Source organism: Falco cherrug, chromosome 9 (genome assembly GCF_023634085.1).
Source record: "Falco cherrug isolate bFalChe1 chromosome 9, bFalChe1.pri, whole genome shotgun sequence".
Lineage (NCBI taxonomy): Eukaryota > Metazoa > Chordata > Aves > Falconiformes > Falconidae > Falco > Falco cherrug.
The window spans coordinates 13,381,451-13,433,146 of record NC_073705.1 but is presented as its reverse complement, the minus strand read 5'-3'; the positions used below and the strand labels follow the sequence as shown (position 1 = coordinate 13,433,146).

The 51,696-nt window shown below is 48.5% G+C and overlaps 2 protein-coding genes and 1 long non-coding RNA gene across 6 annotated transcripts; 1 reads left to right on the top strand and 2 right to left on the bottom strand.

The window, feature by feature from the left end:
- Positions 1–17,161: 17,161 nt before the first annotated feature.
- Positions 17,162–20,790, top strand: LOC106631371 (uncharacterized). The gene is made up of 3 exons (XR_001335001.3): positions 17,162–17,654; positions 18,022–18,123; positions 20,025–20,790. It is a non-coding gene; the product is annotated as an uncharacterized LOC106631371 (long non-coding RNA).
- Positions 20,791–20,924: 134 nt separating this feature from the next.
- TMEM268 (transmembrane protein 268) lies at positions 20,925–42,472 on the bottom strand. 4 transcript variants are annotated; one of them, XM_027809610.2, is made up of 9 exons: positions 34,036–42,472; positions 31,326–31,659; positions 29,302–29,411; positions 28,636–28,743; positions 27,254–27,403; positions 26,053–26,163; positions 24,473–24,553; positions 23,382–23,561; positions 20,925–22,556 (listed from the first exon to the last, which is right to left on the bottom strand). In XM_027809610.2, the coding sequence occupies exons 2-9, from the start codon at positions 31,429–31,431 to the stop codon at positions 22,377–22,379; spliced, it is 1,026 nt and encodes a 341-aa protein (XP_027665411.1). In that variant the 5' UTR covers positions 31,432–31,659; positions 34,036–42,472; the 3' UTR covers positions 20,925–22,376. The 4 variants fall into 4 exon arrangements, with proteins under 4 accessions (XP_027665411.1, XP_005442142.1, XP_027665412.1 ...); XM_005442085.4 differs by lacking the exon at positions 34,036–42,472 and adding an exon at positions 33,613–34,013; XM_027809611.2 differs by lacking the exon at positions 31,326–31,659.
- Positions 42,473–42,623: 151 nt separating this feature from the next.
- ATP6V1G1 (ATPase H+ transporting V1 subunit G1) lies at positions 42,624–46,366 on the bottom strand. The gene is made up of 3 exons (XM_055720702.1): positions 46,209–46,366; positions 44,840–44,940; positions 42,624–43,402 (listed from the first exon to the last, which is right to left on the bottom strand). Exons 1-3 carry the CDS (start codon positions 46,288–46,290, stop codon positions 43,229–43,231), a joined length of 357 nt encoding a protein of 118 aa, XP_055576677.1. The 5' UTR covers positions 46,291–46,366; the 3' UTR covers positions 42,624–43,228.
- Positions 46,367–51,696: the final 5,330 nt, after the last annotated feature.

The following is a 51,696-nucleotide window of genomic DNA, read 5'->3' as shown; positions in this document are numbered from 1 at the left end:
TGATATAAGGGGAGAAGGGAACAGGTCCCAGCTTGGTGGTTTTAAAAACCAGTGATGGGGCAGCTCAGGCAATCGCCTATAGACCTCTCTCTGCTGCCGGAGGCTGCGTGCTGAGCCTTTCCTGAGGCCAAGAGCAAATATCTAATGTGACCTGGTCCAGCAAAAGAAATCAGCTGTTGACAGGTTCTAACCCAGTGGAACCTATTGCTGTAAACCTTAAATAACTTCAGCCTGAATCTTACCTGGCTCGGTGGAGGCACCTGCCTGCTTTCTGTTCTTAAAATAAGGGGAAGCCACAAGCACTCCAGTATTGGAGCTCAGAGCTTCAGCCAAGAGGTTTAATGGTTTGTCTGGTGCCAAAGCCCCACTTAAGCTCAGAAATAAGAGTAGCCCCACTAGACTGTGAACTTTCTGCTTAAAGTTTAGACCAAACAAGAGAAATGTGCCTCAAGAGGATTGGACTTTTACTCTTTAACAAGCATTTTTCTGAGAGGTTATTGCTCTGCACTGCATGACAGCAGAGCAAGAACTAAGTCAATTAAGTGACAAGCAAATTTCTAACAAACGGGAACAAGCCTACGTGGGCTGTGTTGTCAGCACACTGGAAGGAGATAAGGCTCAGCTTGCACGGCAGAGATTTCATGAAACTTGATAATTTTAAACCCTTGCCATGTCTAGCAGCAGTAATTATATTTCACACGTCAGCTGAATAGAGAAGATTCTCCAATATCTTACGGTGTCTCTGACAGCATGAGCCCTGAGCTGCACGTACCCCTGGTAAAGAAAATACTGGATAAGGTTAGAATTTCTCCAACTTCTACTTATTTTTCTAATCAGTTCTGAGCTGGGAAGGAAAAGACATAATCAATCATTTGAAACAACGGGCTAGAAAGCTTCCTAAATCAAAGGAGCTCAACTGGGGCTCCTGCTTGTGCTTTGCTGAGAGCGTTGTGCTGTCAGGATGATTCTGCAGCCCTTGGGAAGTCCCTCCGCCGGCCAGCTGGCAGCAAGGCTGAGATCTCCATCCTTCCCCCAGCTGCACAGGCCCTGCTGCTGCTTTCGCAGCGGTGCCGTTGCTGCTTTGAGGCTTGCTGACACCAACAGCAGAGGGCTTGTGCCAGGCCCAGAATTTCTTGCATTTGGTCTCAAACCCGCTTCCCAGCGGACAGCTTTGTGCACATACACTGAGCAAGGCCTTATAGGTGGCACCAGCGGTATCACTGCAAGGACACTGAGTTTATGCATCCAAAACAATAGTGTCAGGACCTTGGGAAAGTCACGTAACTGGATAGTTTCTGAGTCTGACGCCTCTTACTTGTTTACCGCAAATGACTTCAGCAGTACCCATTAAATCTTCTCAGAAAACGCATGGAAATATTAAGCAACACAAAAAATTCCACCCCATCTTTCCATTCAGTCAGATATACATATATAAACATATTTTTGGCTGTAAAAAAGCAAACAACGAGTTAAAACGTCATTTGTACCTTTGCGGTCCTGGTAAAAGTCCCCCATCCCTTTTTCAGCCCTCTCGGTTGCAAGTTCACAGAGAACAGGTTCAGGGGCTGAAGGTTAATCAGGAAATTAAAAATTAGGTAGCAGGGAAATTCGACAAACAATGTATGATTGTTCTTCTGAGGTTAGGTTCGTCGCCGAGCCTTGGGACCACTTCCCAGCACATCGCGCCATTGTGACCTTCAAGATAACCGCACGAGAAAGGGCTTTTCCGCACTCTGAATCCTGAAATGACTGACTCTGCTTACTCAGGCAGCATCCTCCTGGGCAAATTACTCACTTTGTCACTTGTTCTGGTTTCTTTGCTTTCTCATTCTCTCTGCAGAGTGACACTGGAAGGCACCGCTGGGTCGGGCTCTGCCGTATCTTCATCACCATCGTGCTGCTCTCTGCTCAAAGGGCACGTTAGTCACTTGGGTAGAGAAAGGATTAAGCCCAAGGCTGCAGGACAGGTTTGTGCATCCCGGTCTGTGTTTGCTCATATGGGGATTTCTGTAAAGATGCTTTATTTTCCCAGCTATCCTTAGCAACTCTTACCATTCGTCCTTTCCCAGAAATCCACCTGATCAGGGAAATACACACAAGCCTTGCAACAACGGCTAATGCATTTGTCTCTTCTGTACCTCTGTGAAGTGTGAATCTCTCTGCCATGGAGAAGGAAGAGGAGGTTTTAGTGGCAGAGGACTGGGGTCAAAGAGCAGAAATGAACCCTTCCCAGACATCCCACCCAGTCCATCCTTGGCATTGACCCAAAATCTCTGGGTGGATCTCACCTGGGACCCACCAGGACACGGGGCTGCAGCACAAGTCTGATGGGGAGCAGCTGAGGGAACCGGGGGTGTTTAGCCTAGAGAAGAGGCAGCTCAGAGGGGACCTTTTTGCTTTCTACAACTACCTGAAAGGAGGTTGTAGGCAGGTGGGGGTCAGTCCTTCTCCCAGATAACAAGCGATAGGACAAGAGGAAACAGCCTCAAGTTACACCAGGGTATGTTTAGATTGGATATTAGGAAAAAATTTCTTCACTGAAAGGGTGGTCAAGCACTGGGACAGGCTGCCCACAGAGGTGATGGAATCACCATCCCTGGAGGTATTTTAAAAAATGCATAGATATGGGTGCTTTGGGACATGGTTTAGAGGTGGGCTTGGCAGTGCTGGGTTAGCGGATGGGCTTGATGATCTTAAAGGTCTTTTCCAACCTAAATGGTTCTGTGATTCTATGATTTTAATGTACTCCCTGGAGAGCTCTGCAGACCCCTCTCCACCAGCCCCCTTGCCTACACAGGGCTGCCTGGAGGAGGCTCCTGCCCCACACCTGGGCAGGGAGGTGAGCTCAGCCCCCCATCACAGGGAAATGCCTATTTCCTAATAGGTAGTTCATCCCTAGTCCATGTTATCAGCATGTTGGGCACTAATATCACATAAAAAACCTACCAGCTCACACCAAACCGATTAAATCTACCATGAACCTTGACTTTGCTCAGGCATCTCTCACCACCAAGGCTGCAGGGAGGGAGCTGCACAAAATCTGCCTGTTCAAAGTCAGCTGCTGCCACAGAAGCCTTGTGCTCTCTTCCCTCTTTTACAGTAGTGCAGTTTTGCAAGTAGAAAGGCCTAGTCGGGATGATCTAATCAGTTTACCTCATCAATCACAAGATTTTCCTAATTTTGCTGAGATTTGGAACTACCCCAAGGAAGTTGATATATTTTTTTGTTTGGCTTTCAGTGCTGGTTCAGATTCTCTAATCAACCATTTTCTTTAACATGAGCCAGAGGTGTCTGAATATTTACACATGAGATACCTGAAAGGCTGATATACAAGCAATTACTAATCTCATCTGCAAGATGTAAATCATGCCTGTGTGCCTTGTTACTTGACAGTGGCAACTCTATTCATCAGCAGCTCAATTATGCTAAAAATGCTCATAAATAACTTCCCTGTTTATTATAATTAGATATTGGTGTGGGTGTGACTTGTCTAACATGCTGGTGTGCAAGACTATTCATCTGATATGAACTTGGGTAAGGTTCTTAAACCTGACTTTTAACCTTTAGCTGGTATAAATCAGAGATAATTCCCTGATAATTCCACCCAAGAAGATTTGTTTTAATCTATTTGCCTTTATAGTTCTGCATCTGTTGTAAGTTTTGAAGAACTCTATGACTGCCCTTCCTTTCCTGTCCATTTTGGTTGTTTCACCATCCCCAAATGCTGCCATATCGTGTGGGACCCACAGTAACACCCAGGTACCGCTTGGCTGCCCCCTGGAAACCTGCTGTTTGAAAAGCACAGTTGGTCTAAAATACTACATCTCACTGAAGACCAGGACTGACCTCCTGCTTTCATCACCGAGTTCCTCTGTGAGCATAAACCAGTCGCTGGTCTTGGTGCGCCCCACTTTAACACATCCCCCCATCCATATCATCGATAAAGGTACTGAACAGGACTGGCCCCAGTGCTCAGCCCTGGGGAACACCACGTGTGACTGGTGCCAGTTTCTCCAGGAGACGGGGAGTGCTGTGGGAGACAGTGTCAAAGGCTTGAGTACAGTCCAGGTAGACAACATCCACAGCCTTTCCCTCATCCACCGGACATCCATCATCAGCCCAGACAAAAGCAGGACCACATTAATAACATATGGTGGCTAATTGAGGTTGATTGATGGGTGACCAAACAGCACTGTGGAGAAGACAGGCTGAGTTTTAACTTGAGTCAGTATCACCAAAGCAGCCCATGGGAGATATGGTACCCATACAGTGCAGGACCGGGACCCCCGTGGGGCACCAGGTGCTCCCAGAAGACCTGAAGCTGTGACAGTACCTCCAGGTAAGAAACTTTTTAGTGCTTGGAGTACATCCTATCAGCTGTACGTAACAAAAAGAAGAAACGGCACATCCTCCTTTTGGATTTTAAAGGTGTCAAATGGTCTTTTTGGAAGTGGTGGTCTCTCTCCCTACGCCAGCTCTCAGTCATTAAATGAATATCACCAGCACCACCAGGCAGCTCTTGTACTAAAATTCTCAGCTAACCCTCTGGGATGGAGGCAAGTCTCTGCTCTTAATGGTACCCTTGCAGATACACATCTGGGCACTTTGCTAAGAGTGTTTTTCAGCAGCATTCAGACGCTGACTTGCAAAGGTTTGATAGGATCTACTGGCCCCCCGTACCGGTGATATGTGTGAACCTTCACACAGAGCTGACATGCCATTCTCCCACTGCACCGACGGTACTTGGCATTTCCCTGAAACTCCCCCACCCCCCGTCTTTTCCTAAAGAGGCTGATTTTCCATGTACCCAGCTCCTCTGGACAAACACTATCAATTTGTGCGGAGAAGGTTTCCCTTCTCCAGCCTCCTGACGGTGCAGCCTTATCAGCGCTGTCTCACAGCAGCCCTGACCTGTATAACACACCTGGACACGAATGTGCCAGCGATGCTCAGTGCACTGACGATAAGGCTAATAATAAACACCTCATGGGCTAAACACACAGGGATGCGTTTATCACCCATTTCCTACAGATAAGGACCTGAAACACAGATCAGCCTGGTGTGCGCTGGAAGTCCCCCATGCATCACCCGCCACCACACAAGTGTGGTTTGCCCTGCTTGAGGAGTGACTCTGCAGGGCAACTTTTACTTTTTTAAAAGCATCTGTATGACTCACTGAAAGCATCCCTGAGCATTATGTCCAGTGAAGCATCATCAGTCCCTCGGGGCACATTTCTTTTCCAATCATTCCTCAGGGCCAAAGCCTAAGGAAAATAATGTTTAAAAGGATGGCTTTGCCCTTGTCCCCTCTGATGCAGGGCATGCAGCCTGCTTACACCAGCAGATCCTGAACAGACCTCTGCTCCTGCAGCACTGCCTTCAACCCCTGGCTGCATCGTTAACCTGGGATTTCTGCTAAAGCGCAAGAGCTATATGAAACCCTGCTTGTTTGTTTTTCAAACTTAATAAACAAACCCCATTTCCCCGACTGCTGTTTTGATGAGCCAAGTGGAAGCTGCTGTTTGAACAGTAAGGTGCTTATCTGAAAATGTAAAGCTCTTGAATAAGCTATTCTGGAGTGGCTAGCTCAGATCCAGTAACCTGGGTGATTTTAAAGTCTGTTTTATTTAATGCAGCTAAATTTTCACACTAGCCCAGGAACTCAGTGCTGGATCTGGGATATAAATAGAAATCAATCTAGCAGGCTGCTAAAATCAACCAGTTGGAGATCCTGGTTCCAGCTATCTGCCTACAGCCCTCTCTTGGCTCCCGGACAAGCAGCCAGTTGGGAGGAAGGACCTCAGCATCACGGCTAATGATACCGCCCATGCTGACGCTTGGCTTTGCTCGCTGTAAGCAAACCAGCTACGGTGAGGTCACCTGTTTAGAAGGAACAAATGTATTACTCAGACCAAGAAGAGGCTTTGAAACTCATCCCCCACACAGCTTGGCAACCTGTTTGGGAAGAAAAGGCCCATGCGTACACCAAACTCTGTTCCATTTCTGCTGCAAGCTTCTTTGGCTCCCAGTATCCCAATGGGAGGGACTGGAAACCTCTGGGTGCTAAAGCTCCCTGCTTCCACTCGGCCAGAGATACACAGAGAAAAGGATGGTGGGAGAAAATCAAATCTGAAAGCCAATGCATGCCAAGCATAGAGAAGAAAATATTCCTTGAGTGTGGGACCAACGAGAACCGCTGAATTTCATCAGCTTCCCCAAAGGCCTGGCTATTTCAACAAGCATGGCTGCTCAGAGGATTTATTTCCCTTTTCCTAAATGAGAGTAAACAAGGATGTTGCCAGCTGGCAAGCAGGGAGAAATCTCCATGGGGATATATCCACCCAGCAGCATCCTCCAAAAAAGCTGTTTTCCGGAGCGCAACATGGGAAACTGCTGCACTGGGCATGCTCCGGGCACCTCCAACCTGCTGCTGCCACGCACGTCGCCTGCACTTCCCCAGGGCTCCCACCCGGCCCCACGAAGGTGCTTGTGGGTGGGTTTGGATCAACGGCAGTCAGGTGCTCCTGGGTCCCCTCCTCCTGCTGCGCCAAGCATCAGAGGTCTGGGGGGCGAAAGCGGCGCTGCTCCCTGCAGAAGGCACACAGCACCCATCACTGGTTTGGGTTTACTGCCCCTGGAACACATTATTTGCGCTTCCCAAGGACCAGCCTCTCCCTGTTCCTTCTTTGAACTGGCACCTCTCAGACCAGCCAGCTTTTCCAAGGGCTTGCGGAAGGAAGTAGTTAAAAAAGGCCTTAAGTGCTTTAAATGTTTTGCAGGTGGGATACAGTGGGGGAGGCAGCCTGCATGCTCCGTTTCAGAACCAGCAAATGGAGAAGAAGAAAATTTAGCCATGTACCTGTGGTCAGCATGGGCAGAATACCAAAGCCCCCAGCTCACCCACAGCCCCAAAACACGGGGAGGGTTTTGAAAGCAACTGGTCCATCATCACAAAGAAAGCCTGGATAAAGCCTGGATGGAGCCCAAATTGCCCAAACCCCTGTAGCCGCAGGGCTCTGCACTCCCTGCCATCAGCAGCTTCAGCGAAGGAAACGACACTGATGAGTTGACTCTGCCTTTCAAGCACGTTGCAGTAGCTTCTTGCCACAGTAATTTGTAATACGGATTTTTCTATACAATCTAGGCGTTAATGCAACCCATCTCTAGTGCCAATGGACGTGATACAGCAGAGCTGCTGGAATGGATTAGATATAGAGCTTTTTACCAGCAGAAATATGGATGAATGCAAATTTATAAAAGCCCTCTATCTAGCAGCTTATCATAGTAAATGAATTCTAAAGCATCCTCCAGGAAAATACAGTGTTGGCAAAATTCATCAGAGCAATGTTTAATCTCCTTGGTACTCTGTCATTATTTTATCTCATTTCTCAATATTTTTTTTTTGTTGGGTTCTTACAAAAGAAGAATAAGAACAATAATAGTGTAAGGAAGCCGAGGGAAAATGTGAGCTAGCTGGGGTTATTTCTATGAACAGTTACAGTAATGGGCTTGAATATACAGTGAAAGCAGATGAGACAGTAATTCTTAACAGCTATACATTTAATAATCCAAAGTCTGGAAGGAGATGATTAATTGCCTTTGTAGGGAATTATTTATTAAGATTTATACTGAGGAGGAAACAACATTTTCCTGGAGTCAATGCATCTTTACTAGTATGTTAACAAAAAGAAATCAATAATTTTGGAGATTCTCTTTTAACAAAACCTCTAACAGCCCTAGCCACATCAGCCACGTCACTCCCAACCGTGCCCCCTTCCCCTCTCCCATCCGAGTCCTGCCACACTTGTTGCCTCTTGCTGGCACCCAGGACCCAGCGAGGGGGCTGCAGGGCTGTGCAGGGAGCAGCAGCAGCACCCCAGAGCCTCCAAGACCCTGGTGCTTGGCATCCCACATTGGCAGGGATGGAGACTGGCAGCAGGGTCCCTGCCACAGGGCACGGCGAGGCTGTGTGCCACGTGCCCTGGGAGCAAACTCCTTGCACAACTGCCCCAGGCAAAAGCTGCAGCCTGCTGAGGTTTTTTATCCCGTCAGCTTCCTCCAGCCTCTCTCACAGGGGATGCTTTTCCTAAGTAAATATATTTATTTATATATATTCTGGTCCCTGCCCAGAAAAATGCCTTAGCTAATCAAATGTGAAGGAAATGGAGAAATGAAGCCTCTTGCACAAGAGCACAGCGCAAGCAGAGCCAGGAGTGGTGCTGGTCTCTCCTGCCCCACCCCAGGCACCTGACAATTGTGCCCATATAGGAAACCTCCCACACAGTTTGTCACATCCTCCATGTCTCGCTTGGCTTATGGTGAAGGAGAAGAGTGAGTATTAAAAAGGAGGGTCGGCTCTGCAGGGGTGCTTCCTGGCTCCACTGAAAAGCTGAGCACCAGGACGTCCCCAGGCTACCTGAAGAGCACCCATCCTGCACCCACTTGTGCATCACCAGACCATGCCAGGCAGCAGAGGCCTTTTGGCATTTCTTTACCCCAGGAGATATAATCTGTCCCTTACAGGGGTGACTCCTGAACATCTTTTATCCCTGAACTCCCTCACTCCTGTCTGGGAAAGCTGGTTCTGGAGAAATCATCTTTGACATGGAAATCAGATACAGAGAGGAGTGCCTGGATACAAATTGCTGGGGAAGCTGAAGGTGCAGGTAGCCAGAGGAGTTACCCCGTGATGATCAAACACAGACCTGGGACAGACCAAGCGCCACCCAGCCTCCAAGAGCACAGCACAGGTGCATCCCAGGGCACTGGCACATCCCAGGGCACAGATCTCAGCCTTTTCACCCACCTTGCCATACTTAACCCTAGCGGTGAGATTTCGACTACCTCTATTGGGCTGTTCGCTGGACTGGCCCTGCGGTGACAGCCTCTGCTGTGCAGGTGGGAATCTCTGCTGGATTTCTTCTCATTACCCTCAATAGTTATTAATCTGTTTTTCCTAGGAATGCTTTACTTGGGCACACTGGGAATAGATTCCAGGATCAGGCAGAAAGTCCTGGCTCTACCACCCCAGCCCAGAAACTGCTGCAGAGATGGGACAGGCACCATCAACCTCTGTTACCTGCAAAGGAGCTTTTCCTGCCATGCAGTAGGGAGAGCACGAGCAGGCTGGAGCTGGCCCACACACCAGCAGCTTTGACTCAGCAGCTGCTCCTCAGCAATCTGGAGCAGCAGCACCGTGTTCCCTGTACTTGCGACCAAGCGTGACCGATGCATGCCTTGGGGTCTCACTGAATCCCACCTTCCTGCCCTAGCTCCAATAAGCAGAGCATGACTCTTGCTCAGCCCAACTTTTCTCACCTAACAACAAGAGGTCCTGTTTCCTCAGACACCGGGCTCAGTTTCACACCACCAAGTTTCAGATGAGACAAGCATCACAAGCCATGCTGACCATCCCTTCTGCAAGACCCATACTCACCTCCATGGGCAGCATTTCCCTCCGCATTTGCAAAGAGGCAAGTGGCTGCACCCAGCATGGGGTAGGCAAGCATCAGGTCTCCTCTCCATGGTCACACTCAGCATCATCGCTGCTTCTCTGGGGTCTACCTGAAATCTGTGCAAAATCTCTGAGTTGTGACTATTTTAGTGAATTTTCAGCACTTCCTGATTCTGGTCAGGCAGAACATCTGACGAGAAGCAGCTTTCCTGCAGTCAGCCTTTTGGTTTCAGGCACCGTGGGATCCCCAGACTGCAGGGCTGAGGCTGCTCCCATGCCCCGGGTCACTCGGTGGTGACGTGCTGGACATGCATGCGGGGGGGAGCAGCTTCTGTCCCACTGCTTTGCTCATGTACCCACCTCCTACTGCCACGTTCCTGTGAGAAAAGGGATGCTGATTTAGCCAACAGAATTTAGAAAGTGGTTTAATCAACTTCACCTCCCTGCGCTAAGGCTGAGTCACTTGAAAGCAGCTCGCTTTATATGGTTAGTCAGGCTTTGTTTGAGATTTTCAAAGCCTCACAGCCCACAACATGAGTCTCGCTGGAAGTCTGTTAGGTGGTTCTGAGAATCCCACTCTCCATCCGCTCTGAGATTTCAGTATTGCAGAAGATTTGGCTGTCTGGGCTTTTTGCAAAGACATTAATTTCACCCTCTAATAGGCACAAAAAAACGACCTTGATTTCAGCCCCACTTGCAATGCTGTAAATCCAGGCTAACCACACCAAAGGCAAGGAAGCTGACGCTGGAGACCTAAAACTACTATGAGTAAAAGTCACGTTAGGTCTACGCAGTCAGCAGCCTGACCTACAGCCACGCTGGGCTGATTTGTAAAGCAGCCCAGAGAAGTTTTTCCATAAATGGTCCATTAATACTAACAGCTTAATCCCTGGTCTGGTCTAAAAACCTCACCCCTGTCTAAATTTGTAGCAATTGTTCTTATTTAATTTGCTCCCAACGCTGACAGACCAGACCATCAGTAGCTGAAAGGTGATGTAGTTCCCTTGAAGTCAATCACATTTATTACTGTTACTAGCAGGGGTATAGTTAGTACCGTGGCTGAGGATCAGGTTTTTGCACCATCCCTCTTTCAAGATACTGGATAAAATCTGATCAGAAACTGCCTAAGACCTCAGACTTCTCCCTCAATTTTTCATCTAAACATCACCTAATGGAAAAGTCCCCATGAGCCTGAATTCTAGCGGGTTATTTTCTCCTTCAAGAAATTACTTTTGAGGCTTTCTAGTATTCTCCCACCACTTAAAGAGTTTTAAGTAAAATGCACCCTGAAGCTGATGCATTGGTCCTTGTGTTACACCCAGCACATGGGGTATGCTGGCAATATCCACCGAATGAGGCAGCTTATTAGTAGGGAGAGAGTGGCCAGTGTTTTTTCCCTGAGCTAAAGGCAGCAGCTCAACCAACAGCCCTGGTCCATCCTGCACCTAATAATCCTTTGGCACGGATTTCCCGGCAGCTCCCTGTGATGGTGAAGAAGGGCTCAGCAAGGTGCAGTTCGCCCCACACCACTTCAACCTTCCCCAGTCCCTGACTAACCACATCCCACACCTGACTGCCACCCAAAGCCATGGTTTCAACTCTGATGAGGAGGAGGATTTAAATACCATTTCAGGTAAATGGTATTTACTGACCCAGAGGGAATTTGTTGCCTTGGCAAGAGTGCCCCAGCATTTCTGATTCACAGCCCAGAGGATCTTGGTCTCCTGTTTCGCCTGCCCTGTGAGCTAACCACCAGACTGCATGGCCCTGGGCGTAAAAAAAACGAACCAGGAGCTTCAAATGGCTATCACTGATGGCTCCTGGTGCAGCTTTCTCATTGTTTCAGCCCAGGGAAAAAAAAATAAAAAATCTGTGGTTTAACCACATAACACCACGCAGTGTTTTCAGGCGAGACACTTCCCTTTCCATCCCTGCTATAGTCTCTCTCTTATTACTGGAAGCTCTGCTGAGCATTGTGAGCCATGGCTTATTATTGGAAATGAACCTGGGGTCACAGAAAACCTAAAGTCAGAATTCGCAGTCATAAGCCAAACTTCCTTTGCTCGTTTGGCTGCCCTACAGCACTGTAGCATGATTTAACCACAGACCCGATTCTTTCCTAATAAAAAACTGCATCACATGAGCCTCGTTGCAAACACGGTGGTAACAGCCAAGGATTGTGGATAAGACGTTCTGCTTGAATATTTAAGGATCCCAATACTACTTTTGGCTTCAGTCAAAACCAGTTCATCTCTTGAAGTCAGCAGCTCTTGTTCTTGGTGATAGGTGCACCTGGATGCCAGCAGGGAGGGAGGAAGAATCCTGCCGGGCACCCTGCCATGGGGTGCTCCAGGCAGCCTGCCCACCCAGCTGGCGGAGGGACCAGGGCTCCCTCGGTCTCCCACATCCCACTAAATCCAGCCTGGGCCCTGCCATGTGCTGCTGTGCTTGCACGGATGCCCATGACGAGGGAAAAACACAGCCACAGCTTTTAGAGAGCAGGGAAATTTACATTTCTAAATTGTTGCAGATCATGCGAACAGTCAGGTTTAGTTTTAGTGCATAACATGAACCGAGTGAAACCAGAAAGTGACCAAAGAGAAGCAGAAGAGCAGGCAGCTCAAAAAAGAAAAATAAAGGCACAATAGGAAACTGCCCCATGCTGAAAAATACAAAGTGTCACAAAGAACCAGCACAGCTGCAACAAGTCTTTCAGAAAGTCAGAATGAACAATACATTCCATTACTAATATTTCTAATACTAGAAATGAGAGCTACCCATGAGCGGCACAAGTATTTAGTGATAAACTCAAATGCTGACATGCAAACTGAGGAGTAGATAGAAAGGGCTAAGAGACACCAAAAAAAAAAAAAAAGTTTTCTGCTTTCATCACAATGAAGAGGAAAAGAAAAGGGAACAGCAAGAGCCACAGGGAAAGCTACAGTATTATGCACCCTTATTGTTTCAGTCATCAGAGAAAAAAAAAGTTTAATTTTCACCAGCCCAGCAATGAGGCAGGAATACAGCACAAAATAAAGACTGTATAGATTTTTTTTAAAAATACATCAAATATTTTGTAGTATTGAAAACTCTGGTATTTAATGGGCAAAAGACTCTGAAGTGGTAACAGACATCCCAAAATCTCCTTGAAGACAGTGGCGACCTGGGGCCAGAGGAAGGGGAGAGACGAGCCAGTCACTCAGCAAGGCAAAGCAGAGCGTGGATGGTCAGAAGATGCAACATCAGAGGGCTGAAAAGGCTCTGTGTGAGCCCTCTGGGGACGCCGCAATGGCAAGAGACAACCAAACAGTGTTTCTCGAGAGCAAACTGTGTCACGTAACAGCCTTCCTGACGTGTGTGGATAAGATGGAAGCAGATAGGTACAGTTTCAGCAGGGCTTTGAAGCACTGTTTTACCTGCATGCCTTTTTTGTATGGGTTTTTAAGGCTGCCTTGCATGCCAGCAGGCTGCTGAAGGAGATACACACCAGTCCTGGCAGCTCTGACTTGCATGTTCACTCATTTATGTTCATCCAGAGAAGATGCAGGGGACAGTGATCTCTATCCGTGCTTTGTGGGCAAATTATCTCAAAACACTGTTTCTTCAGAGGTTGCCAGTAATTGCTAGAAATGCCCAGCCAAGAATGATAACCACAGCAAGGCCAGGCCAGGTGATGGCTCCCGTGTCATTAAAGCAATTAGCAAACAGCAGGAGATGAAATACACCCCGAGGGATCTTCTTTGTTGGCTCAGCTGCCAGTATTTGCTCAGAGTGCCTGGGGACGAGCCAAGCCAGGTGGGCATTGCTACCACCTGTCTGCCCTTTGCCTGAGGGACAAACCAAACCACCACCTCTCCCTGGGGCTCTTACAACCCACCCCCCATCCTCCTGAGACCCTCCCCATAATGGCTGGGCACTTTGCATGTCATGGTTATTGATTTCTGAGTTGCCTTGGTGTCCTTCTTCCTTCTCAGCAAGGATGTCACCTTGCCAAGGGCTGGGAAAGGCACAGGCAAACAATGTTGGGAGTGTTTTGCTGTGAAAGGCTTGCATTCACCTTCATCTCTCCTCAGACTTGCAAATGCCAGGACCAGTTATTCAGAAATATGCTTTTTACAATGGCTGTATCCAGGCTGGAGAGGAAGCGCTGGGCTGGGCCAGTGGCACGGGCCCACCAGCAGACATGAGCACCATGCTACAGCGAAGAGGTCACCAAGGTGCCAGTCCCACCTGAAGAATGTTTGAACAAACAGGAATTCCCCGCCATTGCTGCCAAGAACAAAGCATCCGGAAAAACACAATGCTAACTTTGGCTCCAAAAGCTTTTCCCCATCTTGTTATCCATTGTCACAAATAATTGCCATCGCAGGGGCCTCACCTGCTCCTGCACACCAAGACCCCTCTCTCCCTGCATGCCAGATCTCTGGAGGAAAGCCTTGTTTGGACTTGCTGGCATTTTGCTTATGCCTTGGCTCCTCCTGATGCCACTAAGGTTTTTGGACAGAGCATGTCAAGGTTTCAGCACTAAAGTGAACCGCAGGAGCACCATGTTTACAGATGCCCATGGAGCTTCTCTGGAGCAGCGGCCACGACGCTCAGCCCATCTGCAGCGACCCAGCCCCCTGGGTGCTAAATGTCACCTTCCTTCCTTCTGAACTGGACCAAATCCCTAAATTCGTCTCGCACAGTTTATTTCCTCCTAAGCAAGCAGGTGTTCAAGGAAAGGTGCAACTGCGTAGCTACACTGAGCTACTGGAAGAAGGGCAGGTGTAGCAATGCTGAGGGTAAAATCCACCAACAAAACTGGGAAAATAGCGGGCATTTAGCTGTGGCTGCATCGCTCCCTGTAACCGCTCGTTTCGTTCACACTAAAGGTATTTTCAGGTCTTTCCGCAGAACCCACAGGTCACAGAAGTGGCTGCAGCCGAGGTGCTCTGCAACAGTTGGACTGATGGCTGGAGATGAGGTGTCTCATTAATTTCATGAGTTAATGTTCTGTGGTCATGGGCAAATCAGAGGTTTTCATGAATGACAGGCTGCCTGCAGCCCATGGATTAATTTGACAACTAATTGCTTAGAGGGACATGAACCTTTTGAGAAGGAAAATCAAGAGTGAGGATTCTCATCTTCAGAAAAGCTCAGCTTTCATGTCAGCACTTGGATAATTGCCCTGTTTTTCCCAAAATCCTGAAGGGCTGAGTATTGAGCTTTACAGAAAACGTAGCCTCAAGTAGCCCAATATAAACTGCCAAGTGCTGAGCACTTATGACCATAATTTGCTGCTTACAAGGGGACTGAGCTGTTCTGAAAGCCCAGCCCAGATTACGGGCTTCAAATACTAGAAAATCTGTCCCTGAGGTCTTAATCCAGTTTATGGGCTCATCATGAATGGAGCTGAGCCATTCTTGGAAGGGAAACTTGGCAAAAGCAGCCATTCGCCGCTGTATCAATAGAAACCACGCTCAAAGCTCAGGCCAGCAAATCTAGATTGGGGAGTAGTTAAAACCTGTAAGAGCCTTTCTCCACGATGGAGGGAAGCGGTAATATTGGGGCAGCAGCCAGAGCTAATTGCACAGGAGCAGGACCGACACCAGAACTCACTTCTCAGATTGCTCTCTAGGCCACACACCTAGACAGGAGCTGGACACTCCTCGGCTCTGGACAAGCAAAGCTTGCTTGTGTCAAAGAGTCATCTTCTGCAGCCCTACCAAGCACAGCAGGCTGTGCCTTGATCCCATCAGTGCCCACAAACATCTTTTCCCTGCGCAGAACTAGGCACAGGGAGAGAAGAACTGAGCTCGATCCCCATCTCCCAGCAGCGGTGCCACCAGTACAGTGCTATTGAGGTTAACAGAATTGTTCTTTCCCTAGTTATACCTAGTGGGAAGAAAAACAGACCTGAATGTGGATAGTCTTTTTTAAAAGTCTTTTCTAACAATAGCTCTCTTTGAATAGCTTATTTACCACCCATCTGTGACTCCAAAGTAAAATCTGTTCAGCTGTTGATCTAAAAGACTTCCCCTTCACAGCTAATCCTCAATGATCCTTGCTGTTCTCCGGCAGTCAGGGTGAATTCTCTCCCAATTGCCCACATCAATAAATCATACATTATCTATGCTTGAATTTGGTTAAGATTCTGGCTAATGATGCAAGGACACAGCTGATGTAGTCGTAGTTGCCTTGCTCAATAGAACTGGTTGAAGTGGAAAAAATTGCTAAGATGAATTTTTGCTGTTAAAAACCAACTTGTCTGATTTAGTGCATGGATAGGAGCAGCTGCACTGATTAAAATCATGATGCATTTGTGGAGTCCTGTACATCAGCAAGGAAAATACCAAGTGGAAGAAGGGCCTGAGAAGTATTTGCTGCAAACACTGAGCACCATAGGAGAGCACCCGTACGAATGCATGGGTGCGTTGCTGGGAACAAGCAGAGCGGAGATGTTCTCCCAGCCCAGGCAGGAGACCTCAGGCAGCGCCAGGCGTGCAGAGGCAGTGCACCGCAGGACCTTTTCTCCAAAGCGTCTCGCCACCCACCTTTTCTCTTTAGCTTAGCACCATCTAGAGGGACCCATCTGCAAACCCAAGGTGTCAGCTCCACAGCGCACGTTTGGCAAAGGATAAGGTTTGCAAAACCTGGGGTGAACCAAACAATTGAGAGCAAAGACTCAAAAGAGTCGTTTACTCCTCCAGCTGCCTTCACTATTTGTTAAAGCACACAGCTGTGGTGCAATCACTCCCCTTGTCCTGGTGAGTTCTGCAGTGAAATGGGGAGGTGGGTCCTCCAGAGAGGATTGGAGCTTGGGGAGGGTGTTGGGATTGGAGCATTTTCCCCCCTGGAGGGGGATGCTCAGGAGGTGAGGGGGGTTCTTGAATTATTTTTTTTTTTAAACACCTACAGATCTTGCATCACATACTCCTTCACGCTCCAATGACATCCATCTGATGATGTGACGGGCAGTCCTCTATAGTTTAGAGCAGAGGTCATTCTTCATGTCTGCTCAAGCCTTTGCCTTTCGCTCACACCACACAGCAGCATGACAGGACACCAGCTGAGCTAAACGTTTGTACGCCGCATTTATGCAATCCAGTGCATCAGAGCTTACTCAAATCTCCTGACACAGACCACCAGAATAAGACCAAGGGTGGGGTAGGGCGACATTAGCTCCCCTCTGTCTCACACACTGACCTTGCACTTTCTCTTGCAGCAGCCCAGGCTGCTGACTTGCAGGTGCCGTGAGATGCAGAACCTGCAGTCCATCAACCGCACGTCTGGCCGACCTTATATAATGCCAAGGCAAGGACATCGAACCAAAGTCCGACCTGCCTGAACCGGCGAGTGCTTGGTTTGGAGATAAGAAGTACATTGCCCTGGTCAAAGAGCTTTCAGAATTCACCTGACTGAGATTAAGGAATACATACCACGCATAAACAGCAGCAAGGTTTTGCAAAAGATGTACAAAACCTGCGTTTCTGTAGTAACTGGTTGCAGTGACCCCGAGGACAAAAATCAGGCAGTGGTCTGGAGGCGGGCAAGGACTCCAGAGAAACCAAGGCCAGTGCTACTGCCTACACGTTGTCTGCTGGGGATGTCACCCTGACCTTCCCCTGCATACAACGGGATGTGGTATAAGAGGATTTGAAGGTCTGGCTGGGGGTGGGGAAGGACGTTCTCATTCCTGCACCATTCAGACAGCAGCAGGAAAGGAGGTGCTTCTTCACCCTTGCTCCACACAAAGTGCACGCTGCAGCGACCCTCTCCAGCTCAGCTTGGAGATCGCAGTGCCAAGTTTATCTCCCCACATCTCAAACCCACGTCCTTCATCAGCCACAGAGCACCAAGAGCAGCTCCTCCAGCCACGACCAAGCCACCTTTCCGGCACGGTCGGCTCACCCCTCAGTGCCATTGCCCGAAGCCAGTGCCCGGAGTGCTTTCTCCCTCCAGGGAGGCACAGGGATGCCGTGCCTGGCTTGGCACAGCCCTGCCCGAAGGCAGCGCCAGGCTGAGCCTACCTCCCCGCACGTGACCCCGTGCAACTGGAGCAACATCCCTGCGGGAGGGAAGGAAGGAGGCGGCTGGGCTGTTAAGAAATAAAACCACTGCAGAGCTGACTGCGAGAGGACGGAGACGAAGAGACAAGCTGGCTGGAAAGGACAGCTTTGCTGAGCCAGGGAGAAAATGGTTTGAGTAATTATCAACGGTAAGGAAACCTCTCATTTGAGGCAAGAGAGCTTAGAAGGATTTCTGCGTGGTAAATACTCTGCATATTTTATGGCCTTTGCTTGTGGGGGGAGAAACACTGGTGCTGGAGTGGTTTGAAACACAGCCAGGACACCAGACACAGTAACTCCCTTTCAGCCTGTTAAATCCATTCCCCTCCATTTCCACTGCTACTTTTGGCCGTAACCTGCTACAGGTCCAACGCAGCCCCCAGCCGATCCTCCTCCGTGAGGGTCCCCAGCTCACAAAGCAGCCCCAGAGCTCTGGGCTCTCTGGGGATGTTTTTTTAGGGTAGCTGGTGTTTTGCTTTGCTGCAGCAAGCAGACAGGTCTCCCCTTTCCCCCCAGCCTGCCGCTACGTGGCCAGGAAGGTGAGGACCCTGTGCAGCCGGGAGCACCAAGAGCCACCACCCTGCCCGGCGCAGGCAGCCCCCCGCAGCCCCCACCAAAGTAAGTCTGCGGCTCGCTGGGGACGGGGGCATTCACACACCTCGGCCACGCTGGGGGCAGAGGGGCCAGGACTTGCCTGGGCTGCCAGGCTGGTGGCGGGGGGCACCCCCCGTTGCTGCCCGCTGCCTTGGGCAGGCTGCTGCCCTGCCCGCGGGGGAGGTGTGCCGAGTCCCCATCCCTCCCTGCCGGTGCTCCAGAGACCATAGTCTTCCTCAGAGCTGGGTGCTTTGTCTGAGGAAGAACCGTAACAGGTAGAAGTTGCAAAAGTTTATTTTCTTTCCTGTTTTATCTTCCCTTGCTGGGTTTTGTCTCTAAATGCAATGACTGCATCCCAGCCCCTGGCAGAGGGTGAGCAAACAGCAGCCCTGGGAAGGGAGGACAGGATTGCTCTGGGGGTAATCAGAGGCATGAGTGGATGCAACCTGCTGAAGCACTGATCTCTGTTCCCCAGAGTTACATCTCCCTGGGGCAATCCTTGTTGTTTCAGGCACCCTGCTAAACACCAAAACACATCCCCACACTCCCCAGCTGGCAGTAAGAGATTTCTGTCCTTGCTGCCAACCTCCCCCAGCCCCTTCCTGGCCCATTTGAAACACACAAATCACTATGACTCTGCAAGTCACTCATGCAATGCCCTTGAGAGCAGCTGTTTCTCCTGGCCGCCCCGATGCAGCACGGCGGGTACGGCATGCGGAACATGGTGGGATCCTGGGTCCTGGCCCCATCCCAGCCCTGGTGCTCCCGGGGCACACCAGGGAGCTGCTCCCGCATCACCCAGCGGTGCCGCTCAGGCATTAAAGCATGCTGCCAGAACGCAAACATTTTGACAGCAGACAGAGTAATCGCAGCATAGGAAATATCTGTTCCACCATCACCAGTTTCACTGGTTTGGCTGAGTCACTCCTGGTTGCTCTTGTGCAATTGTGCCCAGAGCTGCACCCAGGCATGAGCACATTCCCGGGCAGCTTCCAGGGTGGTCAGGTCATGCCCTGTGGTCTCCTACCTCTCCCAGGAGGTGGGGGCTGTCACCAGAGACTGACAGCAAAGATGTAAAGCTGAGCCCTTCCCTTTCTGCTGCTGCTGCGTGTGAGGGGGAGAAGGGAACTGCATGCCTAGGGAGTCCTATAAAATCTCCAGAATATCACCTTTCCCCTAAAATAACAGCTGGATCGTTAATGGGAGAATGAGGGGAGGGAAAGGGGATGTTTCCCTTCACTAATGCCTTAATTAAGTACACATGAAGGAAAAGCAGGGTGTTAAGTCATCTGGCCTGCAATGGGAGCCTGGGCTTTGCAGAGAAGAATCAAGCTCCTCCTCTGAGCAAAGAAGTTCAACTCCTTCTCTGCAGCTAATTGCTGGGTGTTTAATTACAATCAGGGAAGCTGCCCAGCTGGCACTAGCAGAGGATCTGGCCCCATGCCTTTCTGGATGGTTGGGCACACCAGGCCCATAGATGCTGTGGATACAGGGGGCTGCACCAGTGCAAACTGGGGCGGGGGGGGATCTGCATCTCTCTTTAGCTGGGAGCAGCCCACAGCTGGGCACCCTGCTGCACCCCAGGGAAGGCTGGCCCAGGACAGGGCACGAGGAGTGTACAACAGATCTGGACGGATCTGGCTGGGAAATGTGGATAACCTGGTGGCACCGGTGGTGTCCAGGTCACAGCTGAGAAACTGTAAAACTTTATCCCCTGCTTGCAGCAAGGTGGGCTCTGCTGGATAGCTCTGTGTCGTACACCTGGCCTGACTCCCTCACTTAATCTAATGTTGCTTATGGTTCCCATCAGGAGGTTTTCTGAGCACCTTGCCTGTTCACACCACAGCCTTATCCCTGCAGCAATAATCTCTCCCCTTGGCTAGACCTGAATCCCACTCTTTTCTCCAATGCTTGTGCATTTGCAGATGTAAAGGCCGAAGTAGCAGCAGCCCCCCAAGCAAGAGCCTCGCTTCCCAGGAACAGCAACCCCATCCAAGACCAGCCCTGCAGGTCCTGAGGATAAAAGCCCTCATGGTCCCCCCCGGAAGGCCATGAGTTTTCTTCCCACCTATTTCCCCAGGGAATCCCTTTGCTGGTAATCCCGCAGCCCAGGGATTGGAAAATACCAGCAAATCTCTCCTGTATCTGCTCTCAACACACAAGCACAGCCATAGAAAATGTCCCAATCGGTCTCTCATTACCAGAATTTTATAGCTGGTAGGAAAAAATAGGTTGCCAATGTGTATCAGATGCTCTGGGCACTTTTGGGCCCTAGAGTGCCAGGGGAAGAGCATGAGCCGTTGCACCCCAGCAGCAAACTGGTTTTTTATACTGTGAAATGGAATTGTGCTCCCAATGATATCGGTATGCGTTCAGACTAAAATCAGTTACTGAGCTATAGCAAGGGGTCTTAGAGCTTAAGTCTGCAGAAATCCCATGGTTTTGTACAACCCCCTTCTCTGTGCCCAGTAAGCTGTCCTTACTGGGCAGCCTGCACCGCGGCATGATGCGCAGCACCTCCAGAGCAGAGCACTGCAGGGACCACAGTGGGATCCCCCTCCAGCGAACCCCACCCTGTCACAGAGAGCAATGACAGCAGGATCACAAACTCCGCATTTGCGGGGAGGAATCTGCCTGACCCCTTCCTGTGACTGCCCAAGCTGAACCAACAATAAAGATGGATGAAAAGCGGCTGGTTGGGAGCGTGGTAGTTTTTGTCATGGAAGGGGTTTGCTGGCATTGCAGTGTTTGAACAGGCTGGTGCTTTGGCTGGTTCAGTGGCAGCACCGGGGCTCGCCTTGCTGCTCACGTGGGAAGAGATGAATCTTGTCTCACCGTTGCTTGTGAAGAAACAAAATGGGAGGGAGCAGAGGCATCCTGCACCCTGGGGAGAGCTGGTTGTAAGTTCCTGGGTCCCCAGGGCTCAGCCTCTTGCTGCTGCCCTGAACGATGGTTTGATCTTTGGTACCAGAACTTTTCTGGTACGATATTACGTGAAGGGGGGATGCTCGGTGGTAGGATGGGATACACACAATGGAAGGATGTGCACAAACTAGTGACCTTAATTTTCAAACCCTCCTGGATTTGTGCAGGGCAGGTGTCCCATGCTGAGCTTTGTTGAGGTGGGAACGGCAGAAGCTCTGCCCAGGGGGCTGCAGGGTTCTGCAGGATATGGGGAGGGAGGGAGAGCAGGTGGGCTGGAGGGCTGAGAATGGAGCCACATCTCCCAAGCACGCTCAGCCACAGCAAGGCTGGAAAACACAGCCCTTAGGAGGCCTTCTTCTGACCCCTGCCACTTCCTAGGGCAGCTGTCACAGCCACACCGTGTGGTTAGGTTGTGCGCGTGTATTCCCCTGGATTTCATGGAAATGCCTGGCTCTGGTGCCAGAGGATGCCAGCAGCGCCGGGGCCGTACGGCAGCGCTCCGTGCATGGGCACCACCTGAGCACACAACCCCCTGCAGACTGAGAGCACTTCATTTCCCATTCCCGCACAGACTCCATCAAAAGCTGAGGTCTCCTGCTCACCACTGGCTCCTCTTCCATGCTGTGTGCAAACACCGTGAGAAGAAAGGAGGAAAGGGGGGGAAGGAAATTAGCTTGTCCCAAAATGGAGCAGAAAGGGGAGTCTGAAAGAAGCCGTGCTCCTGCATGCCCTACTCGGTGCCTTCTTCAAACCTTAATCACATGGGTCATCACGATATCTATCACCATCCTCCCAGGGAAGGCAGCAGAAGCAGCAGGTACCAAGCACCAGCCTGAGCTGGTTTTTCCATGGAAAGCTTGCCAAGTCATCAGCTGAGAGATGGTCCATGTCTGTCACAGGACAAAGCTGACTGTCACTGACAACTACATGACAAAAACATAATCCAGCGCAAACAGCACATTTGCAACACTGCTATGTACAGGTTTTCCCTGTCTTCCTTGTACTAAAAAACCCCATGTACTTGATTTCGAAGGCATGGGGCTGGCACCTACAGGTTATTCCCCATGGGTCTCCAAGGCCCCCAAGTAAGAACAGTGGGAAATTTCCCAAGGGAGCTCCAGGCTGCCCCTGGATTGTTTCTCACCCCCAAAGCAGCTCCTTCCCACCAAGCCAGTGGGTAGGCAGAAGGTCTCAAAGGTCAGCAGCTTTCTGGTGAGTGTCTTGCATGTTTTATTAGTCATATTTCCACTCATTCACCCAGATGAGCGATTACAGGCCTCTCCTCTGCCCCACAGCTTCTTCACACTGTTGTGTATGGACATCTTATTTTAGTGCTTGCCAGGCCCCTCTGGTCACCTGCCTGTGAACCAGCTCTGTTGTGTGTTGAGCGCGGTGGTCCTGATGAACTGGCAGAGACAGGGCACACTGCCGTGCCCCAGGTGCCCCCCTGCCATGGCTCGAGGGAGCCGGCCCGTGACCAGGAGCCGGACGTAGCATCCGCTGAAGATCACCAGGAGCTGCTGGGCCATCACCTGGAAGAAGCAAGAGACATGTCAGAGCAGAGCATCTCCCTGCAGGCAACGTGGGTGATACACTAAATACCATTCACTCCCTCATTCAAGGACTGTCCTTGTCTGAAAGAAACAGGACAGAAGCCAATGGCATATATAACTGTCCCAGATCCCCTTCTGGTCAGCAGTGCTGGCACGCTGTCCCCACAGGGGAGTGACATGAAATGACTGCTCGCCGGTGGGTGGCTGGGGAGCCAGGCTGCTTGGGGACCTGCCCGCTCTGTCCCCATCTCCTGTTGCTTTTTCTTTTGCCTGTAGATGCCAAAGAGCTTCAGTCTGCAGGGATGTCAGCTGCACTGAATTCACTTGGTAACAGTGAGCAGAAAAACGTAAAATAAATCAAAATCATCCCTTCGAAGCTTCTTGCTGAGCAGGAATGAGAGCGCATTTGTTACGCAGCATGGCACAAGTCTTTGAAGGCACACCCCATGGAGGAGACAAAGGCTGGGCACGTCTATGCCCCATCCCCAGCCCAGACAGAGGTGCCAGGTTCCTGCACAGACCCTGGGTAGAGGTTGGCTTCCAAGCAGGGACCCCTGGCACCAGCAAGGAAGAGCCCAATCCATGAATCCCTCAAGGGTTAAGCACTAGCTGCTCAGTAAGCATTAACTGCTTTCAGTGTCAGGGCTGGAGAAGGCATGTGTGGACCTCCAGGCTTCCAGGAGCTTCTACTGGTGAAAAAGGAGGTGGCTGGCAGCTGCTGGGATGAGTTCTGGAGTCAAGGTGCCTGGGGGGGGGGGGGCGATTCGGTGCCTCTACCCGTCAGGGAGGGGTATTTCTCATTACCTCTGGTGGGCCCTCGGGAATGAGGCGGAGCAGCTTGTTGCACGTCACCGGTTTTTTATTCACCCCACTGGATAGAAGAGGGGAGTCTTCATGCAAAGTGTCCTCCTTCGTCCCCAGGCTGGGCTGAACCACTGCCTCCATGACCACACAGAGTTCATCCAGGCTGTGTCGCAAGCACAACTGGAAGAGAAAGAGATTTTGGGGGTCCCCAAAGGCAGGTAGCAGTGGTGTCCTGAGGACAGCCTTTAAAGGACACAATTCCCTCCTGCATGTTTTTACTTCTGGGAATTATCATCCCAAGAGTAAAAAACGGCATTGGCCCAGAGTCGTGCCCAGCACTTGAAGCTCAGTGTCCTCATGCCCCAGCCCGGCTGCCTTGGCTGCCTCTTGTGCCGGCAAGTGCTCCCAGCATGATGGTCACATCTGGCATGGAGAACCTGGTCTTTAAAAACTACAAGAGTTATATCAGCCAATATGTGAATTGGTGAGTGAGTGTCCACCTCCCGATCTGCATCTGTCGGTTCATCCACAAAGAGGAGCAGCCTTGAGATTTTTCAGGGGGCTGAACCCCCTTCACCTCTCATCCTGCGGCCGTGGTCAGCCAGGGCGATTCGGCACAGAAGAGCGCAGTGCCCGTATAGTTATACACTCGTATAGAGGAAAACATTTTCTGAAGGCCAAGAGAACAAAAATTTTATACAGTTAACCCAGTATAGTGTTTACTTATTCCTCAGGCTATCCCATTTAATTCAGGAGGACAGCTCAAGGTGTCAGCTATTTCAAATTGTGACACATGCTTTCAAAATTTGCCCTTGATTCTTGATGACTTCCCTTTATTAAAGTTGTACACTTAATTATCCAGACATGCACCCACCACAGGGCCTAAACAAATTCCTGATGAACTGGGCACCAACAGATGCAGTTTATCCACCTCCCAGTCCATCCAGGTCCCAGTTCACAGCAGGGGATGCCCAGGAGGACACCCAAACACTCAGTTCTCCTTGCCCACCACCATCCCACCAAATCCGGGGTGTAGGGGAGGACCTGCACATGTCACTGCGGGAGCTCGGGCTGTGCCTACTGTCATTTACCTCTCGTGTCCTCTGCAGGTCTGTGATGTGGGCTGACAAGGACTGGAGGCAGCACTCCGGGCTGAAGTGCACGAACCATAGCTGGGACAGCAGGGTTAAGGAAGGAGTCTATCCATGTTTCCCCCTCCGCAGCCCTCTGCCTCCACATGGATCATGGTACAGACCTTGCAAGAAGCAGAGCTAAAGTGACTGGTGCTCACTGGATGCTCAGGGCAGTCAGGAACCAAGTAACACATCACAGGGGTAATTTTAAACCAAGAGGGTCTGGGCTAAGACAAAATCTCAAGCTAATGGGGAAAAGAAGAGGGGTGGCAAGGAAGGTGGACATTGTCTCAGAGAGCAGCCAGTCCTCCTCGCACACCTCCTGCAGCCTGGTGGAGTGACAACTGGGATAACCCAGGGCCATTGCCCATCACTCACCTCAGTGGCCTTACATCAAAATAATAAACTGGTGGGTCACATTGACTTAGCTCCCCTAAACCCCTTCCTGCTTGCTTTCCTTTATTTCTAGGCATTCATTCCATTTAATTTTTACAGAATTGACTGTACTCGGTGCTTGTCTGCAGGACAGAGGCACTGTCTGTGAAAAGTCTACCAACAGCAATGTGCTGGGGATGTGTCCTGCCAGCTTTGAGAGCAGCAGCCCCCCAGAAGGCAGCCAAAGGTCTGCCCTTGTATATCTGCTCAAGCTGCCATTATCTAGGGGATTCAGGAGCAGCGTAAAAGCCAGAGGGTTTAAACAGACCTGACACCAGAGCAGACAGAGGAAAGTGGAAATCCTTGGGTTATTTTCTGCTCTCAGACAGTTCTGGCATACGTAGGTAAAGGCAAAGGCTCGTCCCATTAGTCCTCACTTACCGAGATGTAAAACTATGCTGGTCTGAACACACGTGTAATTCAGGTTCTGGAATGTTTCCTTCTTGTTCTGCAGGACTTCTCCCCTGCCTGCCCCCTGCTGTATTCCCTGACCCCTTCTCCAACCCTGCGTTTCAGCCTTGCTTCCCTCTGCATTTCTATTTCACACCTCTCTGTATATATGGGGTGGTGTGAGGTCCACCAGCAAACCTCAGATACCATCTCTCTCACCTTCCTTCAACAATTCCAAGCTGTCTTAAAACTCTTTTTCCCCTAAATCTTTGTCTAGTCCAGAAAAGGTATCTCTGAAAAGCAGCAAATGAGCCCAGGGATGGGGACTCTGGTTTACTCTGTGTTGTTTTGGAGGTTCTGTGCTTGGCTGTTTTTGGGGTTTTTTTGCCATAGGCACGTTCTTGTTATGAGCAGAGTGACAGCAATCATCACTGTTGTGTAAGTATAACACACTTTCAGGAATAATTGTCTGCACAACGCACTAATCCCACTTCAACCTCTTAGATTCTATTTCCAATTGCCTTTGGAGGTATCTCAGTCCCCATTTATAGGAGAAGAAAACACACCCAATCCCTTATGCCATCCAATAGGAAAAAACCCAAATTCTAGAAATGCCACCCTCTGGAAATCCTCATGGATCATAACATCAATAAATACCTCCACATCATTAGCTACCCAGGAGGGATACAAATTATTCCCTACGGAAAGGATACTTGTAGGATGCTGCGTGGCCCATCCAGGACATCTGTAATCCCCAGAATTAAACTGTGTTTAATAAAGATTTCATTGACAGCTGCCAGCCTCACATCTGTATTCATATTTATCTATTAAAGAACGCAAGAAAAATTAACATGCTCTACAGCAAAACCTGGGCCAACCTACAGCTACAAACTGCAGCTGGGTAATCCCAAACGCTGCATCTCTGAAAGGAAAACCATGGCAAGAGCAGCCTGCAGCCAGGGCAGGATTGTCACCAGCCATCGGTACCAGCCTGGCCACCACTAGCAGACACCTGTGCAGACAGAAATCTCACTAAGGATTGCTTCTTTTATAGACAAGGCGTCTGAAGTGGAATTGACTTCCAGTTTCTCTCTTTTGTCCCCCAGCAGCCCCCGAGTGAGGGGGCTCCTTTCCTGAACCTCTGGGTACCCACACATTTGCCAGTGTTCCCCTTGGAAGAACCATTGCTCAGCTGTCATTAGAGGCTTGCTCCACAATCCATTAAAATCAGTGCAAAGATCCCTCTGGATTTTGCAATCAAGCCTTTCCAATATTATTCTTCAGATCACTCCTTAGAAATTTCCATGCTCCTATGATTCCTTCAAATAAAAGTTGACAACAACAAAGCAGTGGATGCTGCAGGCTGGTTGACTCTCACACCAACATCATCTCCCTGCTTCCTTCTACTGCCCAGTCAACCTTGGTTTTATAATTTCATTGCAACTTCTATAAGTTAGGAGCTGCCTTTTTGCTCGGGACCTGTTGCAAGGCAGGCACAGCGGGGCCTGGACCATGACTGCAGAGCACCACAGTGACACAAGTAAACGATGCTGTTCATGGCAACAAGCAGCTGATACCGCAAGGGACTGTCGTCAGAAGCAGGGCAGGAGCCGGCTCTGCTGGAAAGCCCCTGTGGCTTCCCACCAGCCGTGGGAGCATGAACCACGCTCTGCAACTGTTGTCCTATCTCCAGTGACAGCAGGCAATTTGAGACAGCCAGCTGCGCTCCAACACCAACATTTTAGGCATTACGACACCTAAGCTGGCGGTATAACATCCCTTGCCTGAACTTGATCCCCGAGTCCACTGGATATCCTTCCTGGATAATTCTGTTCTTCGTATGCATTTAGGAGATGATCTGCATCCCAGCACTTTGGTGGGAGGGAGTCCTGTGTGCTCCCACACACCTCTTACCTTCCTCTGGCGACGATCGATAACCAGTATCACAACTACGGTGACTGCTACAGCAGCCAGGGTCACCAGCACACTGGCCTCCCAGTAGCGTCCGAAGGAACACAGCTGCACTGTGAAGTAAATATTTGTCCAGAGAGACACGTACAAAACCTGTAAAAACCCCGAGAGACTGATGATCTTCACAAAACTATGAAAGTGAGAAAGTCACGGAAGAAGAAAACTACCAGTCCCTTCTCACAGGGTAATACCTTACCATAAATTAAGTCGCATGAGATCTTCAGAGTGTGATAAAGGACAGAAGTTCTTTCCAGTAATAAATAGGGAAAAGACTAGAAGGGTTGAGTGAGCCCTAGTTTATTGTAAAAAATTACCAGTCATCAAAGACAGAGAGTGAATTATTAATGACGATTCATACCTGGGAAGGATTTCAACCTAGTTCTTCAATTTAGATAAGAAATGCACTCACCGAGGCATACTGATAATACTTCTAATAGTCCCTGTATTTAGAAAGCTCCTCTGTCAAAGAGCTCAAGGTCGTGCAGAGGGTACTCAGTTACAATAATGCTTAAATGGTGGACACTGACCTGGGCTCAAGGACTATGTTAAGAACTGACAAACTTGGTCTTTGCATAAAGCCAGGCAAAACAGAATTCCTTTGGCATTTAGTTCAGCTGGCCTGCATTTGGGCAGGAGATTGCCCAGAAGCAAATACGACATGTACAGCACAGCATGTCAGAGCATCAATCTTGCAATAATATAATTCATTTGCACTAAACAGGCACCCAAATCCTCAAAATACTGAGCACCAATTGCTACAACATTAGTGAAAGGAGAAGACAACACGTATAACAGCTATCCAAAAAAATAAATGCAATTAAAACAGAGGAGTCAGACTTTACCACATCCTCAGCACACTGCAAAGTATCAGCCTTACCGTAGATGCTAATGGGGTCTTTGAAGGAGCTGCTCTCACCAAAAGATGACAAGCAAGGCTAGACAATTGTCTCATTAACCAAAGCTGACTGATCCATTGGTCTAAATTAGCATCAAGGCGAGAATATTGACAGACTTTTAAAATCAAGTTAAAAAAAGAAGTCTGATGTAGGTACTACAGCCTCAGCATACACTGGTTATCCAACCACGGGCAGCCCACTTTGGTGGGACTACCAGCAAGGGGTTGGAAAAGGTGCCTTGCCTTCCATCTGCAGAAATTCTGTGAACTGGGATTTCAAAGGAGCCAACTAGGATGTGTGAAAAGCAGTGTCTCCTCCCCACCCAAACCCCTCTCTCTCCCTGGGCACAAGAACCCCAGGTGTAGGTCCTGATGCATCTCAGCAAGTGCATGTCTATGGCAAGCCTGTGGAAGACCCCACTGTCCTTACCACGGCGAGGGCTATCTGGAACACCCTGGAGTTGTAGAACATGTACCGTCTCACTTCAGGCTTCAGGATCGCATCCTGGATTAACCTTCTCCACTGATCTGTGGCCACCTGCTCAGGGAGCAAACAGAAAACTAGAGCCACTCTCCAGTTTTAGGCTCCTAGTCCCATCAGAACTAGCTTGGGCAGCCACCGTGGGGGTGGGCTGGCACTGAAAGCTGTGTCCCTGAGCACCCTCTCACAGAGCGCACCTCCAGTCTCATCCATACAGCTGTCACACACCAAAAACTAGTGTTCTTGCCTCATTTGCAATGAGTAATATCTCCCTGGGAAGTGCACGGAAAGTCACAAAAGAAAACCACCTTTTTATGACAAAAGGACAAGACAAGACAGATTGTCCCAGGGATGCTCCATCCCATCAGAGTGACTTTCAAGCAATTCAAAAGAACCTACATCGAATGGGTATCTTCATGGAGGTTTAGGCCAAGATTGCTACAATTGACTTGCTGTCCATGGGGAATAGACTGAAGCTGAACTGAAACAAGCAACTCTCAAACCAATAAAAACCCAGAAACTGTCTCTGATGTCAGTGCAAATGCAAATGATGCTAATCCAGCTAGCACTCACTCCTGCAGGGTGCCCAGGGGAGATAGCGCATGAGAAGCTTACCTGAACCCCAAGGGACTTTAGCTTCTCTGCACAAAGCTCCATGTCTAAGGAGGTGGCTGAGCAACTGCTGTCCATGCTGAGCACCATGAGCACCTGGCCATTGAAGGGTTCTGCAAGAGCCCAAAGGAGTCATGAGCACGGCTCTGGAATGGGTTTTTTTTTCCAAGCAGCTAAGGAGCACATGGCAAAGGGAAAGCTGAGGAACGTAGACCACCCTGACATGCTTAAAATGGATCCAGAATTCCCCCTTGGACATTTCTAAGAACACCACAAGGAGCTTTGGAAGCAGCTTGATGTCCCCTGTAAGGAAACAACCTACTAGAAGGGAGGAAACCCCATACACATTCCAGGAACGAGCAGTCAGAGATAACATGATGCTCTAATCTTCCCCAGGATAACGCCTTGCCTCACTGATCCTTGACTGAAAGGACAATAGACTGAAGCTGTTTGGTGTTTCTGAAGATATCTATCTCTCAGAGAGATCCTCCATTGCCTACTCACCCCACCCACCACAAGCAAAAGTTTGAGCAATCAAATTAAAGTGCTTTCCAATAACCACGTTGTCAGGGATGTGGCAGGGCTGCCCTGCAGCGTGACTCCGTAGGTCCTGCAGTGTCCAGTTCCCTACTCCAGCAGTGCTCCTGGGCTCTGCTCAAGGCTCTCAGCTTCCCAGTTTCAGCTAGGACTAGGATCAGAGATGTAATCTAGAGATCCAGGTTGCAGCCTAGCAAGCGAGAGGACAGCCTGGCCTAGATTTGAGGAGCCGGCTGCTCGGAGCTAAGGCAGAGCCGCCGTGGAGCAGCACAGGAGAGCTGTGATCTCCTGGCAGGCCATCTGGCATTCATCTAGAGTTTACACAAGCTGTGCTACGTCAGGAGGAAGCGAGTGGGTCTAAGGGAGGTTTCACCCAGCTGTCCTTCCCCTTTGCAGATCCGGGGTCAGCCAGACGTCCCCTGGGGCTGCTCCTGCTGGCACTGTCACTCAGTGCTCTCCCAGACCGCTGTGCTGGCTGAAATGCAGCGTGCACTCACCTTACCCTTCCCTCCCACTTATGTCCTCCATCCTCATCACTTCTTCACTGCTCAGGAACAGGCGATGCTAAGCGAAATGAGGCAATTACTTTAAAACAGGGCATGACTGCATCAAGTAAAAAAGGGAAGAGTAGATGCATCTGAAACCTCCAGGGTAACATGGTCCTGACTGTTTGCTGAGGTTTACCTCCTCCTGGCACAGAGCGTGGAGGCAGCAAGTACAAAGCAAGAATGAAAACAAATGGCCTCAGCCTTGGGCTCAGCTATCCCATTCATGGCCTTGGCCAAGCTGCTTGGCACAAAGTCGGGTGCCAAGCTGAGATACCCGAGATTTGCAGAGAGGCTCAGCTCCTTGACCTCTGCTGGAGTGACAAAAGCTGCTTCGCCCCTGCAAAAACTGAGCACTAAGGAGGTACCATGAACAGAGCAAGCGAAAAGGGTGCCCTGCTGAATGGTGCGTGGAGGTCTCGGTGAGAACTGCCATCCATGGCGCTGCCTTCTGTCTCTACACAGCACCTCAGGAGGTTTTGGAGGCAGTACTGCAGAGGGGGAGCAAATTGTTACCAGGGAAGGGAGTCACTTAGAAAGCACAGGTCAAGTTTCCCAAAGATTTCTTGACTTTTAAAGGCCAAGAGAAGAGGACTTGCAGGGTCCTGCTTTGCAACAAGTGGATGCCCATTCATTCCTATATATCAGGCTTTCCAAAAAGTTAAAATGTCTCCATCGCCACCCCAGAATGCTGAAACACCTATGTTTCAGCATAAAACCTAAAAACCTAAAAAAATACATTCTTTATTTATTATTTACATATTCCTCCAAAATAAAATAAATAAATAAAAATCTAAAAATCTAAAAAACATAAAACTAAACATGAAACATGGTTAGTTACATGAGATGCTGTTAATAAACATCTCTGAAAAATTTGTCTTCTGTGATTTTAAGGGCACTGTACTCAGTACTGCCTTTCGCCTTAGCACCAGGTTGCTTGCTTACCTTTCACCCACTGCAGGGATCCTTCCTTTAAATCACTCTTACAGTAGAGGACGGAGGGAATTGACCTGTTTTTCTCAATTCCACCAGCTTGGCTTTTATGGGCCATACTGAAAGTGCCTCTCCTTGACGGACTTTATGCTGTATCGTCAGAAATTCAGTGCTTTGTGGGTTGGCCTTATCTTTCACTGCTAAGAAACAGCGATTCCACCCCAAGGCAGCAGGCAGCCGGCTTGCTCTCCTCCTTGAGGAGCAGGTTGTAAAATCCTCATTCACACTCCCACTGAGGACTTCCTGGAGACCCTGCTTTCCGTGAGCAAGGAGACATTCTCTAGCCCTGAAAAGAGGAAAAGACAATCCCACCTCTTGCAGAGACAGCAAATACAGGGTAACAGCACAGACCACCAGGGTGTACCCTGCTCTTGGGACCCCGCTCCCTGTGGATGTTACCACCAGGTAGGTGTTAGCAGCCATGAGTGCAGCACGCACAGGCTCGCCCTCCGCCGCAATTACTTTTTACTTTTTGTTTTGTTAATAGGTGGAAAAGTTATCCTTAAATATTCCTTAAGTTATCCCAGCAGTCTTAAATATTCACATTTTGTAAACAATTAGCCAAGGAATAGTCAGGATTTCTCCTTGCAAAGCCAACTGGCTTTTTGCTATTGCTCTCAGCGGGCACTTTCAGAAGAAAGTGGGGGCAATGTAAATGCCCCCCCAGGAAGCAGGGCACCCCGCACACTGCCGCGATGGGGGATTCCCCACCACACGAAGGAAGTAGTGTAGATAAGGAAGAAAAATGCATCCACAGAAGGCAGAGACGAGCAGGAGCTCTCACCCAGCAGCAGTGAAGAGTTTCTGTTTTCCCTTCCCCTCTCCCCTCTACCGCGGGCAGTGCCAAAAGCCAACGGGGCACGGCCCCACAGCAGGCACCATGCCCCGGGTTTTACAGGCAAACACTGCTGACATAAGTCTTTAGCCTGCTGCCAGGACCTGTGGGTGGTTATTAAAGCAGATGCTTGGGAGACTGAAGTTTACTTTTCAATTATCTTCCACTCACATGGCTCAGGCGCACCTGCGCTGCCTCTCCAAGGCTATTATTTACTTTCCAACCTCCACTCAGTCTTACTTTCGCACCAGGAGCCTGTTGCTGTAAGGTGCTCTTGGTGTAAGGGTGCCTCATGGAGCTCACCCGCTCCCCTTTCAAAGCAGGACTGCTTTATTTTTGACCCGTGGTTGTTGCTGCAGTTACCCCCTTGCACAAAGGCAGGATAGTCACTGGTTGAAGAACTGCTGGAAAGGAAATTGAGGCAAGAGAAACAACAGGAAAGTTTCTTCTGATTGCAGAAAAAAACCTGCAGACGGCTGGAAACTCACGCTTTAGAGAAACAAGCCACAGCAGACATTGCACAAGAGGTGTGCAGTGTGCGTGTGTACACGGAGTGGGCACAGCACCCACTTTGCCAGTGCAGGTGAGGAGTGGTTCTGCCATACGTTGAGCGCAGCTCTCCAGTGCTACTTCCCTGAAGAGCACAGCCAGCCACGTGTAACAGAGCACATCTCCCAGCACAAAAAAAGTTGGAGAAGAACAGTGAATTTTCTCACTCCTTTCCCCCTTTTGCCTTCAATCCCTTCAGGCTACCATCAAACAGAAGGGAAAATGGAAAACAAGACAGAAAACCCACACAAAACAGCAGCAAAGCAAAGAGTGAAAAACCAGAAACAAAAGGAAAAGCAAATTAAAAGCTACCACCCTGCTGCTGCTGCTGCTGTCATGTTAAGTTAGAGATGAATGAAGACTCTCTGGGTTAGATATTGTGAATTTTGAGTCCCTGGAGGACAGTGCCCAGGAAGCAACAGCAAAGGGTGCAGCAGGATCAGGGCAGTTCAGCCTTCCCCAGCCCCTCAGGAGGCAAACTGCCTTCCCCGGCCACAACAAGCTCATTGGCAAAAGCAGCTTTCCTTTTATCTCTTTGTGCAGCATAGACCTCAGCTGGCTCCATCGCCTTTTACTGCAGAACAACTGCCTGGGTTTGGAGATGGGGTCCCAACGAATCTTCCTCTGCCACCTCCTGTGCTAACATGAGGGGCATCCACTCGTCTCCTGCACTCCCTGGGCTCAGTGTCTCTCTAATCTCTTATTCTTTATGCAACACCAACGTCTCTCTAATGACTTTGCCTCTTTCAGGCTATGGACCTCCTTCATAGGACACCTCCAAGCCCTAGCTAAACAGCAGAGAAACATTTAGCAAATCTTTCTGCTTCATTTCCAGAGCAGCCAGCAGAGGCTTACCTGTTCCAGTTCACCTTCTGGTCCTGGGGAGACAGCTCAGCTTCCCCCTCCTCCTCCTCACTGTCCTTTACCTGCCATCATCCCACTCTGCACTGCCCAGGTGTCACACTGTCCCACTGCAGAGTGGGGAGGTCTCTGGTCCCGCAGCCCCAACCTGTGCAAGGGAAGGTCACCCTCTTTCCCACATCTCCCAGGGACCACGGACTAACCAGGCACAGCTCACCCAAGGCAAGAAGCCCGTGCCCCTGAGCTCCCTCTCATTACCCCGAGTTGCAAGCACCTACTTGCAAAATCTCCCTTGTGCATGTGACTTTTCCCCTAGGCTGGTTTCAGAAATGTGGTTTTAACCCTCTAGAGTTCCTCAAAAGTGCTTCCCCACCCAAGACACAGCCATGGAAGATCCTGCCATGCAGTTATCCTCACCTTTTGCAGGGTGGGGGTCCAGAGCTGGAGCCGGATCCTAAAGGCTGCAAAGCAGAAGAGTGGCACAGACAGAAGCTCTCCTCCCCCTCCTCCTCCTCCTCCTCCCTGATGAGCCAGGCAGGACTTACGAAGTACAAATCCCAACGTTGCATCAGATTGCCGTGAATATATTAGTCAAAACCAAGCATCGATGATAGGGCTGGAGAAATCAGAAGAGGTGAACGAAGATCTCCAGGCTGAGAACAGGCCACTGTATTTTTAGCAAAAGGTCATATTAAAGCACAGCAAAACAGGGATAACACGCAGGTTAGGGACCGTGGCCCCCCTCGAAACAGGAGGTTGAGCTGATAGGGAGGGCAGGCGAGAGTTTCCTCTCCAGTTGCTGAACTCAGAAGAAAAGCAGTGGGCTTGGACACACGGTCAGACAGAGCCCCAGAACAGGTTCACGTGCAGGAGAAGTCATTCGCTTTCATGCAAAGAGGCAACACTAAGAGATGACTTGGGAAAGAAGAGTCCTTAGCCTGGGAATCGTCGTTTCATGGCTCACCAAAACCTAGAAAATCCATGGAGGCCAGGAACAAAGTCAATCAAGTATCTTAGTGACTGTTCGTCATAGTGAATGGCTTAAAAAAAAAAAAAAAAAAAAAAAAAAGAGGCAGAAAAAAACCCCCAGCTTCATTGCAGTGCCTGTGTACACTTCCTGGAGAAAATGCCGTTCTTCTCTTGGAGAGTTGAATTAATGCAGCCCTGTTTGCTCCAGACAATGCTGAGCAATGTGTTCATTACATCACATGGTGCATGGGCAACAGAACTGACTCCAAAGCCGCTTACCCACACGGGATCTTGTTACACTGGGAACTGGCAACTCACCTAGGAACATCATCCAGGTATTGAGAAAAATCAGATAAAACTCCTTGCTGTTGTCACTAGCTCAAGGCCCAGCTCTAATCCCCACCCAAGATAGGGCCATGCAAAGCTTTAGGTTCTTTTGCACACCTCAAAAGCTTTGGCTTCGTTTCCTCCTCTTCTCGCCCACGCAAAGATCCTGGGAGAGAGAGAATATGCCGACCGAAGTGCTTAGAATGAGCACTGTCAGCTCACTGCAAAAAAAATGCCTGAGGCAAAACTCTGCGGGGGCAATAAACTCGAAAGCAACATCCATAATTATGTGCAGCACATACATCATACACCTCTTGTTTAGCAAGACCTGCGTGTATGGGCTGAACTTGGCATCAGCACCTCATCCCACCAGCGCAAGCAGAAAAATCCTGCTCATTTGGGAGGGGAGTGGAGTGGGGTGGAGGGGAACAAAGAAAAATTGAAAAAAAAATAATTCCAAGTTTAAAGCAATCCCAGTTTTACTGCTCTGAAGTAGCAAAAGAGGCACACATTATTAAATCTTTAGAAACTTTTAGACTGACAGGCTTTCTCTCTGAAGGTTTTCAAAACATCTGTTTCACAGCTGTCTAAGGAACTGAGGAGAAAGCTCCACAGCAGTTCAAACCAACCAAAATGGAAAGGAAGGTTTTCCAGTTGCTTTTCTGAGATAGTTTTCTACCCAGCCACCTCCCTGAACTTGCAGCTCTGGCCCAAAGGAGATGATGGATCTGTAGGCTGGGTTGTAAGGAGTCAAGGTCTCCCTGCTCGACTCTTCCCAACTTCAGCAGTCATCAAGCCACACGCTGAGAAACACTTGGCAGGTGTTAGTTTTCTGACTGTCTTATTTGGCACATAATTCTTATCCTACCAAGTATCTTCAAAATCCAAGCAGGTATCCTATAGCCACAGGTCCCACAGAATAGTCTAAAAAATATTCAGTGATTAATATCTTCCAATAAACAACACATTTTAGATTCTAGCTGGACAACAAACTGCTATTGTATTTGTACATATGCCTTTATATCTGGGCTTCCGAAATGCAAAGCTACGTCTATAACGTTCCTATCCCACCTATAAATGGCCCTACCAAAACTTTAAGCATTAGAAATTTAACCATCTTAAAGCCAAGAGGAAGAATTGTAACTGGCAGCAACTACAAAGTCAGTCAGTAATCTAGAAAGGAATGTGGAGAGCCATGCAAAGGCTTACAAGAATTGGGGAACTATTTGACTGTAAAACCAGAGAGAGGATGCTGGCAGGATCCCAGCACAGACTGGAGCTGCTTCTGTTTTGTGGAGCCCAGCTGACATCCTCTGAAACTGGTCCTGTTTAAAAATGAAGGTTTGCAAATGAAGATCTTCCAAAAATTGAAATGAGAATGAATGAAATGAAAATGAATGAAAACGCAGGTTTCTCCACTCAAGAAAGCATCGTGTCCGCTGTACATTCGACTTGTGCTGGCTGGCCAGAGATTTCGGGATTTGTGTTATACAAGTCAGAGTTAAGGCAGCTTGAGGTTTGTCTTCAGCTTAACTCACTGGTATCTATGAAGGAACATGTCCTGACTTACCTTAACCCATGGCAAAGCTATTTGCAGAGTCTCCCTATCTTTCTTCACTTGCTCTTTTCCTATTTTCTGCTTCCCGGTCTCAACTTTCCACTAATTAAGTGATGAGCTCCCACCGCAGCCTTCTCACCAAGGGATACTTTCACCCTACTGTCAAATGAGACCTCACCCTTCCCTCCAGTGCCACTGAAACCAGGGCCAGCAGGGACTAGGGGACAAAACCCAGCCACACAGCCCTGGGAGATGGGGACAGCAGGACTCCGGCAGGGGCGATGCTGGAGCCTCCACAGCCATCCACCCCGCAGCCCCTCAACCTTTCTGGAAAAAAGCACTTCTAAACAAAATCTTCAAATGAAGCTGATCACTTCTAGCTTCAACGAATCGGGGGGGGTTGGGGGGGGGGAGGGCGGGAAATCAAATGTCTGCCTGCTTTGAAACCACCTCTAATTTACTTCAGGACTTCACTCTGCGCTGTCACGAGTCTCTAGCCTAAATAACCCCTTTCCTCCCCATCACCATCGCTCTGAGGTGCCTTTGCCAAATCTCCCCAGGCCCTTCAATGCTCTATTCAAAGAGCAATTATTTTCAGATCTCTCAAGGCTCAGCATCTGAACGGGACACAGAGACCTCATCACATTCACAAGTGTAACAGCTCGCTCTCTCACCTCCATCTTACACAGGACACTCGTATCTCTGCGCTGTACAGTGGCAACTTCATTTCAAAAACAAAACATTGGCTAAGTCCAGGGAGTTCACCCTCACCTTCACAGTCTCCGCAGTGCTGTGCAGCTGGTTATTGATTGCCTGGGTTTTGTGGATTTGATTTCAACTTTCTTAGTTCAGAGTTACACTTCTCTTTGGGGAATCTCTTGCTCTTGGTTTCAGATCATTTCTCCCATTTATCAAGACAATTTTGAATTGTAATTCAGTCCTCTGTACTGTTTGTATCTCTTCCCAGCTTGGTGCCCTGGACATATAACTGTACTCCCTATTCCATCATGCTGCATTAATGAATATATTAGAGAACCTGATTCCAGACAAAAAATAAATTAAAAAAAAAAAAATCAGCCATTTGAAGTGCTTGCCCAGGCTGACTGTAACCACCAATACCTCCTGTCCTCAGGGACAACCTCATCCTCTACACATTCTTAACATCATTTCTGAGACAACTCTTACCTACTTCAAGTCTCACTGCCTGAAATACTGAAACATATACTCTTTAATCCACTTTTTCCTATTCTGACTCCTAAAACTATATTCTGTCTATATTTACTACATGGTTTGATAAACTTTACATTTTGCAATATCCAAAAGGCTGATGACACATCACTGTTACTCTGCTTTATTTGCCACAGTCTACGGGCGATGGCAGTTTCTCCCTACATAAGTCTTGTGGCTGCACACGCTGCAGCCATGAGTGGCAGCCAACACAGGCAGATCTCATTTTCTTTTGATGAAATTGCATTTTCAGTGGGTAACTGTTCCATCTTTTTTTCTTTTTTTTTTCTTTCAGTGAGCCTTAATTAGGAGAACAAAGATGTTGAAAGCCTTGTCTTGCCCTTCCCCTCTCTCCCTGCACACAGCCTTCTTTCACGGACTCTGGGTTGAGTTTGTTTGAGCTTGGGGTTTTTTTGTCTAACAATTCAGCAAAGCTGACAGATTGACAGTCATTAAATATAAAAACTGTATCAGGCAATATCCCTAAATTACGTTTCAAATGAAAAGTGACACTTGATTAAGTCATAAAATGTGGTTCTTGGGTTTTTTGCCCTACTTCTGCCTTTTTCCTATGAAGAGTTAAAATATTATCCTTTTTATTATGCTAATGTAAAATCCTCTTTCTTGCATCTCAAAAGAGAGAAAGCTTGGTATGTGTCTTGGATAATGATTCAGCTATTGATCCAGAAGATGCTTTATTAGATTATTTTGAGACAACTGAATGTAATTTAATACCTATTTATTTTCTATTCCTATGCCAGTCCAAGATAGAATCTTTTCTGCATGAAATTAGTACTTTCTCCTTTCAACCTCAAAGAAAGATTAAACTATGCTCTTTTCTTGGATTAGTTTGGGGAACTTTTTCAACAAAACATTGATCTTGAGGGTTCTTGATAGTCTTTTAACACTTTGAAGCCAAAACCTCAGCTGGGATCAGTGGGTTCTAGGCTTGTCTTTCTTATTGTGCATTAATGCAAGAACTAGTGATGTCAGATAAAAAGAAGAAAGATCCTAGATGAGGAAAATAGAAAGAAAGAGGAAAACCAAGCAGTGTTTGTGCACAGAGAAGGAAGAGGAATGGCAGTCTTTTGAAATAGCTATCTGTAACCTACAGAAGGGACTGTGTGATGGTAGACCAGAATGGCAAGAGGGCACAAGAGCATTTAGGCGTGTCAAAATTAGGGTGTGTTTTTATAAAAGTGCACCCAGCTACTCTACGTGCAGCTATTGCTGGGACTCACCATCTTGCTGCTCGCATCCCCCACGAGCTGCCTCGCACGCCAGGAACTGCTGACTTTTCTGTAGGGTTTACTTATTGTCAGCTCATTCTGTTGCTCCAGGGTCAGAAGGGCACCAGCGTGGGAGAAAACAGCAGGACCCCAAAGCTGTGGATAGAAGGAAGGGGACAGGGACTGCCAAAAGCTTGATGGTCATATATCTAGCATTAAAAAAGCCTCCTCAATTAATAAGCCTGCTTAATAAAGACTATCAGGAATTGTGTAGGGACCTCACAAAAGCAGAAAAATGAGGAATTTCAGGTTGCCAGATTTGGATTTACACACTGGAATACCTTGAACATTTCATTTATGTTACTATCTAGCAGCCAGCCTGACATCACAATGCAGAATGAGGAACAGCTCGCTGACCTTCAGCAGTAGCCACCGCACCAGGAAAATTTAGGGTCCTCTCTAGTGGTTCTGCAAGTGGCCAAATCAAGCTGCCAGGGGAGTTTCTGATAAAGCACTGGCAGTCAAAACTGCTCCCTGCTGAATGAAAGTTCCCTCAGACTCCTGGACTCCAGATACGGAGTTGTGGGTGATTTCCCTCCTTTATTTCTTGTTTGGACCCTGGAAAGGGAAGAAGGAAAAGGGGCAGGGAGGCTTTTTAGAGGGGAAAATTGCTTTCTCTGAAACAAACGAAACAAATTACACGTTAAGTATCACACAGAATGCTCCTATCAAAATAATTAAATGATCACTGTTATGTCACGGGAAGCACCATGAACCAAAGGCAGAGAGAAGCACACTCCCCGCCATTCCACACCCTGGGTCTGGATGACCCTTCCAGCAGCAGCACCGCCTTGCCCTTCGCCCGCTCTCTGCTCTCCGCAGCCTGGTGCAGGATCCCCCAGGCTGCGAATGACCGGGGACCTCCCTGCCACCACCGCGCTCACTGTTTCATTCCTCCTGTTCATTACTAGACCTTTCCCTCATGTTCTTGGATTTCACCCCAACAGACACACAGGGGATCAAACCCAGACGGGCTCTGAACTGACCAAACAAACATCAAGCATCATTAGACAGAGCAGAGGTGGTGGACCTGACTGGGATGGGGGGCTGTGGCTTCCCCCCCGCTTCCCCTCCCAGAGTGGTGCTGAGCTCTTTAACTGCTCTTGAACTCCGTGCCTAAACAGGTGACAGTGAGGAGACACTGACCTTCAGGCCGAACAGCACGAGCCGAGCGGGCAGCAAGCTCTGTCGACACAGACGTGCCTTAAAAATTGAACTCTGGCTTCAAGCAGCACAAACTCCTTGTACTGCATGTTAAGCCATCTAGATGACACTCGTATTCTGGTGTTAATAAGCCATTTGCCCATCTGGCGCTTGTACAGATGACACACCTTCTCAGTGGTATCTCAAAAGCGAAAAGTATTAGCTCTATAAATACATAGATCATGTCTGAACAGAAATTCCACAAAAATCAGCTCCAAACCGTTGCTGATGAACATGGTTGTGACTGGAGCCAAACTGCACTGTGTAACTCCTAACATGCCCGCGCTGATCCCAGGAAAGTGCATATTTGCAAGCCGTTTTAACCCAGAGAAATCAACAGCCGCAGCCACTCACTCACTTGACTGTGCACACACAAAACAAGACACGAGCGCTGACCACTTCATACCTCCACACAGTACCAGGACTCAGACCATCCTGGCAGCTGGCTGGCATTTCCAAGGGTGAGAGCTCAAATTAAGGGACTCAGACAGCAGTATGTGTACCCAAAGCACCTCCTGACCTTTTTTTCCTGGTACAAGAGCAAGCCATGGCTCATACACACGGAGCCACATCTGTGAGGGATTACAGAGGCAGATCAGCAACAGGGAGAATTTGGAGACAGGCTTGTACTAGCAGCTGGGGTGTTTTACTAATCAAACTTGCTGCAGAAAGTACAGAAAATCAGATCTCAGAGGCAAGAAGCCACATGTCCAACTCCATACCTCTGTCAGAAGGTTGGCGGTTTCCTGCAGAGTATTTTTCTGGCACAGCCTAGCTTAGGCAGGAAGGTAGCAATAGGTCCCCCCCTTCTCAGAGCATCACAGTGCAAAATGGAAGAATCTCAGTATAAATTCAAACATCTACACTGCAAACAAAGCCAGCCTTCCTGGAGAGCAGTAATGGGAAATACTTTCTTATGTTCAAAGTTATAGAGTAAGGTAACTCTCAGCAGTTAAGTTCCAGGGAAGTAGTACAGAAAACTGATATTCTTGCAACATATTGCAATTTCTGCACAGTCTAAGGGGAGCATCTTCATACCACCTTCTGCCAAGAAGAAATAAGCAGGGAAGGGTTTTTTCCTTTTCTCCTGCCTCTTCCTCTTCTAAACAGTAAGGATAGAAAGACCTCGTTAACAAAGGGAAACTTATGAACCAATATGAGAAAGTGGGGCGCACACTATATTTTTTCTGGACAGAGCAGCAGTCTTTCACTGATAAACTAATGGGATGAAATTGCTAATTACAGCCTGGAGCTAGGACAACTTTTATGAGGAATATCATGCTGGAGTCTGAGCACCTGTTCTCAACAGGAAGAAATGTTTCATCTCCGAAGGACAGAGTAGAATTAGCATGGCTGCAACCTTTTATGAGGCCATAGCACCTCTCCAGTCATTAGACCAGACTGATTAAAACTGCTTTGATCATGTTCTCTTTGTACCAACCTGGCTTTTCCCCCAGCCTGGCACAATTGACTTTGCAGGAGGCTTTTGTTTTAATTTTACAACCCATTTAATACCTTGAATTCCTAAAGAGATCCTTTCAGAGCTACAGTACACTACCACAAAAATATTACAACAGGAGACACCATACCCATCTACACTTTTATTGCCCTGTGTGACTGCAGGCAGACATTAGTTCCTTTGTTATGACTTCCCATCCATCCCGCTCTCCTCCCTCCCAATCGCACTCGAGCTCTAGAAGTCTGAGAGGCTTTTCAATGCTATGCTGAGGGCCTGTGGAAATGCAGGATGTTCTGCCTGAGGAACAGCATCAATAAGGTTTCTTGCATAGATCCTGAACTGAATGATTCTTGGGTTACATCAGGTACATGCTGATCTAGGTCTCTTTTCTGCTAAAAGCCTTGAATTGAACTCAACAAAAAAAGCAAAGCCACATTTCATATTCTGGTGACAAGGAGAGGAAGAAACTGCTGAAAGATGAAACCCCCTGATGTATTCATGTGTATTTTTGATTAGAGCTAGAAAGCATTGCACAGACAACCACAACACACTTATTTCACGCTGTTCCCAGGTATAGCGGAATGCTGCAGGGTACAGTGTGACCTTGGTATAAACAAGCAGTGACCAGTACTTGATTAAAGGAAGGATAATTACTGCACAGTGCCTGGCTATCAAACTATTCTAGTGAACTGGCAACATTTTATTTCCCCTAATGGCACAAGAACATTTGTTCCTGAAGGTTTTCAGAATGATCTGGCAGGTAACACATCAGATTGAAGCCAAGAGGAGGAGCTCTGTAATGGGTTTTTAACTTACCTGCAACGACCTTCAGACACTTGCTGTATCTCTTTTAAAAAAAAATGAAGAATGACTATTAAGTACTGATTTTTTTATGAGTCCAAACTCCCATGCAACACAGAAACCTGACAGCACTCAGAACAAGTTAGCAGGAACAACAAGAGTGACTGCAGACTTTGGAGTTAAATAAGTGTTTTTACTTTCAAGTGTCATAGTGCCAGACTTGTAACTCAAGCTAACAGCAGAATATACAGAGGATATTCCATACAGAGAAACTCAAGCACCTGAAAATTATCAGTGAGCACTGTACAGCCACAGAATTCTTCTTACAAGGCTTAACCCCTGTACAAAGTTTAACAACACACCAAAAAAATGCATTTTGGTCAACAAGAATACAGTTATATGGATCTAATAATTACTGACACAGACTCTCCATTTAAACCTGGCCAGAATCTCTCTCCTTTCTACTTCACAGAGAAAAGCCTCTCACTGAATATCACCCACATAAAAAGGGAGAGTTGATGTGCCAACTTGAATGTATATTTAATAACTTAGCACAGATTTGAGACATGGCCATTTAATGTTTGAATAAGCTCTGAATCAGTGTCAAGAGAGAAACTAACAGAACTCCAGTAAGATACTGATGACCTACAACTCACTGAAATAATTTAACACATTTACAGGAGGAACAGTTAAGGTATGGCTGAGAGCTGTACATTCCACCTCAAGCTCAAGATGTTACTACCAGCATTTCCAGTATGCTTATTCCTTCTTCCACTACTACCCATTGATGCGGTAATTCACATGGATCTCAGGTTTGATGTCACACACTAGTGACAACAGCTGGGAAAGGACCACCTCACGGTTCTTCTGGAAGTTCTGCTGGATTACGCTCATCTTTTCCTGGGTCTCTTTCTCAACTTCAGTGGTGCAGCTGCCATGAGATCCAAGTGCCTACAAATAACAAAGGAAAGAGAAAGCTCACATGCTTTCTTTTTGACAAAGGAAACACTATGCCCAGCTCTGAATTTTGGTATTCTGGACTGCCTCAGTGCATCTCAACCATTAATATTTGCTGGGGAAAGAACTGAACTTAAAAAAAACCTAAAAATAGTAGTATTTCTGGATTCTCTGCTCAAGATTTCCCCACTAAACTCTCCCAAGCTTGCCTTTCATCCACAGCCCATGCGTTTTATCCTCTTTTATCCATTATCTAGCACCTTAAAGCAAGAGCTTATGAAGAATGCCTGCAGTAAAGGTCCTGCTGCACTGGCAACTGCAACCAGGAACCCCTGGGCACTACTGTACTATACAGTGTAAGAAAAGGAACACCCGTGTTTAAACACAGTCTTCACATCACCCTACTGCTTTTACCGTTGCAGAATATATAAAAATCTCTGCCTTCCTAAAAAGGACTGTGGGACACGTGATACACACAGCAAGAGTCTCTCACAGCTTACAACGCCTTCTTGACCCATGAGCAAGGGCAGAGAGAGGAAACCCCCATAAGAGGGGGGTGTGGGTGCAAAAAGGCACTGAAAAAACATGCTGAAAGAGACTAGTACCCTAGGACTGAAATTCAAAGAGCTTCTCTCTCTGGAGAAGGATAAATAAAACAAACCCAGCCGACAGGCAGTGAAGTTCACTTTATTAGCCTGGAAGCATGTGATACCATATGCCTAGTGAACTAAGCTAACAAGCAATTATAAAAAATTAATCCTGACCTACTGACATAAAGCCTATTATGCAGAAGAACAGAGGAGGTGGTATTGTGCTAACCGGAAGATGGACAGAGGGGAGGCTTGCCAGGCCATTTTCTGAAGATTTCAGAACTGACAGAGGCCCACAGGCAGTGGAAACAACCTCAGCTGGTGAAGGGCCTCAGTTCTGCACCTTTTGGTAGCACCTCCTCTTGCTCAGAAGGAAAGGCAAACACACCTCTTGGGACACAGCAGGCAACACTGCTAAGCAGGATACAAGCCTTACAACTGCTTCAGCAACAGCAAAGCATCTATGAGGCAAGTGGTCTCTACCACGTTAGCATCACAAAAAACAGCTTGTCACGGGGGAATAAGCCTGGTATATTTTTGATGCTGCTACATACAGCAGGTTTTGGGAGGCTGCCACCCATCAGGGCACTAGCCAACACACGAGCTCATTAAGCTAATTCCCTACCAGTCAATAGTTCTGGCTGCTGAGATGCAACACACCATGTTCTGATTCACTTCCACTGTTTTTTTGTTGCGACACGTGGCTGTGCATCAGAGGAAGGCAGTTAGGGAAGTACTCTGCTGGCAACACGTTCCATTCCGAGGGCTGCTCTCAGGGCCAGTAACCCTAAACACAAGGCTAAGGGGTTGGGTAGGTAACAGAATGATCTAGAAAACAAACCGCTGCTTCCTTGGCTTTGAACTCCTTCTCCCTCTGCAGACGGTACTGCTCAATCTCTGCCTGGGCTTCTTCTTTTGCCTGCTTCAGCCTCCGATTCTTTCCTATTTTCAAAGAACATACCAAATGAAACAAAGAGAAAGTACTGAAAGCATATTCCCCCACACCTCTCCAGCTACCCAATGCACAAGAGCCACTACAGTGTTTGCTACTGCAGCAGCCCCTTCTATAGGATGCATCAGGAGGGCATCGCACACCCTCGGAGCCCCTACAGCTTTGAGGTGTTAGCCAACCTCCGCAGCACGAGGTCACCCAGTGTGCCACCAAACGACCACCAAGCTCGCCACACAGTGAGCTTCCACCAGTGAGAAATGAAGAGGTTCTCTGAGCCAGCGGATGCATTAGGCAACCTGCAGGTCCGGCCTTGCTGATGGGAGCGTGCAGCCCATCTGAGTGATCCCAAAGAGCACAGAAGAACACGAAGGCTCAGTTCTGCAGCAGGCCAACTGTGCAAGCAATAGAAAAACTGGCTACGGCATCAACTTCCCCTCTTGGACTTTCCACCATATTCTCCCCTCTGAGGTTATCATCATTAGAGTGAACTACAGCAGTCTGCTTCTTGCAACACTGTCACGGAGTAGAACCACTAGACAAGGCAGCTTCATTTAAAAAATAAGTAAATGTATATATGCTTGAAGCAGGAGATTTGTAAAGGTGGGGGGATCTTTGTAACATGATTTCTGTTGCTTAACAGGAAAAGCTAACATGGATCCCCAAGAAGTAGCTCTTTCTGCTCTATAAAATGTCTAACCATTGACGGGCAAATACACTGTTTTCATCCAGAAGGAAAAAAAAAACAAGTTAAAGATAGGAAAGAAAGAGATAAGCACCAGCATCCCCCAGCTGAAGACCCTGCTGCCATGAAGGGTGTTGAGAGGGATCCCCTCCTAGAGAGCTGCCCCACCGGGCCAGGAGCCACCAGCCCCTCCGAGGCCTGTGCCGGCCCCTCCAGCCACCGGCCCGCACTGCTGCCCGGGCACATCCCACTGCGGTTGGACACCTGGGCGCCCCGCGGCGCTCCCCGCCACCCCGACCCCCTCCGGGCGGGGAGGGGTCCCCCAGGGGCACGGGGGGCTCCGGCGGCCCCCGCGGCCCCCGCTTCCCCGCGGCCGAGGAGCTCCGGGAGACCGACCGCACTCCCGCACCCCGCGGCGGGGCCGCGCCGGCAGCCCCCCGAGGCGGCCAGGCCTGAGAGGCCTAAGGCGGCCGCGCCGGGCTAGGCCAGGCCGGGGACCCCCGCCGCTGCAGGCCCCCCAGCGCCCCGCGGTGGGGCGGAGCGGGGCAGGGCCGGGCCGGGCGCTGCCGTACTCACGCTTGCGGGCCTCGGCCACCTTCTCGGCGGCGCGTTTCTCGGCCTGCAGCAGCTGCTGGATGCCCTGCGACTGGCTCGCCATGGCGGCGCCCTCCCGGCCCTTCGCCGCCGCCAGCGTCACCGCGGCCTGGGCCCCGCCCCGCCACGGGCCCCGCCCCGCCCCGGGCCCCGCCCACCGGGGCCTGCGCAGCACCGCCCCTGCCCCGCCCGCGAGCGAGCTGGCGGGAAAGCGCCCCCAGAGCCCCGCAGGGCGGCGGCGGGGCCTTATTTGTGTCGTGGCTTTTACGCAGCGGCCCGCCTCCTCCCGGGCACCCCCGGCAGCGCGGGCCGAGGGGCCGCAGCCCCCCGCGGAGCCACCGGGGCGAGGGGGGTCAATGCATAACGATCCAGGGCCACCTTCCCTCAGGGTGCCAGGCCCTGCCAGACACCCCCTGCCTCACCCCAACGCTGGGCCATCACATCCCGGGGGTGATTTAAAGCCCTGTACACGGCTCCCCCGCCACTTCCAGAGCATAAATTACAATTATTGCCGAATAATCCTGCTCTGAGGAGGCACCAGAGCTGCAGCCCTCACATCATTGCGGCGGGGAACGGGGGGCCGTCGTGGTGCGCTGCTTCAGTTCCCTGTCATGCAAGGGACGGAGGCAGTGAATCAAATGCATATTTATAGTGCGGAATAGGAATTATGAGTGTCTAGCAAGGTGACCTTCATCTCCCAGCAATTAAATGGGTTTAGTGGGCCTGTCCATCGAGTGTTAGATTTGCTTCAATGAAAAAAGATGAAAGGTGGGGAGAAGAGCTCTGATGGCAAATTGGGGGGTTGAAGCAAGGCTGGGAGCCGGCGGTCGGCGCGGGGGCAGCTGTGGGGGGCAGAGGGACACATGGGTGTCTGCGTGGCACCCGCTGTGCTGGTGGGGCACAGGGAGACCCAGCAAACCCGGTCCCACATCATCTGCCACAAGTGGGGCAGGCTCAGCCAAGGGGATGCAACCTGGGTGCCGGGCAGGTGATAGGTGAGCTCAGAAAGGGCAGAAAATGTGGCTTTTTCAAAACATGCCACAGCCAAAACACCTGGTGGGGTTCAGCTGGGCCAGAGCCAGGCTCCTTCGCAACAGAAACAGCCTAGATCCGAGTCTCCTCATCCGACTCCAAACCTGAGGAGCCACTGTCCTCCTGTCTCCTCACCTGCAAAAGCCACACAATCATTAAACTCTCCCGCAGCCCTCAGATGATGCCCATCAGTCCCCTTCCCAGCTAGATACTCGCCATCCTCATTAGCTGCTGCTGGATTTTCAAGAGGTGTTCTGCTGCTGCTAATTAGAGCCCTTGAGCTGAACCCACAGACTGCGCCTCCAGCAGGGTGCTCTGAAGGGGACACGGTGAATCCAGCAGGTTTGCAGCAGAGGGACCCAAACCGGCCCAGCTCTCCCCTGAAGTCACAGCGCGCATCAGGGTGTTATTTCCCTCCAGGGCGATTGTGATTTTCAGACTTGCTGCTTCTGTCTGTAATGTAACGAGGATAACGCTGCCCTTTTCTGCCCCCCAAAATACCCCAGCTATGATGGCACTAAGTTTCCAGACAAAAATCCCTCTCAAAGCACAGCTTTGGGTTGACGAAAAAACGTTTAACAAGTTTTCAGCAGTTTCATTTTGGTTAACAAACAAGGAGGTAATTATTTCTATTTAAAACAATCTTTTGTTTGTTGTGTTGCTTTTTAGTTTGAGATGTCTCAAAAGCTAATTGAAACCTCATGGTGTGTGTCACATGAAGCACATGTGAATCTAAAAGCTGGTCAACTTTTCAGTTCACTTCAAATTTTGAAAAATCACTTCTCACTTGTTGCAAAAAAAAAAAAAAATGTTTCCAATCCTCAGATCTACATTTGCATGAATAAAAAAAAGCTGCTTGTATGGCTTTAATTCTATCAGAAATGGATTTATAATTAATTAGTATCACAAGTACTTAAGTACTTCTGAACTTGGCTTTTTTCATTGTACATGAGCTTGTCACTCGCTCTTACAGAGAAAGCAGCTACTGCTCAAACTGGTACAAGCATCCCATTATTTGTCCAGCACTGATTTCTTAATACCATAAACTTGACTAATCCTAAATTTTATGTACCTCACAATCAACAAAGACTGGAAGAAAAATATCTTCAGAAGGCTGAGGCTAGTGTCTCTCTCTAGCATGGGGAAAATAAATTGCTAAAATCTTTCTGGCACAAAGCTGCTTCTTCTGGTGCTGCCCTGCCTGGACTAGGCCAGCCAACACCTCAAACATGTGAATCCTCACTGCTCGCCCTGCTGGGCCGGGGCTCCAGCCTTTTGGCTAAACATAGACTAAGATATTTAAGCAACATGGAAAGGTTAATATTTTAGAAACACCATCTCCATATCTGGAGTCTGTCAGGATCTGAAATGTCCTGATGCCCAAGGAGAAAGGAGGTGCGCAGGGCCAGAGGGTGACTTTGGCCTCACGGCTCTTTCCAGAAAGGGAATACTGTCCTGCAGAATTTGAAGGAAATAAAAACATTTCCACTGGCTGTTTCCACAGGTCTTATTAATGAAAATGAAGTTAAGCACATTTCTTAATGAATTTTCTTTCTCTTTCCAAAAGCTTTTTTATTTTCTTGCAAACATTGAAGACTGATTTCCATTTTGGATTGGTGTCTTTCGTTTTTCTGCTTTCATTCTACACTGGGTCATAACTCCAAGCATATGTTACACTGGTTGCTGAAATAAGAGAAGATGTTTCTAGAATTAGGAATAAAAAAAATAAATACAGATTTTCCTTTGCCTTTGTTTCTCTTTTAGTTTCCAAGCACAGAAAACATGTGCTATATCTTATGATCCTGCAGTCATTAAGGATTCCAAGACACATTTCATAAGAATGAGATTTTAAACATTGTGCCTGGCTTCTTTCCAGATCAAGTAATTACATTTTTCCTCTCTAAATTCCCCTGCACTTTCAATTTGATATGTTATTATTCTCCATTCCCTGACTTAAACTGTTACGCTGTGCAATTGCCTACTCTTTAAAAGGTTTGTGTTGAACGCCTGGTAGCTGAACTGGTTTCTCTCTTCTGAGGTTTAACTCATTAACACAAATCACTTTGAGGCACTGAGAGGATGCAGCTGGTGGTTGTTGATAAATGATCATTGGCTGATCATTAAATGACTACCAATGAATAATTATCAATTAGAATTCATAGTTTGGAGGGGTATTTTAAATTTATTATCTGAGTATTAGAAATCTAAGTACAACATAGCAATAGAATTCACATAGAAAAATCAACCAAACCCCAAAGTGCTAAGTCAGTACTGCTTGGCTGTACCTGACCTACACCAAGAATTTGCCCCAAATATCCCAAAATAAGAGAGAATGCTTCATCTTTAATTTGGAGTGTCTTTGTGATAAAGGACAATTGAAAGCCCGGAGTAACCCAGTGATGGAATTGCACCAGAAGAATGGACTTTATTTATATATTTCTTGTTTATATTGTAAGAACAGTGTATATTGTTTATATTGTAAGAACTCATTTTTTTAAAGGCAGTTCAAGAAGCCATACTTCTGGTATCAACTCTTCCCTTTGGGAAAAGCAGCTTTGGGGTGCTACTAGGCTTGTTTCAATGGTTTGCCAGGCACTCTGGAGGCTCCCTGAGCTTCGCCCACCAAGCAAGGTACTCCTCACAGGATTGCTTTCTCCCAGAGCCACATCTTCTTGCACCGAGGTGCACTGCAGCCCTTTCTGCTGGGCTCCCACACTCCGACCCAGCTGAGGAACATGGTCCCTCAACACTAACCAGCTGCTGTCAGAGCATGGTACCAAGGACCAACCAGGTCATGGCAGTGCCCTGCTGCAAGGCATCTTCTGTAGGGCCCCATCCCCGGGCATCACAAACCCACCCTCGCCTCACCACCTGTAGCAGCAAACTGAGGTCTCAGTTGCATACAAATCAGAATCTTTTCATAAAAGTCAGGGAAGCTGGCAACTTTGTTTCTGTATTCTTCTGTTGTGATGAAATATCAGTAGACCTTACGAATTCCTTGTGTACCAAAAGAAATCTCCATTCCTATTTCCTTGACATCTGCTGGTGCCCATTCTTAATCAGAGGTCAAGTGTCCTTCACAAGGGACATGTCTGGGAAGTTTAATCCATGGTTTGATGAGTGACTGAATGCTCCTCATGAGGCTGTTGCCTCAGGGTTATGAGATGGTGTGTCCAATGTCTGTGAAGCCTTGGAGATGCCTGCATTAGGGAGCACAACTGTGTTAGCTGTCATGGACTCAGCCACATCCATACAGCATACAAGCTGTCTGGACCAGGATTTTTAGATATGACAGCAAAACACAGCAGGTCCTGTTACACACTAAGTAGCTTCTCCTGTAATGGATAGCACCAAAGCTTTGACTGCTGAAGGCAACTACCAGTTCTTCATCAGCTTCTGCAAGAACAAGAGCATTACTCCTGCTCCACTGGGAAGAAACACCGCCCAGTACTGTTTTCCCTGCCGTAAAAGATCTTTTGGCTTCTCAGCTCAGCTTTCTCTGCCCCAAACCTCTAAGTCATTGTATATCACGATACAGCCACTACTTTCAGGTGGCTGAATTTCAGTGATGGATGAAATAATCCCTGCATACGTAGATTGTTTGGTGCTTTGAGAGATGTTTGAATAAATGACACACTGCAGTATAAGACTCATTATCAATATTGCTTGGAAATATCAAAAAAAATGGCTGAGGCCTCAGTTTAATTTGGATGTGTATCATGGGCTCTAGAGAAATGGAAAAATGTGACAACAAAACACTGCCGCAGTGACGCCAACCAGCTTCAAGCAGTGGAGAGCTGATGTATTTCTAGGCCACAAGGGAAGATAATGTGGGTGCTGGGGGATCAGTCTCAAACATTTGTTCAAACAAAAGTGATTCTGGAAAGCATCCAAGTGACAGAGTCTGGGGCTCTAGCAAATATCCTGCTTGCCTCTGGGGCTTGATATGATATATAACAAGAGCTGCTGATGTGCACGTTCCTCACAGGACTGCTCACATCAGGCAGCTACAGGACTCCAGCAGAAATGAAACAGATTTTCTCCATAAAGAGTCACTGGAGCGACAGACCCTTCACTGCAGAAGTTCAACTAAATGCTCCAGGAAGAGGAACTTTCCTCACTCTCAGCTCAGCAGAGTTTGGAGCCTGAAATCTGACAACAAATAGCTCCTCCAGTAAGGTTTTTCAGAGGTATATAAGCACCTATGCATGCAGATAGCTACCTAGTGAAACTAATTTGTTTACGAAACTCATGGAAAAATCTTAATAACCAGTTCCTATATTTAGACTAAATGCCTTTGAAAATCTCAGCTCTATATCCCTGTGATTACCAGCCCCATCCACTCATGCAGGGCTACAGGAAAATATCAAAAATAGACTAACAGCCAGCACAACCCTGCCATGGTCCCAATATTTCTGACCAACGAGACCCAAAGGCT

What these genes read in the sequence shown, in the direction of transcription:
- ATP6V1G1 (XM_055720702.1), bottom strand. Translation starts at nt 46,290, where the DNA reads ATGGCGAGCCAGTCGCAGGGCATCCAGCAGCTGCTGCAGGCCGAGAAA. An exon ending in GGTGGCCGAGGCCCGCAAGC is followed by an intron (nt 44,941 to 46,208) that starts GTGAGTACGGCA and finishes CTTTGAAAATAG; the next exon opens with GAAAGAATCGGAGGCTGAAG. An exon ending in TCAAAGCCAAGGAAGCAGCG is followed by an intron (nt 43,403 to 44,839) that starts GTTTGTTTTCTA and finishes TGTTATTTGTAG; the next exon opens with GCACTTGGATCTCATGGCAG.
- TMEM268 (XM_027809610.2), bottom strand. Translation starts at nt 31,431, where the DNA reads ATGGCCCATAAAAGCCAAGCTGGTGGAATTGAGAAAAACAGGTCAATT. An exon ending in TAAAGTCCCTTGGGGTTCAG is followed by an intron (nt 28,744 to 29,301) that starts GTAAGCTTCTCA and finishes CTCCCTGAGCAG; the next exon opens with GTGGCCACAGATCAGTGGAG. An exon ending in GGCCACGCAGCATCCTACAA is followed by an intron (nt 24,554 to 26,052) that starts GTATCCTTTCCG and finishes CTGCTGTCCCAG; the next exon opens with CTATGGTTCGTGCACTTCAG.